At 45.0% G+C, this 67,655-nt stretch overlaps 1 protein-coding gene across 1 annotated transcript; it reads left to right on the top strand.

Moving 5' to 3' along the window:
• The first annotated feature begins 10,871 nt into the window (after nt 1–10,871).
• On the top strand, nt 10,872–66,905 carry LMNB2 (lamin B2). The gene is made up of 12 exons (XM_014599786.3): nt 10,872–11,129; nt 26,723–26,859; nt 32,433–32,589; nt 35,520–35,645; nt 35,999–36,169; nt 43,472–43,597; nt 44,219–44,439; nt 45,161–45,452; nt 46,834–46,941; nt 51,462–51,581; nt 57,005–57,106; nt 59,827–66,905. Exons 1-12 carry the CDS (start codon nt 10,956–10,958, stop codon nt 59,866–59,868), a joined length of 1,776 nt encoding a protein of 591 aa, XP_014455272.2. The 5' UTR covers nt 10,872–10,955; the 3' UTR covers nt 59,869–66,905.
• The last annotated feature ends 750 nt before the right edge of the window (nt 66,906–67,655 follow it).

Genomic DNA, 67,655 nt, shown 5'->3' with positions numbered 1-67,655 from the left:
ACATTATGCCAGGGGCATAATAAATTCCACGCGGATGCTTTTACTCCCTCTCGGAACTGGAGCTTGAGGCTTTAAAAGAACGCATCTCAGAGAATTTGCCAAAAGGGTTTACTTGGCCCCCCATGTCACTAGCCAGGGCTGCAATTTTCTTTGTGACCTAGAAGGAGGCTTACTTTGCCCTTGCATGGACTACAGAACACTAAATAAAATTTCTGTCTGGAACCACTACCTGCTCCCGTTAATTCAGAAGTTACTGGACCAGCTCCACTTCTCCAAAATATTTACTAATTAGTAGGGCTGTGTGAAGCTTTGGGTGGTGATTCAATTCAGAGAAGATTCGGCCCAGTTCGGTGGCCAAATCTTTAAATCCAAATTGAATCAGGGGACCAATTTAAAGGTCCAAATTGATTCAAAGCTCTCTGAAGCTTTGGAAAAGATTCGGAGAGCTTTGATAATTCAGGCAGTCCCTGGTGACTACAGCAGGGAGCTGCAGTCACTCTGAGCTGGTAAGTACTAGGGGTGGGGAAGAGGGGGCTGGGGAAGGGGTCCATGGGGGGACCCCTGGCAGCCCCCCCCAACCCCTGCCCGCTGCCCCTTCCCCGCCCCAGCTCAGTACTTTAAAGAAAAGCCTCCGTGCTCACCAGGTGCTGCCGGGCGGAGGGCAATCCCTGCTGCCCCCCACTGCCCTACACTGCATGTGGGCAGCTCTATGTGCCAGGCCAGCACAGAGGGATCCACCCACCCCTGCCTGGCAAGGTCAGGTGGTCCCAAATTACAGGTGATTTTGGCTAGGACCATCCTCCAGTGCACCCAGGCTACCTTCATCCCTGGCACTAACAAATGTGAATTTTTCAGCAGGCGCTCATCTAAGAAGGCTGTGCCCTAGGTGACTATATCTGAGGACCTGGAGGCAGTGCCCAACCTCCAGGCCCCGAGGAAATTTTGGTAGAACTCTGGTAGCCCCCTGAGGCTTGTATGGGAAGACCTCTTGGGTAGAGGAGCTGCCCATCATATTGGAACCCTTGGAGTCAGTATGACGACTCTATTGAGAGGGCCTTAGCTCCTGATCAGCCCTGTATGATGCGATACAGGACTGTGGCCTTTATCTAGGGGGAAGGTGGGGACACATGCATGCCTCTCCCCACTGCCTCCCAGCCATTCCCATGGCTGGACCAGAGCTGAGTGGAGTGGGGGCAGATGTGGGCTGCCTGCTGCAGACTCAGGGCTCCCTGCCCTGCTGCTTTTCCCTCAGGATCCCTGTGCCGGCCACACGCCCCCTGCCTGCCCAGCAGCAGCAAGGGGCACAACTCCATGCTGCTGCCCCCCGCTGCTGCTGGCTGGGCAGAGGGCACCTCACCATGGCAGCATGGCCAGCCCGGGGCCCCTGGGGGCAGGATGGGGAGCCCCAACCCCTCAGAAGGCAGCCTGCATCTGCCCCCACCCCCACCCCACAAATCCTGGGGTCACACTGGTCCAAGATATCACCCTAAAAAATCTTTGCCTCTTGCATCATAATTCCTGGAACATCACAGCTATAACATAACTCTAACATTAGCATAATTTGCTTAATTACCTCCATGCCTTCTTTTTCAGTTTCAAGTGGAAATCCTCTTCCTTGGTTTCCTGCCCGAAGTAATTGTGCGGTATTGCTGTGTTTTACAGGCAAATACAGCTGAACTTCAGTGTAGAATTCTGTATTAGGAATTCTGTAGTCCTAGTCCAGAATCTTGTGGATTCTTGTGGACTAAGGAAAGCTCATTTTTACTCAGTAGGGTCATTTTGAGGCTTAATTCTCTCTGTAAAATGCTTTCAGATCCCTTGTATTTTGCACTTCTGGACTGTATGTCACTGCTTTCCTTTATTTATTGAATCATACTAATAAACAATAGAGATGAATATACAGTCAATCATACGTCTGTAGACTTAACTGTTTTCCTTTCAAAATATTATTTTCTCACACTATCCACTGTACATGAGACAGGCATTAAGACAAAATTCCTTCATTAGGAGGGCTAATACTCGCAGCTACCTACAGCGTTTACCCCCAAAACACAAAACAAAGGAAAACAGTCTTTTGTTACAACATAAAGGGGGCTTCACATCATACTTGTTTCTTTAGATACAGCCAAAAGCTTTTGCTTTTTTTCTTACATTAATACTTCCTTCACTGCACCTAACATGGAGTCTGATTTTTTTATTGGCAGAATAAATGGAAGTTTTGCCCCTCCCATTGCTGAGACTATGACGGTCTTGAATTCAGCCTGGCCAGGCACAAGGTACTTAACACCATATAGAGCTGTTTCCCTGTTTCTTCCAGCAGCTGCAATAACCATTGCAGCTGTTGGAGGAGAAATGTAAACAACTCCATGGTGATAGGCACGGTTCCAGCAGCAGTTGGTCTATAGATTTGAAAATAAGGCGCTTTTTTCCCCCTCTAAGGATACAGAGTTCATTTTCTTTGCTTTGTGGGATCAGTGCCAGACTGTTATGTAATATTACTATGGGACTGTCTGTAACACATACTGCCAGGCTTGTACAGCAGTGAGCTCTGTGATTATTACAGTAGGAATTAAGGCTGGAGCTGCAGAGAGCTAATAAAGTGTGTTATAGGGCATTGTTATAGGGCACCTTCTGATGATCCTTTAACCAGCACGCTGGTAGCCATCTCCCCTGTTGGACTCACTGCCACGCCTTGATGGGAGAAAACAATGAATGTACTGAAAAAAGGAAACTGCTGACTCGTATGCAATAATAGGTGTCCAGTATATTGGCCTCTGTTGCAGGGCTCCACCACCCATCATACTCACAATGCCTCACCATCAGTCACCTGGCTGTCTTGTGGTCATAGGACTCACTCCACATAGTCTTGAATTGTTCCAGTCTGTAAGGTTCTGTGCCCCCGTGTAGACTGTTAGAGTTGCCCAGCTGTCTCCTCTCCAGGGCACTAACCTTCACTGTTGTTGCTTCCTTTGTAGGTTTTTCCAGGCAGGCCAGCCACTTAGGAATGTTCCTGGCTGTGCCGGTTCCAGACAGTCTTCAAGCAGCCCACACCATGCAATGACGGCATTTGGCTGTGCCATGTGCTATGTGTCCATCTCAGGTAAGTACCTTGCCACATTCTTCTCCTAAACATGGGCCAGTGATGGTCTCCCTGTTACAAAGTGAACTTTATGAACTGAAAGAGAGTTGAATTTAATCAGCTCCCATCCTCTACTAATACTGTGTGTATTGCTGTTAGGGAGTCCAACATATGTTTTCAGGCAAACCAATTGCAGTATAACGAAGCCTTGAAGAAATAGCAAACTGGTAAGACTGAAAACTCAGTATTCTAAGAGCTTATCATTGAGGCTTTTGTTTGACCCAGAACCCTGTGTCTGAATCCGTGCCCCAAGTATGCAGATAAATCTAGTTTTTTTAATGAGCCAAACTGGAACAACCAGTCCAAAAACCCAGAATTCTGCATCCCCAAATTCTCAAGCGACCATCTCTGGTGCCTGTTTTTGCTCACTTTAGGGATAAGTAGTTCAAAATCCTGATTTGCATTCATATACTTAAACTCTTTAAGCAGAATCTTTAGATATCTTAAAAACTTGATCTTAAAGTATTTATAAACCTCTGTGGATTAAAACATATGGTTAGATTTTGCAGTCTGCTAAAGACTTTTTCTACCAATCAGGCAACATAAAATAGCTGGATTTTGGCTATAAATGTTGCCAATGGAAAAAATAACCTATGCATACAGGAGCTCCAAAAATAGCAGTGACCTTTACTTTCCTGCAGTTCCTCCTCTCCATTTACTTAAGTTGATCTAGCTGGTCTACCACCATGGCAAGGACAATGGGGGGCAGAAATCTGTGCTTCCAGGAGGCAGTGGTCCCAGCATGACAGATTTCTTGATGACATCCCTGATAATTGAAACACCCATATCAACAGGTGCAAAACAGTGTGTGCCCAGTGTGTGCCCTGCTTCATGGATTGCCACAGTTACTATCTGGGATAGCAAGATGACTGATGTAGAGGCCATGGAGTCCTGCTCCAGTCCTGTTGGATAAAAAAAGCTATTGTTTTATCTGAATTTGACTCAGGCTGTACCTGCTTATTTCTAAGACCTGAGGAAGGGCACTTTGGGCCCAAGAGCTTGTCTAATGTTCCTTCCAACTATACCATCTAGTAAAAGATAACACTAAAAACACCCCTGATTTCTCGCATATTTTCTAGACCACCACAGGTACAATAACACCCCAACCCTATATTAGGTTGCAGATTCCATCAAAACTTGGAGTGAGTTGTAAATCTGAGAATTCATCACAGAGAAAGTGCCTCACACCTTCCCTGAGGAAGCTCTAGTGTGAACACCTTTGCTGATCTCAGCTAAGCAGGCTCATAGGTGGAGGGAAAGAAGATAGACAGGAGTTATTTATATAGTACTGTGCATGTAATTTTGGGCTTGATAAATCAAAAGTAACACATTTATTTTTTCTTGGAACCAAATGCAAATCCCAGACAGCTGGTTTTGTACTCTCTGGGCAGGATAGTCCACTTTTCAATCAGACTAAACCTTCTGTGCTAGCTTCCAACTTTGAATGAATTTACTATGTAGCCCTATGTAGAGCACATTATATCAGCTCTGTGCTGGAGATGAGAGGTGTGCAGACCTGATTTGTATGGTGCTGGTGAACTTCAAGAATGACTCAACTGAAGTTAATCTAAGTCTGGTTTGGGCTCTTCGTCTTTACAAAAAATTTGCTTGGTGTGCCACATCTTCCAAGTTTTTCTTAGTTTGGGGACTTTCTAAAATTTAGGGTTATGTCTACACTAAGATGCTTCTACAGCCAGATGGCAGCTGCCAGAGCACGTTCATTATGGGCTTTTGGAAGCTCAACACATCTCTGGTCCAACAGTTGTACCACTGGAGCACAAAATCTATTTTGAGAAGGCACCAGCTGCTGAATGGACCATGGCAGCTGGGTGAAGATACAAGAGTTTTTAGATTCTCTTGCTTGCTGCTGGGAATCAGCGGAAGTCTTGCTCCACTCCGCAGAGGTGAAGTAATTCTTATGATGGAATGGAGGGTTCTGCTGCCACAGAGGGGCTTTGAATGTGCATGTACTTTGCTGGCAGAACGTTTGTAGTGTGGAGTGGACATAGAATGAAATTCAGGTCTGGATCTGAAAGTAAAATCCCACAAAGTTTAGGATTGAAAGTCCTAGTCCAATGTTAATTAAAACTTGCATCAAGAATTACCCCAGTTAATCCAATTTAGATGGGTTGTTAATCTGTATATGCAACAATCACGTATATACAGAAATTTCTGTCTCCCGTTCCACAAGCTATGCAAGTGCTTGCAGTCAGAGTCCCAAGAAATACCTGTATTGTTTTTACTGCATTGCTCATCTTTGTAACAGGGGGATATTAACACTTCTGTTTCAGAGCACCTACCAACCACTAGCTCGTTAGGGTTAGAAAGAATTGCCCCTATGGGCAGATCGTTCTGCAAATATCTATCATTGGGAGGTTTTGCACTTTCCTTTGAATTGCCTGATACATATGGGCCACCGTCTGAGACAGGAAGGTAGACTGGATAGACTCCAGTCCAAGCTGGAGTGACAATTCTGGGTTCTTAGATCTATCCTACGTGTAGAAGGGTGCCCTGCCAGGAAGATTCTGCCATGAATTACAAGAAGCATTCAGCTTGAACAATCTGTTTATAGCAATGAAAGGAAGCAACTTTGCAAAGAGTTTCAAGTTCAGCATGTTTCACCTATCTAAAAGAGCCCTTGTTTTACAGATAGTATGGGATCTGTTTGGCTTTAATCCCCCAAATGTGCATGGTGTTCTGTTCTGTTCCCTTAACTATGAGCGTTCGCATAGCAGATGCAGAACTAGTCTTTGGGACATAGTATCTAATTTGTTTTTTGCTCCTCATATTCACATTGTTATGATGATATTCTTGCCCCCCTTGTGACTATTTCTAAAGAACTTTTTTTCTATTGTCCTTTGTGGGGAGTTGCAGGGGCACGTCCTTCTCCAGTCCTCTTATCCAATCAGTGCACAAGATCCCAAATATTTAGGAATTTATGAGGAGTCCATTCAGGGAGTCTGCATCTCCACACAGCATGGTGTGGTCCTGTTCATCCTGAAAGGTGATTTGTCCACTCGAGAAACACATTTTTTAAAATAAAAGATTTGGTGAAGGCTCTATGCTGCAATTAAATCAATGGCTGCTGAATACATGAGACCCTTCTTGCAAACTGACGAGCTGTCATCAGATGGTTTAAATGAATGACTTGGTAACTGCTGACTGAGCTGGGTTGAATTTGAAACAAAATGTTCAGATATATCTTCACTTCCCAGAACCGTATAGTCCTTTGCTGAGAAGGGATTGGAGAAACTGAGAGAATCATTGAAGCACCTGGGCTGCCCCCAGCAGCCTTACCTTTGGTCCTGGGGACCTGTCAGGCCTGCAGCAGTGGCAATCTAGACATGAGGAGCCTGGTCAGTCAGGCTCTGGTTTCAGTCAGTACATGCTTGCCACTATGCATGTACGCTACTCTGCTTTTTTTCTTGTGAATCTTTTTTTGACACCAGGAGATCCCTGTGACAAAAAAAATCATCATGCTGCTAATTAGCAGCACAGCAAACACATGCATGTGCAGCGTGTACAGTTTGCAGTGCCACAAACCACATGTGCATGCTTGTCTGGACGCACCCTTACTGTCAATATTCCTTGTTATTCCAAGAGTTGCCTGCCTGTACTTCTCAGAGATACATAAAGTCCCTGGGCCAAGCCTTTATTATCAGTGAATGGATATTAAAGTCTGAGGTTGGAGGATCAATTTTGCTCACTGAATGAAAGAAGTAAGCTCTAATCAACTCTACATTTTATTGGTGTGGGTAGTGCTAGTGTGTGGATCTTGTGCATGTGTTTTGATGATTCAGGAAACAAAGGCTAGGAGATGAGGAATGAATGACAGAACCACTAATGATTTAGTACTGCTCAAGGAGATAATTCGTTTGACATGGCAGTCAGTCTCACTAAGGTACTTGTTACAGCCCATATAGAATATTGTGTATTACCAGGGAGTAGCGTGGACAGTTTTGCTCATGTATGGTACCCTAACCATGCATGCCATAGCTAGATTTTTCCTATGGAGAGTGGACCATCTAAGAAACTATAAAAGATATCATAGCTCAAGCATCCAAGTAGTAATTCATGTTTAAGGGACATTGTTTGGGAAAAGAAATTTTGCTGTGACAAAATATGAAATTCCATATTATGAAAGGAATTGTTAAAATTATTAGGGAACAAATTTTCCATGTTTTTCAAGGATTCAAAACCTAGAAGATACTTCCTAAAAACGAATAGGTAAGCCTGGGCTGAACTGTATCAAGTAAATAAGTAGGAACATCTGGATTAAATTACCTAGAAAAATTGAGAAGGGTTTGAATTTGAAACGTTACAAATGACAAAGCAGGAAGGAGGTATTGAGATAAGCACAACCCCCCCCCCCAAACAAACAAACAAACAAAAAAACAAAAACCAAAACGGTTAGAATGGAATTTTCAACATTCCTAAAATATATAATCTTGGCATGAATCCTCCAAATATTTGCTGGTACTGAGAAAGAAACAAGATGCTCATCATAAGTGCATTGCTTGGTACTGACAAGCATTTAATTGCTTTAACTGGTAAAAGGTAGATATATTTGAAACAGAACATGAATACAGATAAGGAGCAACTCCACTGAGGGACATGCAGTTAAGTTCTGGAGCTGGGCCAGCAGCAGTTGGTTTACAGTTTTCAGGCAGGCGCCAAAATTAAAAAACAGAACTGCATTTCAAATCCAAAGGAAGTGAAAGGGGAGGTTCCCACAGGCATATGGGCTGTTCCTGCTGTGGCTTTCAGCCCTGGGTTAACAGATGGTGCATGACCAAGTCTCTTGTTTAAAATGCCAAAGTACTCTGGGATTTGTAGTCCGTCTTTTCCTCCTCCCCTTTTGAAAAAAAAAATCCAAGTTCAAGCTAGCTGTTTATGGCTAGGAGTCAGACTGTATATTTAGAGCGGATTGGTTAGATTATTAAAAGTCAGCACTGAACTGGGAACAGTGTCTGTGGTCATGTTGCAACTATTATATATTAAGAAAGAATGTCACCATTCCAAAATGGTACTAAGTTCAAAATGATAGCACAAAGAAAAGAAAAAAAATGATGTGAGTAAAAAGTCAACTTTATTTAGAAGACTACATTATCTTATCATATCATGTATAATGCAAGCATAGAACTTGGGTTCAATTTCCCACTCTTTCAGACCTTGGGCAAGTCACTTAAAGCTAGATTTGCAAGACTTAAGACTTGCCAAACTAACAGTCTTCGTGCCTAATGTGTCAGTGTTCTACTACTTATTGTAATCCACAGATGTATTAGGCACTCAGGCTCTGTATATAATGCATGAAAGGGATTACATGCCTTTCTATGGGACTCACAAAAAGCTAGCAATGCTAAGAGGGCAAGGGCCACCTCAAATAGTCATTACAAATGCCAGACAGAGGGTTATCTTTTTTATAGCCATGTTGGTGTGAAAAGAAGGAATACAGATACACCTCTTGGTTCAGAGATAATACCTTTTATTAGACCAACCAGAAAATAGTAAAAAAAAATATTTTTTCCCAAGGTTTTGGACACACACACCCTTCTTCAGGCTGAGGGGAAATTAAAGATGGTAAAAGTCACCTTAGGTAGAAAATAAGCTTCGTTTTGCACAGAGAAGGCTGAAGGTGGATCTATGTTCCTCTGGGTCCATGAGAGTCCCTTAGTGTGAGTTTCTCTTGCATGTTCAGATAAGGCAGTTTCTCTTCCCTGGTGGTGTCAGATGGCAGAAATGTTGCTTTCTTGTTTAGCAATGAAGTTTGTAATTCCAAGAAATTACTAAAATTTGGTATCTTCCATGTTTCAGGGATCTGTGTTATAGCTGTGTTGGTCTGAGACAAGAAGGAATACAAAACTCTTGGTTCAGAGGTGTTATACCTTTTATTTTTTCAAAATAACAAAATAGCAAAAAAACAAAGGGCTGTGCATGAGAAATTGCTGCCTTTCAGTTTCTTAGGCATTTAACTTCAGACTGTGGGGAGGTAGGTGCTTATATCTGTTCAGGATTCACTTCATGGAATTGAGCACCAAACCCAGTCCTCTTGAAAATCATGGCTAGAGGGTTTGTACCTCCCTTTAAACAATAGCCAGTAGGCAGCACTCAGTCAATGTGGGGGATCCAGATGCACTTCTCTCCTCAGTATCCTAAAGTTTGTGTTCTTAGTTAGGTGTGGGGAAATCTGGATTCTGCTCCCTGAACCGGTTATGTATTTTCAATTAGACAGTTATCACATTTAGCACCTCCCCCAAAAAATCCTTAATGCCTGGGATCAGAAACCAAGTTTTCCTACCCCATTAAGTGCCTCAGTAACTGGATTACAGAATCATGGGGCACTTATACACATAGGTTGAGGCTGTTCTGGTGTGTTGCCATTACAGCGTGTCAGAGCAGGCTTACTTGAGTCTGCTGGAGCATGGTAATTACCATGCTCCAGCAGACTCCAGTGTCACGTGTATCAGCATCCCTGTGCTGAAAAATGGCAGCAGGCGTGCTTTAACTAAAGCTTGTTCGACAGTTTAATTACAGTGGCACTAAACTGTAACTTCTATCACTACACCCACCACCAGAGGTGGGTCCAGATCTGGCCTACAAGGAGCTACGTAGTCCAGATTCAGCCCAAGGAAGGTAGGTGAGTTTGATACCCATGCTATAATCTAGTGACCATATTTGCAGTGTCTAAATGGGACACACTCCTCCCCTGCTCTGTTTTCTAGCTCTGGTTTCAGCTGTGCATATTGAAGGAGGAAGAGTGGCGGTGGAGCATCAGAGTGTAGAGGGTTCACAGTGCTGGAGAACTGGGGAGAGGAGCTGAGGAAAGCAGTCCTATTTTAAATGAGCCCCTTGGGTGACCTGCTGAAAACAGCTGAAAAGATGAACTGTAGGCAGTGAGGAGGCTTCGTAATCTAATGAGTTTTGTGGCTGCTGGAGCAGCGTATTATGGACTACTTTCTGAGATTCAGGCAGAATTCTGGTACATCTCATTTAAGTGCACAGTTTACCAATCTGCATTTAAGGCTCAGGCATTTTTGGCTTGCCCAAAATCATACTGGGTACACGTGGCATGTAGCACCTCCAGGTTAGGCTAGCAACTCAGTGGGAGTTATGAAAATCCACGTTTTGGACTGAGCTCTTCTCTAAGAACCTCCCTTCTGCCAGCAGTTACGCTGCTGCCTCCTCTCCCGGGGATAGGGCTTGGGCTGCCGCTCGGACGGAGGTGCGCTTCGGGCTCTCCGCTGGCTGCTGCAGGTGCTTTTGTGCTCTGGCGCACAGCGCTAGAAGGATGTGGATATACATATGGTGGCTGCTGGCTGCCAGCAGAGCTTCTTGGTACGCATGGGGCCATGTAGACCCTCAAGATGTTGCGGCCTGGGCAACTGACCTGCTTGCTTGCCCGCCCCTAAAACCAGGCCTTTTCTGTTTAAATTACACAACAAAACACTCCTGCTGCTGCCCGCCCGAGGCCGTGGGGCTCTTTGGCTACAAGGCCTTTCAGGTGTGTCCCAACCCGCGAGGCCCTTCGCGCACTACGATGAACATCCCCCAGCCAAGGCCGGGGAGGTCCTGCACGTGCAGAGCTCAGTCCTCGTCCCCAGCGGGTGCCTGCAGCGACTACAGCCCCCAGCAGCCCCCGCGCTCCCGGCCGCGGGCCCGAGACTCCATTTCCCAGGGGGCGCCGGGCCGCGCTGCGCGGGACTGGGGGAGGCGGCCGCCATCTTACCGCTCCTCCCGCCCACTGTGCGGCTGGATTGAATGAACCCGCTGCTCGCTCGTCCCGTCCCGTCTCGTCTCGTCCGGCGGAGCGAGCGCCATGTCGGGCACCCCGCTGTCCCCGACCCGCATCTCCCGGCTGCAGGAGAAGGAGGACCTGCGGCAGCTCAATGACCGCCTGGCCGTCTACATTGACCGCGTGCGCTCGCTGGAGCTGGAGAACGACCGGCTGCTGCTGAAGATCTCGGAGAAGGAGGAGGTCACCACCCGCGAGGTGCGGCCGGGGGAGCGGGCCGGGCCGGGCCGTCGCAGCCGCACGTGTGTGGCCGGTGGGAAGGGCCGGGGCCGGGGCCGGGGCCCTCCGCGGGTCCTGAGGCGGCGGGGCCAAGCGAGAGCCTCCTCCGGGCCACGAGCTGGCGGGTCCCCGGGCGCCGGGGCCGAGGCGGCGGGCGGGCCGGGCCCGCCTCTGTCTTCTCAGACTTTGATGTGTCTCACGGCCGCGGCGAGTTGTCTTTGCTTTCTGTGTTGACGGCGCGGTAGAGTAGCTCCTGCAGGCTGTGTATTCGCGTAGTTTTCATCTGCTTTAGTCACGCTGCGGGCACATGGTGTGCAGAAGGAGAGGAAGCATGGTTTTAATACAGAAGGACTAACAGGGAGCGAGTGTCCTTTTGTTAAGCGAGAGCAAGTATTGCTCGAGTTGAATCTGATGCTTCTGCGTACGTAAATCTTCCCTGTAAGAAGCTGAGCATCTGCGGTAGTGTACGAATCGAGGTTAATTTGGATAAATGAGACTCCTGGACAAGGATTGTTTCACTGGCTGTTGCGGGTGTTTGGGACCCAAGCAGTTGTTTAAGCTGTGCTTGTGTTAGACTTGAAAAGCTACGGCCATTTGTATCTGAGGGTTTGTCCACCTAGGATAGGTCCTGTAAAAAAAAAAAAAAAAAAAAAAAAGAAACAACTCCTGCCCCCTGTCTGAATTTCTGAGCACTTGTGCAGTAGAAGTAGCTTCCTTTACGTTCAAAGTGAAGTGGAACTTTTGTAGCCAAAACGACCCAATTTGCCCGATTCTGAGATGGCTTCAAATTTAAAATGACCCACAATCATTAGATTGTGTACATGGAAAATTCTCTGCTGTGGCAGGGAAAGCAGCAGTGGGAGGAAAGAGGCTAGACTTGCACCTTGTTTCCCTAGTCCTTGTCCCCACTGGCCTGTGCCTGGCCCCAGCCTCTTGCTCCCTCTGTGCCTGTGCTGGCTCCCACCCTGCAGCCTACCCCCCACCCCTTGCCCCCTGTGCTTGCTCCCACCCCTCTTTACCTTCTGTGCTCAGCTCCTCCGGGGCAGTGAGCAGTAGTAGATGGCCTGGCCCAGTCTGGCCAGGGAGACGTGGCAGCAGTTCCTACCTGGGGTGGGTTGGGGCTAGAGGGATCAGGGTTGGAACAGAAGGCAAGAGGTATAGAAGGGGTAGCTGGGGTAGGGGGGCAGGCACAGGCATAGGGGGCAAAGGGTGGGTAAGTTGCAGATAGTTCCCCCTCCCTCTCTCCCAGTCTCTTCCCTACTTGCCACCGAACAAGTCATTTCAACCCTGGCACAGCTCTGAGCCCAGGGCCAAAGCCAGAGCTGAGCTGCTGTCTGCCCTGGGCTGGTCCTTGAATCCAAGATGAGATTTTTCCCATTCTGATTGGGGGCAAAAGACCTTACCTTGCTTTTGAGTAAATAATGGCATTTGCAGCTGATGCCAAGAGCAATTGCATAGCTGTATAGTCTGATAGATTTTTTTTTTCCTTTACGTTAAAGTTTAGTCAATAAGTTAAAGTTTAGTCATTAATGGAGTGAATTTTTGTAGATTAGGTATGCCCAGTGTTTTTTGCTTTACAACCTAAAGTATTTCTGTTTTACCTTTTTTCTGCTTAAATTCATGAATTTTAATGGTGTTCATCATCAATATGGAAATTTCTTAATGCCGTTCCATACGGTTGGGCATGTTTTAAGGGTCTTCTCCTCCTGAAGAACAGCAAATAATTATTTTGGGAATAATTTTAGATATTTCAAATTTAGCTGGTATCCTAGTGCAGTGCTATCCTGTAGTGGTCAAATTGTGGCTCATTGGGCTTCTTGGCATAGCTGGTAGAGCCACTGCATTGGTGTGGTTCCAGCACCCAGGGGGTGAGCATTGTTGCTTTTGCCCCTCTTCCTCCTTTTTCTTGTCTGCTACTGCATTTGGGGTCTTAGGTTGCTGTTGGGTGCCTGAAATCAGTGGCAGAGGAAAAGTGGGGTAAGTGTCTATGCTGGGTTTGTCTGGCCTGCAAGAAGTCCTGCTTCCAAATCAGTTGGGTTTTGGGGGCCAGTACCGATAGTCGATGTTTCAGGAGGCATATCGACTGATACTGATCTGATTTCTGATACAGCTGCCTCCGGCTGGTAAGTCTAGTGTGGTGGAAGGGGAGGGAAGGGGTGTGGGGGAGGCAGATCCAGATCGATGCCCTCCATGGTGAGGGAGGGGGCAGGGTCAGGCACTGCCCGGGGGGAGGGGGGAGCCATGCTGCCTGGGGATCTTTTCAGGAGGGCCTGGACTTGGAGCAAGTGCTGGGTGAATGCTGCATCGACCCCACTGCTTGGAGCAGAGCAGCGGCGAAATTCGGGGTGAATGCAGCATCCTCCCAGCACCACCAGCGTCCACTCTAAGCATAGCCCCTGTGGAGAAGAGCCCCACGCAGCCCTGGCTGCAGCCTACCCCAATACATGGACATGGACTTTGTGGTGGGTGGTATATAGACATGATAGGGAGAAAATGTTCTTTCTTAAAGAATGTATTGTCCAAGTTAAGTAGGTTTTGATTTAGAGGTGCACCGACATCGATCTATGTTGTACCGGCACTGATAAAAGGAAAATTGACATTTCATAGATTGCATAGACATTGGGGCTGGAAGGGACCTTGTAAGATCATCGGATCCAGCCCCCTGCCAAGGGGCAGGAAGTCAGCTAGGGTCAAAGGATCGCAGCAAGAGAAACATCCAAATGTTTCCTGGAAGTGTCTAGAGTAGGTGCTTGCACCACCTCTGGGGGGAGTTTGTTCCAGTCCTTGCAGGCTTGGACAATAAGGAAGTTTTTCTTATGTCCAGCCTAAAACAGTCTTGCAGGAGTTTGTGACCATTGGACCTTGTCATCCCCTGGGATGCTCAGGTGTTCCCCCAGATCCTGATGCACACCCCTTATGTACTTATAGGCTGCCACCAAGTCACCCCTGAGCCTGTTTCTCCAAGCTGAAGAGTCCCATAGCTGGCAGCCTCTCTTTGTAAGGCCTGTTGTCTTGCCCTCTGATCGTGCACATGGCTCTCCTCTGGTCTCTTTCAAGCTTCTCCACCTCCTTCCTAAATTTTGGAGCCCAGAATTGGATGCAGGACTCCAGCTGTGGCCTCACCAAGGCCAAGTACAGTAGGAGGATGACATCCTGGGTCTTGCTTGAGATGCATCGGTAGATGCAAGCCAGAGTTTTGTTCTCTTTGCCAGCTGCAGTATCACATTGGTAGCTCATGTTCATCTTGTGGTCAGTCATGACCCCCAAGTCTCTTTGGTCCTGGTGCTAGCAGGTGTAACACTGCCGAGCCTATAAGTGTGATGCAGGGTTTTTTTTTCCTGAGGTGGAGCACCTTGCATTTCTCTGTATTGAATGCCATCAGGTTTTCATCCACCCACCTTGCAAGCCTATCGAGGTTGGCTTGGTTCACCAGCCTATCCTCAAGTGTGGAAACTCTTCCCCAAATATGGTGTCATCAGTGAACTTTGCCAGTCCGCTTTTGACACCAGTATCGATTATCAGCCATTGGCTTTTTTTGGCTGATAATTTCATCAATAAATGCCATGTGCATGTGTGCAGCTGCAGCATGCACGCGGCCAGGAATGTACCTCAGCAGCTTGGAGAGCAGCGTCCAGCTCGTAAGTCTGGGGGGGGGGGGGGAAGGGAGGAGGAAAGGGATGTGGGGGGGCCAATTGAGGCCCTCACAGTGAGGGAGGGAGTGGAACAGGGTGGGCAGGCATGCAGGACAGAGTTGTAGGCGGCTTGTCTGGGGAGGGAGGACAGCTCCTGCTGCTGTGCACACCCCATGGGAGGCATAGGAGGCATGTGCCCCCTGGATTTGTGTGTGGGGTGAGCACTGCAGGCTCAGGGATGTAGGCTGTGCTGTCCTCTTCTTAGGCTGGGGCTGTGCTCAGGGTGTGCGGCAGCGGCCCTGGGAGAGGAGCTACAGGGGGGCTATGATGAATTTTGGCATGGCTGTAGCCCCTCCTCCAAGCACTGCCACTGCTCCCCCTCCCCCCCACTGGGAAGAGGCCGGCACAGCCCTGAGCCTGCAGCTGGCAGCCCACCCTTGCCCCACGCACAAATCTGGGGGGCACATGTGCCCCATGCCTTCCCCAGGATCTATGGAGCAGCAGGAGCCTCCTTGTTCCCCCTGGACGAGCTCCCCATGGCTCTGTCCCACGCTCTGCCTGGCTGGGCAGCGCCTGCCCCAGCCCCACTCCCTCCCTCCCAGTGGAGGCCTCAGTCTGTAGCCCCCTCCCCTCCCTCATGTCCCTTTCTCCCCTACAGAATTCCTGGCCCGATGCTGTTGTCCAAGCTGCCAGGCTGCATATCAGCAGTCGGATCAGTATTGGATAGTTAATAATTTGCCATTGGTAAAAATCTTTATTGGTGCACTGCTAATTTGACTTGGAAAAATACTTCCCTGATGGCTAGTTGTTGGTCCTGGAGGTGTTGACAGGAAAGCAGAGTATGCTATTTGGCTACTCTTTTTTTTTTTTTTTTTTTTTCCTGTTTTGATCCCTTAATAAGGAAATATCTGAGAGAGAGCAAGGGTTAATACAGCTCTCACTTAGTGTTGTGACAAATGTCACACTTGTCTGTATCCAGCTAAAAAACTTCTTGCTGCTCATTTTGGTGTGCATTAATTGTATTATTTGTCATTTTTATTTCTGATACTTTAAGTTCCGTCTGATTGCTTTCACTTGGCATGTATTTGTTTGATATCTTTTTGCTTCTCATCTGTTGCCTACATTCTCTAACTTATGGTGTGCATCCACTGCCATCTGTGTCCCTTTTCCATTGGTGATTCTTTAAAACTCTTTAAATGTCTCCTCTTGCCTATGATGGCCTCTTCTGCAGCTGAGGAATATTGCAGCTGTTATCATCAGTAAAAATGTTGGAAGGTTTTCTATTTACAGCCTGCAATGAATTAGAAGTTAATCTTCAGCCAAAGAAAAGTTATCACCAAACCATCCCATGTAATAAAAGTCATTTGCAATTTGTAGAAACTCAAGAATGTTTTATTACTTTTGAGGCCGCCAATAGTAAGTTCCTGCCTCCCGAGCTCTGAAGCACCCCATGATGTAGTTTTCTTTGTATATTTTAGTGAGATGCTTTAGGACCGTCTGGTCTTCAATAATCAGATGAGATCAATGTTAGAAGATTCTTATCCTCTGCTTTATCAATTATAACAAGGCTTCAAGGCCACATGTGGCCATGAAGGGTTAACTAGCTGTCTGCTCCTGCTGGGATTGCCCTCTTCCTTCAACCTCTGCCTTCAGCCCCTGCTGCTGTGGGTGGACCAGTGTGAGGAGCCAGTAGTGTGCCATGGCAGAGCAATGCAACCTACACAACGTAGGTTCGACCACTCAGAAATTGGACAGCCCTGAATTAGAACATTGATCCATGCACCTTTCAGATGCTGTTTTAAACTTATTAGTTCAGAAATGGATTAGCAGTTTTTAGTATCTTCTTGTAACCAAATTTCATTTCAGTATTTCAGAAGAACTTTTTCTTGCCTGGTTTGTCTCTAGATAAAAATTACATTAAAAGTATATTCTCTAGAATTATTGATCACTTTTCTAGATTGCGGCCCCTTTCTTGTGGATGTTTTGGGATGCTCCTTGCAGGTCAGATCTGGACTCAGTGACAGTGGGGTTAATTGCACTGTAGTTTCCCCCTGTTCCCCTTGCTGCTGATACCTATGCCTAATGAAGTTCTGTAGCTGGGAATTCAGTGATAGGCCTTGTCCCTGAATTCTCACTGCCTCTGGGAGCCCCGTGGTCTAGATCTGGCCCACAGTCCATATATTTGGCACCCCTGTACTAGGTCATCTTTATGTTGTTGAGTGGTGGAGGGGTCTAGGTAGAAGATCAAAGAAAGAAGGATTCGTCTATACAGTAGTTTGGGAAAAACTGAAATTCAGATTTCCTCGTTTGAAGTAAATTAGACTTTAAAAGAATGCATGGGAGATTCTCCTTGTAAAAGGGACTTAAAGCTTTGAGGGACTTGAATCAAGTGGTGGGTGAGTCCAGTTTATATTTGTAGCACTCATGGGTCACCCATAATGAAGGGCAATCTAGACACAAACACTGCTACTCTGCTGATGTTGCTTGTGGGGTTTTTTTGTGTGCAAGATCCACGATGATGTGACCAATGAGGTTAAGTGGGCTGAGTGCACCTGCAAACACTTTGGGGGTTTAGTGTGAGCATGTGTTCATGCAAATAGTTCTAAATAGTTTCAATAGGACAACCATGTGCCCTTTGCACTGCAGGAGCAGATGGTAGTCTAGGTCTGACATCAGGCCACAGAAACTCTGAATGGTTTCCTGTGACTTACTACTTGCCCAATAAAATGAAACGTGCTCAGGTTAATTCTATAGTTTTGGAATAGATTTAATAGATTTTCAAGGTTGGAAGGGACCTCAGCAGATCTTGAAGTCCGACCCCCTGCCCTGGGGGTCAGATGACCCCAGCCAGGTGTTTGTCCAGTCTCCTCTTAAAGACCCTCAAGGTAGGAGAGAGTACCACCTCACTTGGAAGCCCTTTCCAGATTTTGGTAACCCTTACTGTAAAGTAGTTCTTCCTCGTGTCTAGTCTAAATCTGCTGTCTGTCAGTTTGTGGCCAATGTTTCTAGTTAGTCCAAGAGATGCCTTGGTATACAGAATATCTAGTATTCCTTGCTCCCCCCCCCCCCCCCCCCCCCCCCCCCCCCCCAAATTTGTAGACGGCCACCAAATCCCCTCTCGGTCTTCTCTTACGGAGAATCCCACAACCTTTCCTCATAGGACCTATCCTGCAGGCCCCTAATCATACGCGTGGTCCTCCTCTGGACGCTCCCGAGGTTATCCACATCCCTCTTGAAGTACAGCACCCAAAACTGAATGCAGTACTCCAGCTGCAGCCTTACCAGTGTCGTATAGAGGGGAAGCATCACCTCCCTAGACCTCTTCACGATACATCTATTAATGGGGCTGCGTGAAGCTTTGGTCGCCGATTCAATTCAGAGGAGATTCAGCTCTATTTGGCGGCCAAATCTGAATCGAATGGGGAGACCCGTTAAAAGGTCTAAATTGAATCTGAAGCCTCCAAATTGATTCGGAAAAGATTCAGAGATTTGGATCAACCAGGGAGAGATGGGCACAGCCGGGCAGCTGCAGGTTCTCCTGCAGCTCCTCTGGCTGTGCCTGCCTCTCTCTGGATGGGTGAACTGTGGGAGAACTCCCCATGGCGGCCCTGCCCTGTCAGCCAGAGTCCGGCACTGCTCGGCCCCAGTTCCCAGACAGTGTGCAGCACCCTGCTGAGCTGTGCTGTGCCTGCACCGTGGGGCAGTTGCCATGCAGGTGCTAGGTGGGGGACGCAATCTCCGCTGCCCCACGCTGCATTGGGGGGGGGGGGGGGGGGGGCTCTGCCATGAGTCCTCAGGCCCTGATCTCTGCTGCTGCAGCTGCTGAGTGCAGGGCTTTTTTTAAAGTGCTGGGGGATGGGGCCAGGCAGGGCTGCCATGGGGGCTTCTCCAGCAGCTCCCGCTGCCCGGGGAGAGGCGGACACAACTGGAGGAGCTGTGGGAGAACCTGCAGTTGCTCGGCTTTGCCTGCCTCTCCCTGGCCGATCCGGTGTTTGAATTGGCACCGAATCTTCGATTCTGATTTGTCCGTATCAAATGGGGAGAGTGATTTGAATCACTGAATCGAATCGCTGTCCTCAGAATTGGCTGAATCCAAATCTAATGCTTCCCCATTCGCATAGGCCTACCTATTAATGCATGATACAGTGTGGTTAGCTCTGTTGATTATTTCATCCCATTGTCGATTTGTGTTCATCTTTTAGTCAGCTATGACTCTGAGATCCCTTTCTGGTACTGCTGCTTAGAAAGTCATCCCTCAATCTCTAAGTGTGTTGGTGATTCCTTCTCTTTAGGTGCTGTGCTCTGCACTTATCCTTGTTAAAGTGCATCCTGTTTTGTTCTGCCCACTTTTCCAGCTTGTCCAAATCTGCTCCGTAACCTCCAGTGTGTTGTCTTTGCCCCATAATTTGGTGTCATATGCAAATTTGGACAGCGTGCTTACTACGCCCTTGTCCAAATCACTGATGAAGATGTTGAACAGTACTGGCCCGAGGACCGAGCCCTGGGGGACACTGCCCACATCCTTCCAGGTTGATATCGACCCGTCCACCACCACTGTCTGGGTGCATCTCATTAGCCAATTTGCTACCCACCTGACTATGTAATCATCCAAGTCACAGCCGCTCAGTTTTTTTTATGAGAATAGGATGTGACACCATATCAAAGGCTTTTTTAAAATCCAAGTATATGACATCCACTTCAACTCCTGCATCTGAGCATTTTGTGACCTGGTCGTAAAAGGAAACAAGGTTTGCCAGGCAGGATCTACCTGCTAATAATCCATGCTGATTGCCCTTCAGCATCACTTTTCCTACTGGACTCACACAAATGTATTCTTTAATCATTTTTTCAAAGGTTTTTCCAAGGATAGAGATGAGACTAAGTGGTCTGTAATTACCTGGATCCTTGTTGTTCCCCTTTTGAAAATAGGGAACACGTTGGCCCTTTTCCAGTCCCCTAGATCTTGCCCCAAGTGCCATGAGTGCTCAAACCATTTTGTCAGTGGTTCTGCTATGACACCGGCCAATTCCTTCAGCACCCTTGGATGAAGATCATCTGGGCCTGCTGACTTGCACTTGGGAAGGCTTGATGTGTTCTACTGCACTAGGTTGACACTAACCGTTGAATAGTTTTGTTGCAAGTAGAGGTGTGGGGTGGGCTGGGGCCCTCCCAGACAAGTGGCGGGAGCCACCAGATGAGCACCGGACAAGCTGTGCCTGCAGCTTCAGCCCACCCCACACCACGCAGATCCAGGGGGCACATGCCTCTCCATCCCCTGGATGAGCCTTTTGTGGCTCTGTCCTGTGGCCCTCCCTGTTCTGGCTGGTCAGCCTCAGCCCTGCTGCCTCCCTCACCGAAGGGGCCTTGATCTGCACCCCCATACTCCTTCCACCACACCAGACTTGCCAGTTGGATGCAGCTCTTCAAGCTGAAGAGCTGCATATTGGAAATTCAGCCCCCAAAATCTCTCTTGTACAACACCCCTAGTTGTGAGGCTGACTGATTTGTGTCAGAGGAGAAAGAGGGAGGCTCTGCTCTGAGAGGGCAGTAGAAGAAAAGGATAGTTCTTGGGGGGGGGTGTGTGTGTGCAGAGAGTAGTCTTATGGAGGACAGAGTAGAGAGCAAGAGAAGTGCCACTTTGAGGAAGAACAGGGAACTGGAGTGGCACAGTAAAGACTTTGCAGCTGTGCAGTCTGCTTTCCTGTTTGGGATGTAGGCCCTCTGACACCTCTTCCCTGGAACTGACCAAAAAGGAGGGTAGGGTTTTGAGGTAGGGTTGTTATTAGACCTGGGTGAAGCAGTGAGCATTTGCTTCAGATTTAGCCAATTTGGAGGGACAGTGATTCGATTCAGTGATTCAAATCACTGTCCTGATTCGATTTGGCCGATTTGGATTAGGAGATTCGGCCATAGACTATACAGTCAGTGTTCAATGGCGCTGGACATAGCTGCCTCCTGCTGGTAAGTCTGTTGTGGTGGGTGGAGGACAGAAGGAAAGGGAGGGGGGCAGATCAGTGCACCCACAGGAAGGGAGGGGTTGGGACTGGGGCTGGGACAAGCTGCCCAGCCAGGGCGGAGAAGCGCGGGACTTGGAGAGGGGGGATCCTGCCACTGCACCATTGGTCTGGGAGCTGCTCTTCTGGTGGCTTCTCTGGTGGCTCTTGCATGGGAGTGGGCGTGCACCCCTGGATCTGCGTGAGGCAGGCTGGGCCAGGCTGCTGTCTGGGAGCGTAGCCCCAGCTGCCCGCTGCTGGGCTGCACTCTGTGGGGCGGGTGAAGCCAGGGCTGTGCTCCAGGCTGTTGCTGGGGCTAGCCTCCTGGAGCACAGCCCTGTCTATGCCACTAGTCTCCTGGAGCACAGCTTGGACCAGCCTGCCCCGCGCAGATCTGGGAGTGCCTGCACGCTCCAATGCCCTCCTGGACCGGGAGCAAGAGCTGCTAAAGGAGCTACCAGAAGAGCAGCTCTCGGACCAGTGGTGTGCAGTGGCGGGAGCCCCCCTCCCTGAGTCCTGTGCCCTCTGTCCCGGCTGGGCAGCTTGTCTCAACCCCAGCCCCAATTCATCTCCTGCTGTGGGGGCATTAATCTGCCCACCCCTTCCCTCTTCCTCCACTCACCACTACAGATTTACCAGCTGAAGACAGCTGTGTCCAGCGTCGTTTGTCGTAACTCGAACTGTCATAAGTCGAGGACTGCCTGTATGGAAGATCACCCCATCCCCCTCCCTAGTCTCAGTTTCTGTTTGTTGCAAGCCTTCTGAATTGATTCGGAGGCTTCTAATTCAATTTGGATCTTTTAATGGGTCTCCCGATTTGATTCACATTTGGAGATTTGGCCACCAAATCTCATCCGAATCGAATTGGTTACTGAAGCTTTGCACAACCCTAGTTGTTATGTATCCTTGGGAAAGTCGGGGACAGAGAAGAGCCAGGGTCTTGAACTTGCCCCTCAAGAAGCTACTCCAGAGCTGTCTTCAAGAGGTCCTGAAGGAGGGGGACTGGATAAGCCTTCTTTTTGGGAAGTCTAAAGGTAGAGCTTCCCCTCAAAAGCAGCATGATCTGTGACAGTAGCACAACACGTTTTTGCAGAAAATGTGCTAAATTTTGTTGTTTCCATACTAATTTAAGGTTCTTTGTGCCAGCAGCCAGGCAGTGTCCCATAGCCTGGCCCATAGGGTTTGTTGCAGGCTGGTTGACCCACCTCCAGATCTGGATTGTGGGTAGGTGCTGTGTTGACACAGGCTAGCACCCAGGCAGTTAACATCCCTGCTGCTTGCCATCCTGCTTTTCCTGGTTGCCAATTGCTGTGGATTTTAGTCACCAACAGTGACCAAAAACATGGACTTCAGCTGATAAAGGGGGAGGATTGGGGTATGGGCAGCATCGATTCCCTGGGTATTGGTCTGTGCTGACACAAACTGTGGCAGCTTGGGAACAAACACTGCAGGATAGAGCTGGAGATTGGTCAGAAGTTCTGTGGGCTGGATCCAGCCTCTGAGCAGTATGGTTGACACCCCTGTTGTAAAGGAAACTTGTGCCTGGGGCCTGAAATGTTGGGCATTCATTAAAGAAAAAAGGCAGAATGATTATGCAGTAAGAAGATGTAAGGTTATGCCACTATACATTACATCTATAAGATAAGGGGAGAAAAAGTTCTTTGGGTAAATCTGCTATCTTTTATTAGACCAACTCAGATAATTGGAAAAATTCTTCTTTGCAAGCTTTCCAGTATAAATACCCTTCATCAGGCTGAGGAAGCATCTGCAGTTGGTGTCTGCTCTTCCTGGATGGAATGAATGGTAAAGAAGCCAGAGGCTGGGCTGCATGCAAGAAAGGCAGTCAGTGAAAATGTAAATTGAAGGGCCAGTGGGTGAGAGACAGGCTGGGGGGGCGGTAATTAATGTAGCTGGTAAATAATGGAGGTACCTGGGGAGTCAGATGTTGGGCAGGTTATAATGTATCATAAATCCAATGTCTATATTTAGTCCATGATTGATTTTTGTATTCAGGATGTTGATGAAGTGAAGTTCATAGGCTCATCTGTGAAAGGTGTTTTGTAAATTCCCTTTGAAGATTAGAACTGAGAGATTGGAGAGACTGGTTTTCTTGTGAAAAACGTGCCCCCACAGGGAGTTGGGTATTCTTGTCTTTGATAGATTTCCAGTGTGTTTTCATTCTGGTGCGCAGTTGTTTGGTCTCTCCTACATATTTTCCTTCAGGCCATTTGTGGAGTTGCAGCTGTAAGATCCAGGATTGCTGATGGTTCTGTTGTGGGGTGTAGTAATAGTGGGGGTGGTGGAGATGTGTTGGCAGGTTTTACATTTCTTGTCATGGTATGGTCTGGATCCATTCAGTGTGTTTTGGGCCATAGGAAGCTTGCTTCTGGTGATGAGGTTAGCGAGGTTTGGTGCTTGTTTGAAGGCTAGGATGGGAGGTTCTGGGAAAATCGCTTTAAGAATTTGGTTGTCTTTAGTATGGGTTGCATAGTTTCTCAAATTCTGGTTGTCAGAAACCTTGGTTTTATTTCAGAAGTTATAACAGTGATTGATACCTTTTCTCCAGCACTGCAGTTGTGCTTGGTGTCAAACGTACATCCCACAGGAAAATCTGGCCTGCAGAGAAATGTTGTCTGACCTGTGGGGCTCCCAAAAGGGCTGGGGATTCAGGGGTGGGGTGATCTGTGACTGAAATCCTGGATACAGAGCTCTGTTGGAGGCTTATTGGGCAGGGCCGAGTGAGCAGTGGCCTGTGTTACCCCCTCCTGCTGCTGTTGTTGCTCACCTTGCTCTGCCCCATGTCTGCATCCAGCTTACCAGGAGTCCCGTGTCCTGGATCTGGCCTGCAAGGAAGGGTGAGTTTGACACCCCTGCTGTAGACCTATGCAGTTGATCCTGTCCTTGCTCCCAGTTTCTGATATCTGAATTGGTTTTCTGGAGGCACTGCAGCCCACTTATTTTGAGATCCTGTTTTTGTCATCAAGCATTTTTAGTTGCATTCCAGTTTGTTAGTTTTTCCTCTTGAATATCCATACTCTCCACCTCAGTTGCTTTGTTTCTCTAAAGTTATGATAGTAGTTCTGGCAGTCTGTTAGGAGCAACAGCAGTGATCCTAGTTCTCAACATTTTGGATACTTAACAGCTCTTTAATGCAGTGGTTCTCCTTTGGGATGCTGCAGGGACCCCTCAGGGGTGTTGTGGTTGCAGCATCCAGGTAAAACTGTTCCACATGCTCCCCCTGCATTAGTGCTCTAGTTGGACTAAGGCAGCAAGCTGCCTCATGCCACACTGCTGTTTTTGGTCCTCTCCCCCTGTGTTCCTCCTGGAAACAGGTATGGGTGGAACTGTCTTTTTTACTTCTGTTTCTGGGGAGAATGTTGGGAGTGCCAGATCAGAAGGAACTGCACTGCACAAGGCAGCTCCTGCCTGCTTTAGGCTGATCGTAGCCCTAATGTAGGAGGAGTGCGCAGAGGCACAGCCCTTTCCAGGTTGGCTATGCAGCAGAGGCAGGGTTATGAAGTTTCACAGCTCTTCCTGGCAGCAGAATCTGGCTGAGGCACTCAGGTAAGCCAAGGCAGTATCAGCAGTGGTTCTCAGCCAGCCGTGCCACTACATTCCAAAAACTGGTGGTGGTGTGCCTCGACGCTGAAGAGGTTGAGAGCCACTGCTTTAATGGTTTTATAATATATATCATAACAACCAGTGTCAGGATGGAAGGTTTTCTGGGGTGGGAGGCTCTAAGCAGGGGTTGTCAACGGGGGGTAAGTGTACCTCTGGGGGTACTTGGACTGGTCCTAGGGGGTATGCACGGGTGGGCGGGGACAGAGTGCTGCTGTCTCCCAGGAGCAGGGCCAGGCAGAGCGAGGCAAGGACAACGATGCCCCTCTGCAGGGCGGGGAAGCTTGCACATGTCGGCAGCCACTGCCACTCAGCAGCTCGGTGAGCTTCACAACCCTGCAGAGGGGTGCTGCTGCCCTGGCCCTGCTCCTGGGAGGCGGCAGTGCTCCGTCCCTGCCTCCTGCTCAGCTATTCCTCCTCCCCTCTCCTTGCTTGGTGTCCGGCCACTGGGGATGCTTAGACTAAAAAAGGTTGAAAGCCCCTGCTCTAAGGGCATTTATACACATATTTCTCTGTCCTACAGCGCACTGGAGATCTGCCACTTCGGAGCAGATAATAGAGTCTGCTCCACATGCAAGTTCAGACAAACTGCACTGCGTTGCGTGCAGTTGTATAAGTGACAAAATGCATGTCAGAGTGCAGAAAATGGCAGCGGTGCACTTTTGAACTAAATCGCCTCTGGTGTGTTCTAGTTCAAAAGCACACTGCTGCTGTTTTCTCAGTGCTGATGTGCATTTCACTGCTTATACAACTGCAAGTGTCAGCACTGTGGCACTTGCATGTCTAAAAATCCCCTAAGAGGGTGGAGGCCACATGAGGATGGTTGACAACTTTCTGAACTTGGTTGCAGTGAGGAATGCGTTGTTCCCGTAGGAATAGCAGAAGTACAGACATGTTGCATCTTACGCAGGGGTTAGGTTCCGAGGTCAGTGCGTAAAGGCGAAAATTGCGCATAGTCAAATCACCAGCGATTTGACTAATGGAGACTGCCTCTGCCTCCAAAACCTCCCGCTGCCAGGGCAGAGCCGTGCTTGGAGCTGTGTGGCAGGCGGCATCGGCGCAGCGCGGGGTGGTGGGTGGATGGCTATGTGCTGCCTGGCCGCCACCACCACGCTGCCAAAACCTCCTGCCGCCGCTGCAAACTGAAGCCCCGCCCCCCCTCCCACCCCGTGTAAAATTGAATTCACGCAAGTCAAATGCGCGTATGACACGACTGTACTGTGTTATGTTGGAAATTCTGAAAAGCATGTTAGAAATAATTAACAATTTTTGATGAACTACAAACTGAGTTCTAAGTTTTAAAGATGTGGAACTGATTTTCAGTACTTAAATCTTAATTCCCAAGCCAGAATCCTTGTTGCTTATATCTAGGTGATGTTACTTATCATAGAAGCAACTTTAAAGCATAGATTCATAGATTGTAGAGTCAGAAGGGACCACAGTGGATCATTGTGTCCGACCCCTGCCCCTGGCAGGAAAGAGGACCGAGGTCAGATGACCCCAGGCAGGTGACTATCCAGCCTCATCTTGAAGACTTCCAAGCTAGGTGATAGCACCACCTCTCTTAGAAGCCCTTTCCAGATCCTGGCCACCCTTACTATGAAAAGTTTCTTCCTAATATCTAACCTAAATCCACTTCCAACTAGTTTACAAGCAGTAACTGTTTAAGTAAGTGGGACTAGTTAAAGTGTGATTCTAGGAATTAATCATCTGCTACAGGGATTTTTCAACCTTTTTAAATAAGTGTACCCCTGGTGGCAGGACGCGGTGGGGTTGGGGGTTGGCAGTGCATGGCTGGGCACTGAACGGCGGCAGTATGGGGTGGTGAATGGCGGCTGCTGCCACCTGCAAACTCCTCCCCTTCCTCCCCACCCACGTCCAACTGGCCGGGTGGTGCCTGTGTTGCCTGCAGAGGGGCACTGCTGCCCTCGCCCCACCCTGGCCCTGCTTCTGGGAGGTGGCGGCGCTCTGTCCCCTCCACCCATGCATACCCCCTAGGGCCTTTTCAAGTACCCCTGGGGGTATGCATACCCCCAGTTGACAACCACTGATCTCCTACAGTTAGATTCTATACAAGACTTGGCTGCTGCAAGTTTGTGTTTTTAAAATTTTGATTTTATTTTTAGTATAAATTGGGTATGATGTTTACGTGTTGCTTTGAAAGGATCCATTTCATTCAGACAAGCACTGTGCAATTTTCTTCAAATACATATTGAGCAAATCATGAATTGAAATTGAACTTATTTAAGAATACAGACTTAATGATTTTTATATTCCTTTTGAAATTTTAACTGCCATAACCATCTAAACTATTTCTTTTTAATCTTAGGTGAGTGGAATCAAAACCCTCTATGAGTCTGAGCTGGCTGATGCCCGAAGAGTTCTGGATGAGACAGCCAGAGAAAGGGCTAAACTACAGATTGAAATAGGAAAGCTAAGAGCGGAACTTGATGAGGTCAACAAGAAGTAAGGAAACTTGACTTCAGTATCACTTTCTTATTTTGAGAATGCTAATGTGTAATGACCAAAAATGACATAAGGAAGAATTTCTTTACTGTCCGAGCCCCCAAGGTCTGCAACAGCCTGCCACCGGAGGTTGTTCAAGCGCCTTCATTGAACACCTTCAAGATGAAACTGGATGCTTATCTTGCTGGGATCCTATGACCCCAGCTGACTTCCTGCCCTTTGGGCAGGGGGCTGGACTCGATGATCTTCCGAGGTCCCTTCCAGCCCTAATGTCTATGAAATCTATGAAATCAAAGGAACAATCATACTGACAAATAAAATAAGGATTGGTAGATGTCTTTTAAGGGTGGCCAAATTCAACCACAAATGACTGGTTTAATTTGGAGGGGGTGTAGGTTGTAGCCGTGTTGGTCTAAGGACATAGGCAGACAAGGTGCTTTGGGTGAATCTGATATCTTTTATTACACCAACTTAAATAGCTGGAAAAATGTTTCTTAGCAAGCAGTCTGACGAAAGATTTTTAAACCCAAAAGCTTGCTAAGAAACATTTTTCCAACTATTTAAGTTGGTGTAATAAAAGATATCAGATTCACCCAAAGCACCTTGTCTAGTTTAATTTGGAAGCGCTTGGTGAAACTCACTGCTTTTTGCAGGAAGCCAGACCAGATAAACATAATGGTCTGGCTTCCTGCATAATTCTCTGGGCATTAAAATCCATGACTCTGTCAGTGTCTAGATTAAAAACAAATACACACCTTTGAATTGAAATAGAACAATGTATACATGGTCTAGAACCCATTTAGCATATCCAGGGTTTGGGGGGCATCCAATTCTGTTTTGCTGCATTTTGAGACCTTTGCTTTCTGTCCTTCCTCTTCTACACCCCCTCTCCCCCCTCCCCTCCCCACACACTTTCTTTATGGCTGTCTTTCAGGTACTTGAAAATTACTGTCATATCCCTTCGCACACAACTACCCCTCCCTTTATTTCATGCCAGACCGAACATACCTAGGTTTTCCTCACAGATTTCTTTCTAACCTCTCATCAGTTTTGTTTTTCCACATTTGGATCGTCCCCAGTTTCTCCATGTCCTCGTTAAATTGCAGAGTCCAGAAGTGCGTGTAGTACTCCAACTGAGGCCTAACTAGCATAGAGTAGAATGGTAATATTACATCCCTTGTCTTGTATCTAGGATTTCTGTTTAATGCAGTACAAAATTGCATTGGCATTTTTTGGTGACTGCATCACATTGCTGGTTCACTTTGAGTCTATGAGCCGCCACAAACCCCTGTATCATTCTTGCTATTTTCTAGTACAGGGAGTTGCAAAATATGTACCTGTGGAATGGATCTGGCCTGTGAAGCTACTTGATTTGCCCATGGAGCTTCTGACTTGCTGCTGCTGCTTCTCCCAACTGCATAGCACAAGTGAAGCCGCCTCCTTCCCTGCCACCCCCCTCTGTTCCAGCCATCTGCACAGACAGGTGACAGGGAGAAGCAGCTGCAGTTGTCAGAAACACTGGCCCACCTTGGACCTGAGCCAGGTTGATCTAGTACTCCACTGCAAAACCTTGCTGCCTGCCAGTCATTTTCCTTTCTGTATTTGTGCATTTGGGTTTTTTTCTAGGTGTAGCATCTTGTTAGTCTGTGTTGAATTTCACTCTATTGTTTAATGCACATTTTCCCAATCCATTAAGATCCTTTTGAGTTCTACATCTAATCTCCTGAGTGTTTGTAAATTCTCTGTTTTGTTTAATATGTAAATCTGGTCCACATGCTTTCTCTTCTGGCATCTAGTTCATTACTAAAAATATGAAGCAGCACCAGAACTGAAATAGACTGTGGTAGAATGGCAGTTCAGCAATTTGAAACTTCTTGGGATTTGTATACCAATGGGGACACTTCGAGTAACTGCGTAACTACATAAGAGATCAGTCTAAGTCATTGAGAGATGCTTTTGAAAACTTTTCTTACGTAATTTAATTTCCAATTAAAATTAAATTCTAATTACACTAAATTAAATTACAGTTAACTTCTTAGCTTTTAGCCTGTTATGTCTGGTTTATATGTGGCCGTCAGTGATTTAATCCATGTATATTTTTTGGGTCTGTTTGGAAAACGTGTGTGTCTGGGCCACCTGATACTAATAGTGTTAAAATGGCCTCAGAAATAATGTGCTCACTCTGATGGAACTATAGCACTTGTTCCTGTTTCTAGCCACTGTTCTTTACTCTTGCAAAGTTCATTGTACTGGTCACTGTAGTAAATAAGAAACATGAGTGTGCAAAATTTTTGGAATGACTAAATGTGATGCCATGCACAGTATAGGTCTTCACAATACAGCAGTCTGTCTTGTGTTTTTTTTCAGCAGTGTGACTTGATATTTACAATTGTTGGGCTTTAGGGTTTAAAATCCATTAAGATAGGTAAGAGAATTTAACTTAGAACTGTTATTTTAGTTAGTTTTCCATCTGGTTCATACTTGGAATCATGGGAAAATAGGGCTGGATGAAACCTTTTGAGGTCATCTAGAGACCAGTGGTTCTCAAACTTTTTTGTACAGGGACACATCTGTAAACATTAACTCGTATCAACCTAGTTCTTTTCACTCCTGACCTGCTGCCCCCAGGCCCCAGCCTTTCAGTGTGTGGGGATGGGGCGGGTCTCAAGCAGTCTCTTGCAAGCTGGAACTCTGACATCTTGCAAGAGAGAAGCCAGTTTCCCATCATTTTTCTCCTTTAAAGGAAAAAAACATTTAAAAAGTTTTTGATCCATTTTTAAAGCTTGTTTGTGACCCTTTCATATATTCTTGCGACCCACTTTTGGGTCATGACCCACAGGTTGAGAAATGCTGATCTAGTCTAATCCCCAAATCAAGGCATCTGATTTGTGCTTCAGTGTCTGCCTAGTGCCTGGTGGTAGTCATGTGATGTGTTGTTTTTCTTCCTTCCATTCTCAGAGCAGCCATACCCTGCCCTGCCCTGGGTTATATCCCCCAGATAGCAAGCTTTCAGTGCCCTACTTGTATCCTTAGGGCAGTGTTCCCAAACTCTGACAGATTTGCACACCACTAATTTAAAGCGATACAACCTTAAGTACCACCAACAAAGTTTTGTCATATAAAGTAATTATAATACGTCTGTGAACCCGTGCCACTGACAGGTTGTCTGCATAGCAGTGGTGGTTTGTGTACCACAGATTGAGAACTGCTGCCTTGGGGGATTCTAGGAGTCAGCAGAGCCCTTGTCTTCCATCTATGTCCAGGAGTTTCTCACTCTGCAGCTTGCTGGGCCAGCCTGCCTGACTTGGCTCAGACTTGAGGCTTACATGCAGCCTAAGCCCTGCCCCTTCCTGTAAGATGGTGCTCCAGCTGAGCAGGGGTTTCTGGTTAGTGCCTGAAGGCTGGTTGCCAAGACAGCTTGTAACTGCTGCTCTCGCGACCTCCCTGCTGTTGGAGCTAGGCTCTGGCCCTACTGGCCTATTTCCTTAATTGCTTATTCCCTTGCAGTCAACTCCCCAGAAGGCAGAGTTCTCCCAACTTGCTGCAGGTGTGCCCCTTCCATCGAATGGGCAGTTCCCTGCCTAGGCAGCACTGTTTCTTTGCTGCTTTCCTTCTTCTAGGGCGGCTAGCCCCCCTATTCGTCTTTCTGGGCTCTGCCTGCTGCTGCCTTTTCTCTGTTTAAAGCAATGGGACCCCAAGACTCCCTCTTACAGTACTATGTGCAAGCTTTGGTAAATACAAGTAGTAGTTAATGTTCAAAATCAGACACTTGTTTGAAAAAAATTGTTGCACCACATAGTTCTTTGTAAATCATGCTTCTTAAGGCAATTCAACAATGAAAAATCAAATATGAAGGAAACTGCAGCTAGTACCCTACCAGAGACTGTCTGCTTTCTATTCATACACCTTTTAATAGGCAAGCCACCCAGAAAACCAATGTAGTCTGAAAATTTATAGTGAACACTCTTAAAAGCAAAGCAGGACTGTATAGCTTATTTAAAGCACCTTTATGCAATGTGTTTTTAAAACAAGAATGTGGCATTGCCCTGGCTGTGTGTGTTAACAAATTTGCTATAGAAGCAATCTTGAAGTCAAATGGAAAGAACTCATTGCATCAGGGCAGAAGGCAATCTGTTGCTTATAAAGTGAAGGTTATGTTGCCACTCCAGGAAATTGTAGAAAACATACCATGTGTTACTTTTCCTACACAATATTTGCCTGTTCAATTTGGGAAATTTTCATGTTGACTTCAATGTTCTGCTCTTGTATTTGAACATGGGATAAGTCCCTGTCTTCTGTAGGCTGCATGACCCAGCCAGACCTACTGTGCTCTTTCTACTCAGGAGGGAGAGTTTTAGCTTTGGTGGACAAGTGTTTAAGGGTCCCTTGTTTTAAATGGATATGGTATTCCAACATTTAGGCTGTTTGGGAAAAGAGGAACAAATAGTGGTTGACTCACAACTTAGGGTGATATGCTTTAGTATTGTGCTCCAGAAAATAAAAAAAAGCAGGTTTTTTGGATGAGTTCCAAGGTTAGTCATCTGCTTCTGTATAAGGACTGTTACTTTCCTTCTCTTTTTTTTTCTCATCCTTGAGTTCAAGGTTTAGGATATCTCCTTTTTCCATTGTGCACAGAAGCCTTGTCATGAAGAAGTTGTACCTACAGTCTCGTTCAGCTATTTTCAACTTTTCAGATTTAAGGCATCCCTCAGAAAATGTCTGGTGTTAGTTTTTACTTCATTTTTAACTACAGAAAACTAGAGCAGTTCTTCTATTGCAATAACTCAGAAACACCACAACAGGTCAGAATGTTTTTAAAACTATTAATTGCTATTTGAAATCTCTGGGTTTGTCTTGTGAATCATGTTTGCACACCAAATAGTGCTAATATTGTGTGGCACCTCATGGCACCCTTGAAAACATATCATGGCACCCTAAAGAATTGCTGGTTTAGTTTATGCCATGTTCCCAGCCTCTGCTTTCATTCATGGCTCGCTTCCCACTTAAACTGGCATACTGGTGCCTGCATAGCATACAGATGGAAATGTCTGCATCTCTTGGTCAGCTTGATCAATACTTGTGGTGTTTCATGTTACAGGTCTGCTGAATCCCCCCAAACACCTGCCTACTTTCCCTAAATATAGAGGCACCCCCGGGAATCTCAGGGTACCTTCCCATAAGTGGGGAAGTGGGGTACCCCATTCCTCCAAAACTGCCTCCCTGAACATAGGAGAGCAGGCATGCCTGACTGGGAAAAGCAGGGAGATCATGTTACCACTTTTTGCAGTCTGTCAGGGGTGGAACCAAGTGGGAACATGCGTTTTGCCCAGTGAAGTAGATCAGTTGTGCTGCAGTGCATCATGGCACAGCTAATTCATTTCATTTCACAATACCTTTCTACCCTCTTGCTGTGCTGGCCTCTATACGGATTACAATCAGAAGGTTTTTTGAGTATACTATATTTACTTCAAAAGGTCTTGTTATCTGTATCTCAAATGGTCTCCGGTGATGATTATCTGTTACATACCACTCAGTACTGCATATGTGTATAAAGCTTTTTTTTTCTTTTTTAGCCACAAAAAGAAAGAAGCAGAATTGTCCGTTGCCCAAGGTCGTGTTAAGGATCTTGAAGCTCTGTTTCACAGGACTGAAGCAGAACTCAGTACTGCTCTAAATGAGAAGCGTAATCTAGAAGCAGAAATTGCTGACTTGCGGGCCCAGCTTTCTAAGGTAATTAAATGAATGTCTTACAAGCTACATTTTTTTTCACAAGCTAATCCTTATCAAGTATGATGCTTTATTTTACTGTGAGTTTGAGTTGTGTATTCATGTTAGTGAGATGATATAAAGAATAAGAAGCCATCTTGAATCGGAGCTCAGTATACTCTTAATCCTAATCTGTTTTTGTCTAAAAGCCATTAAGAGAAATCAGATCACTTTAAGGCAGTGATTCTCAAATCAAGCACCCAGCTTCAAAAATTGCTCTTCAGCTATCACCTGAGGTACTTTACATCTTAAAAAAGGATTTCTTTAATTTTTTGCAGCATGTCTTTCCCGTGAATCATGGATCCCTTCAAATACGTGTGTAACCACATGTTGTAATGTGTTCCTTCAGAGTAGAGTATTTTACCTAGAGCAGCAGTGTTTTAACCTTTTCAGGTTGCAGACTAATGGCCTGGTTCATGACAGAGGCAGGTAGGTGGCAGGATCCACCTGCTGCTGCTTCTCGTAGTGTCATGAGGAGAGGTCCTGCAGCTGTTGCTAGTTGTTGTGGGGTGCCAAAGGCCCCAGGTCTGCAGATCAGATCCAGCTCATGGGCTCTAAGTGTGTGTTTTTTTTGTTTTGTTGTTTTTAAATTTTTTTCCCCTTACGTTGGGAGTAAAAGTTGTAGCTTTTTTTTTTTTTTATTACTAACAGTGACTGTTTTTATATGACTCCTGCAACAGTTGAGTCTCAGCCATTGCTTTAAGACAGTCAAATTAATTTCTGTTACACTACAAGTTTTTCTTTGGATCAAAGTTTTTATTTAAATAACTTCAGAAAAATTTTCTGATATCTTTCAGGTAATAGTTCACTAATGGTTAAGTGTCAGTTAAAATGATGTGTGGTATTCTTGTATATACACTACTTATTTTTCTTAACAGGTTTATGATACCCACAAACATTTGTTTGTAAGTCAGGTCATCCTAACATTTTCCTGAGTATATCTGCATGTTTTAGCACTGGTTCATGACATTCCTTCTACATATGTACCAGTGTATATGCAACAACATATATACCCAGATTCTAATAGTGGAAAATATTTTTAAAGAAATGTTCATTCAACTAATGCATTCTGGAGGAAGATAAGACTTTATCATATTCAGATTGTTGTGAGAGATTTGTGGACTGTAGAAATTGGTACATGCCTTTTGTTTAGAGGTAACCACTTGATAAAAAAAACAGTGGCTGCTATGCCAGATTTACTTTTTATCAAGAAATGGACTTTGAGAAGGCTGGATTATCATGGCAGTGCTAACAAAGAAAGCAAACAATATAAAGCAAGACAAAACAGCTTACTAAGCTGTTTCTTTCCCTTTTCTCTTGGGGTAAGTGAGCACAGTAGTAGCAGATCAAAAGTCAGTTTTCTAAAGTCCCCATGCTGCTCCTAGAAACAGAGGCACATGTGGCACTGTCCCTTGTGCTTCACTTCTGTTTCCAGGAGGGTTGGGGGTGGGAAAGAGGGGAAGGGACGGGAGCAGACTGGGAAGGGCTCCAGCGAAGCCAGTTCTGTCTGCTTTAGTTTATCAGAGAGCCCTGATACAGCAGGAATGTGCATGGGGGCATTGTAGCACTCCAGTTGAGAACCACTGATATAAACAGGTAAAATGGTTGTACCGATTTAAAATAGGTGGGTGTAGGGGAATGACGTCTTTCAGGCTGTTCCACTTTAACTGTTTTTATTTACTGCAGGATAGAAGAACAAACAAAAGCTAAAATGAAGCAGCTTACATTGGAATGAAACGGCTCCTAAATTATTATTGTTTAGTTTCCACTTACTGGAATATAAAGTGGTTGCACAAAACAGGTTGCAATATAATAAGTGGAGTAGACTGCTTAGGGAAGTTGTTGAATCTCTATCGTTGGAGGTGTTCAAGAGGAGACTGGACAGACATTGGTCAGGGATGATCTAGATGTAGTCATACCTGTGTTCTAATGTAGGTATTTCCTATGCTTCTGGGCTTTGGTGGTTGCTGCATAAGGCTGGGGGGGCAGGGGGGAAAGTGGAGGAATTTTTTTCCCCCCCCCCTGCTGCTAGGTGTTAGATTTTGTTTTTGCTTGTTTGTTTTTTTTTTTTTTTTGTTATTTTTCAAAGCCTTCCCCAGAAACGTTGGGTGTTGGCTGCATTGGAGATGTTGACCGAGGTGTTCCTGCTGGGACTGAAATCTAGAGTTTCATGGCTAGAGGATCTTGTCCTTCCACTCGGGGTCAGACTAATCGCCATACTGGAGGTCAGGAAGGAATTTTATACTGTGGTCAGACTGGCATTGATTGTAGGGGTTTTTGCCCTCTTCCTGGGATCTTCTTGGGCATATATTAACAACCTTTGCAGCAGCAAGACATTGGCTGCCATGGTCTCTCTGCTTTACCTGGGGCAGGTTAGGCTGTTACGTCTTGTGTTTTAACTGTGTAGTTTTGCTAAGAGGTTAGACTGTGGATTTGTATAGGATGGTTTGGATATGGATGATCCTGCCTTAGGCAGAGGTTGGACTGGATGACCTATGGAGGTCCCTTCCAGCCCTACTTCTCTATGATTTTATGATACTCCCCCTGCTCTTCTTTCAGTTACTATTCTTGTTTTTCCTGCCCATATCCTAAAAGTTAAGTAGCACTCGTGTTCTCTGGTCCTTCTTTATAAATAGCAACAGAGTTGTCTGAGAGTGTTTTTGTCGAGGCCTTAGCATACGTGTGTGGCTACATTATAGGAAGGCATAATGTATATAAGGTTAAATTCATTAAAGGTTGCTTACTGTTTTGATTGACACAGAACTGGTTATGGAAGACACTTGAAAAGTGTGTAAAATGTTATGCCTGTTCTTTCAGGGAAGAGGGAATTGTGAAATATTTTGTAAGTAGAAAGTAAAGATGACTTATCTTTTGGATTCTGAACTCTCTACTAGGCGGAAGATGGCCATGCTGTGGCTAAGAAGCAATTGGAGAAGGAAACACTGATGCGGGTAGACTTGGAGAACCGTTGCCAGAGTCTACAAGAGGACCTAGATTTCAGGAAGAATGTATTTGAGGAGGTATTATCAACCTGTAATTATTAATAATATTAATATGGCGCTTATATAGCCTTTGTTCATAGTAGTTTTTGTAGTGGGTTTCTCATTTGTTAATGAAAAACACATCAGCCCTTTATTCCCCTTATTTTTAACTTCTCTTTGTATTTTTAATGAAGTTAGTTCATATTTAAACACATTTAGAATTAGCTTGTAGCGTACGTTACTAGTTTTGGAGTCTTTATAGCATTGGACTTCATTAAATGACTTCAGTGCTTGGGAACCAAAGTATCGTGGAAACAATTCTCTCCAGCATAAACGAAACTCATTGTGCTTACTCTAATTTGATCTTGTATCTTCATTTTTTCTTTATGTAGGAAGTGAGAGAGACAAGAAAACGGCATGAACACCGTTTGGTTGAGGTAGACACTAGTCGTCAACGAGAGTATGAATCCAAAATGGCTCAAGCCCTGGAGGATTTGCGCAATCAACATGATGAACAGGTCAAATTGTACAAAATGGAGCTGGAGCAAACCTATCAGGCTAAGGTAACTAATGTTATCTTGGAGCATCCTACAGTGTATTGGATGCATCACGGTATAGAAAAAGCATATTTGTGCCCTACTGAGATATCACTAAAACAGAAGCATTGAGAGTGACTCTAAAGTTACGGTCTCACTAGGATTTTTCTTTTTAATGTACACATAACACTTTCCTAATTTATTTAATGTTTTATAAAGAATCTAAGCATATTTGACTTCTATAAGTTACTCAGGGTTGAAAGTTTACTTAATTCCAGTAGGGTCTTATAAGCAGGGATCCTGGTTTTCCCTGATTTAAAAAAAATCACATGTTCTCTGATTTAAAAAATCCAAAATCCGTGATAAAAATTACAAGCCCCCCGCGGCCCTGCTAGTGCCCCTTACTCCCCCCCCCGCCCCTCCCACAGCCTCGCCAGTCCTGCTCGTGTCCCCCAGCCACTTCCCCCAGCAGGTAGGTGTGTGTGGGAAGGAAGGGGCTGGGGAGTGCATCTCTGTGCCTGCTCCCAGGAGTGGGGGGAGGGCAAGGGCAGTAGTGCCCCTCTCTGGGCCACACACATGCCATCTGGCTGGGGAGGGGAGAAGCTCACACGCAGCAGCCACCACCACACTACTGCTGCTTGGGGGGGAAGCTGGTTGGGGGCTGAGGGAGCAAGGATGTGTTGGGGAAAGACATGGAGTGCCTGCCTGCTGGCAGGCAGTCCTGGTGGGGTTTTCCCCAACACTTTCCCCTCCCTCAGCCCAGACAGGCAGGTGGGCAGGTGGGGAGAGAGCGCCCCGGGGCGCAGTGACGAGGGGCACTGCCAGCCTCCCACCTCAGCTCACTCTGTGCCCGCTCTCAGGAGCAGGGCCAGGGAGGGCGAGGGCAGCAGTGCCCCTCTGCAGGCCACACATGTGTTGCCTGGCTTGTGAGGAGGGGGAGCTCACACATGGCAGCTTTCCCGCCCCTTTTGCAAACAGCACTTGCAGGCTGGAACTCAGCCAGTCTGCAGAGCTCTTTGCAAAAGGGGGAAATCCGTGTTTTCTCCAATTAAAATAGGAAATCTGTGGTTTTCTCTGTTTTTCCATGGGAAACGGAAAACCTGGCTCCCTGCTTGTAAGAAGTGGTTGCCTTCATGCAAGAGCCAAGTGCCTTTTTTTGGAGCAGTTTTCAATTAAAAACATGGCATTGTAGACTTTTGAAAATTTAAACACAGCAACAATTAACAGTATCTAGAAAATTAGGCTATTTCCATAGACAGCAATTATGTAGACATGTTCAAGTTTTTAAGAGTTAACATTCTTGAATGATGTCAAATCTGATGGGAATAGCAAAGCATGTTTCTGCTACATGATTTCTGTCAGAGGATTTGATACAACAGGAGTTTTTCAGACTCCTCGGAGTCCAAGTCCAACATTATACTGTATTCTGGCCAAACCAGTACCCAAAGAAAATGAGCATATTAAACTTCATAAAATGGTCTTTCTACAAGATAGGGCTTAGTGGAATGGAAAAATGAAGATCTGGACAGATGGTGGAACAAGCTGTGCTTGAAAGTCCGTTCCAGATTCTGTAGGTACAGTTCTGTCTTGTCGGAGAACAGTCTACCTTTCTATTGAGGTGAAGCTGTTAGTGTAGATGACATTGGAGCTGGGCTGAGTGATAATAGGATCTTCAGTAGTAAGAACAGTTTCAGCTTCTAGCTTAATTCTGGAACTACCCCCAAGGACAGACATAGAACATAATTGATTTTTTTTTTTTTAAAGCAATCACGTATGTTTGGTTTGGAAGATTAGGTCAGTCGTTAATTTTCATAGATGTCAGCCTTTCCTCATAAATCAGGACTTGTCATTCTTGTTGCTCTTCTTTTAGATTCTTCAGATTCTTCTAGTTTATATACATCACTTTTTTTACAGAAAAAAATGGTGCCTAAAACTGGATAGGTTGGGGCTAAAAAATGATGAGTAGAGTGGAATAATTAATTTTCATTAATTACATACAGCCCTCCTGTTAATAGATCTCAGAATGCCACTTGCTGTTGGAAAACAAACATTACACAGTGGATACATATTTAGCTTGTGTGATATATACTATAGCTCTTACATCTTTCTTGTACTCATGCTGCCTAGCAGATAGACTTCCATTTTGTATTTGTACATGTAACTTTTTTCTTTCCTGACTGGTAGTACTTTGCACTTATTGAATATCATTTTACTGGTTTTAGGCATTCTACAGTTGATCATTTTTTTTAATTCTAGTTCTTTCCTCTAGAGGGTTTGCAATCCTTGTGTTATCCACATGTTTTATAAGTGTAGACTCTTATTTCATCATCTAGTTCATTAACAAAAACAGTGAATGGAACTGTCCTGGGACAGACTCCGAGAGCTTCATTTGAAATACCTTGCTAATTTGACAAAATACATCATAACTGCTTTCTGAGTGCAGTTTTTCAACAGTTTATACACTACCCTTTTTGCAGCCTTTTATCCAAAAGTGTAAACACAAAGCACAGATTGTGAACTGATTATCAGAACAGCCTTTAATTATTGTCAGGTAGCTTATCACACTGCTGGCAGTGGGAAATAATGCAGTGACATGTATTAATGCCAAAATCCGCTTACACAAATAGGGTATTATTACATACTATCTTTTTATCATTCACATCATTAGTCAATCAAAGTAATTCATGCATAATTGAATATTCCAATATCAAATCATCTTGTTTTGTACCAAGGCTCGTGTGAGTTCCTTTACTTCAAAATAAGCACGTTCTGATTATATATTGTTCTGCACCAAACGTATAAGGCCTTTGGTTTTACTTAGTTTCATTAGCCAATTCCTGATTTCCACCCCCCCCGTCTTCTAAATTTGGGGGGCGTTTTAGTAGCTAACACTCTGCAGTCATTTTAACAAGGCCATAGGCTCTTGCTCAGGCAGCACCAACTTATGATGGTTTCATCTAGCCCAGTGATGGGCAACCTGTTTAGCAAGTATGCCACAAATTACTGCATTTACCATATTTGCTCGAATAAAAGAAAACGCTGATTTATAAGATGACCTCCCCCCCCAATAATATGATTCTATACCTGGAAAATTATATCAAGTTTATACATTTTCTATGAGGGCCGACAAGTGATTAAAAAAATCGCAGTTTATTGCAAGATTTAAAAAAAAAAAAAAAAAATGAGTGGGGGCCTTTTTTTATTTCAAAGAGCTGGGAGCTGGGGCCAGGCGGGGCTGGGAGAGCGGGGATGGGGCCTACGTGATTTGGAGGTTTGGCCGAATTGGCAGCAACTCAGTCTCCGAATCAGATTCTGCCAAATCAATTTGGAGTAGGCCAGAGATGGGGCCTGGCAGGGATCCCCACCATGGTCATGTGTCCCGTCTCTTCCCCCCCCCCCCCCCAGTCCTTCCTTACCACCATGGAGTCCGGATCCAGCTCCCTGCTCCAGCCAGCAAATCACTGAAGCTTCCAGACTGCCGGAATCACCAAAGCTCTCCAAATCTTTTCTGAATCGATTTGGAGAGCTTCATATCAATTCGGACCTTTTAATTGGTCCCCTGATTTGATTTGGATTCAGAGATTCGGCCACCGAATTGAGCTCCAAATTGAATCGGCACCTGAAACTTCCCACAGCCCTAATGAACAGCGCACGCAGCCCTAGCCCTGACCCTGGCCTGCCCTGCGCCTGCTCCAAACTCACCTACACATACTGAGCAGCAGTAGCATCTGGGCTGCTTAGCATGGAGGAAAAGCAGCCCTTTCCCCTCTGCTGCTGCACCCTTCTTGCTGCAGGCTCCTGGAGCCCACACCTGGGCTGCCTTGCTGTTCCTCTGCACTGCCACTGCTGCCCTGCTGGCTGACCCAGAGGCAACACTGATGACAGCAGAGAGGAGCTGCAGGGCAGCCTGGGCTCTGGGGGGCTGCAGCAAGAAGGGCCTAGCTGCAGTGTGGGAGAGGGGCCGCTTTTTCCCGCCCCGTGCCAAGTAGCAGCTTTTGCCCGGCTGTTGCTGCTGCTCAGCGTGGGAGGGTGAGTCTGGGGCTGGTCAAAGCAACACGTATTATTAATGCAATTAAAAAATTAATGTGTTAATTTGTTTTTGTCTTAATCGTGTAAGTTAACCACAATTAACTGACAGCCCTATTTTCTGTGTATAGAATCTAAATATGGGGGGGTTGTCTTAAGATGAACCCCTGAACGAGACCCCCCCATAATTGGATTCTGTATATGGAAAATTTATGAAATTGTTATAATTTTCCAGACAGAAACGAATTATTGGAAGTTTGCCTTGAATTTGTCCCCCTTCCACTGCTACCGCAGGGAAAAAAATGTGGGGGGACAGGAAGCCCCTTTGTCTCTGCTTCCCTCTAACTTTTCCCATGGCAGCCCCTTCCCCCTCTCCCCTTAGTGTCAGACCCTGCTCTTCTTTGTCACGTCCTGTGGTTAATGAGCGAGAGAGATTGTATATTTGATGTATAGAGTTGTTATACTAAAGTATAATATATAGATATTATATATTTGATGTACAGAATTTGATATACAGAATTATATTTAATATGTAGAATTTGTATAAAATATATACATATATAGATATAGAAAGAGAAAGGGAGAGAGAAAATATTTGGTGTATAGAATTATTATACTAAATTATTATACGATGTATTGGGGGGTTGTCTTATATTCAGGGGGTAAATTTGAGTAAATGTGCTAAGTCCGAAGCATGAGATGGTGCCAGTCTAATAATCAGCCATTGCCTAATACTGCGAAATCCCACTGCCACTGGGGTGTGGCAATACAGGCAGTCCTCGATTTACGTTTCGCACTTACAACATTTCTAAATTGACACCCTGTTTCAATTTCCTGACATCAGTTTCAACTTCACAATGCTTGATCTGATGTGACGCCATGCCAGCAAACAAGTGTCTGTCACCCATCTCCCTGGAGAACATTTGTCCAAACGTCCTTGGATACTTTCCTTAAGAAAGCAGACAAGACTCCAGAAAAACCTTCAGCCAAGACTCCTTGGAAGAATCCAGCCAAGAAGCCTTCAAAAAGTCCAGCAATGTCACCTCAAAGAAGTCCTTCCAAATCAATATGATTGCTATTTACAATATAAATATGTTAATGTAGCTATATTACTCATCTATAATTGATTGAGTACAAAATTCTGGGTTATTTTTGGTGAAAACAGGGTATCAGGCCTTGGTTCAGGAACCAATCCCCCATTTATAACACTGGTTCCTGTGGGGAAAATTGGTTCCAAGTTACAACATTTCAACTTAATTGGTTCCCGAAAACGGCGTCATGTCATAAGTCCAAGGGCTGCCTGTACTTAATTTTGCAGCATCTACACTTGCAGCTTCAGCTCCCATGGGGCCAAACCGTCAAGAAAGCCAGCCCCTGATCTACCCCTTCCCTGAGTACTGCCCCAGTTCCTTTCCTTAGTGCATCCTCTTTAACTCAGCATTTGAGGCTCAAGTGCCTCGTGAAGCTGTAAAAAGGATTACCAGTGGACTCTGCCCCTCTTGCTTGCTTGCTGAGGGCAGCTGGCAGCCATTTTGCAACACAGCATTTTCATGCTTCTATTTCAACAAAGAAAACTAGTTGCCCTACTTCAGGTGCATCCCAGTTTTGGAGGGCTGATTTTTGTGGGGAAAGGTGTGCATGGTAGATGAGTAACTCCTGTTAATAAAGATTGGAATTTTTTTTTATGCCAGAAAGTGTCAAGTAAAAGGGTAGATGATAAAAGCATATAAAATAACTAGTGGTCATGAGGTGGTGGATATGAAGCTTCTGTCCTTCCTGTTAATCAACAGCAAGACCAGAAGGCAGGGTAGAGAGGCACTTTATAGATTAACTGAATCAGAGATGTATAAGCTCTTGTGATCAAGGGCTCTCTTGATCAGATGCTATGAAAGGACATGCACAGAACAGGCTCTCAAATATCTGTATTTGATAGCCTGATCTGTGCATGTCCTTTCATAGCATCTGATGAAGTGAGCTCTTGCTCATGAAAGCTTATGCACCTCTGCCTGACTTCAGGCTAATGTGGCCAACTACCACTCTCTGCTCATAAGAGCAAAAGGAATTAATCATATTTGAACTCCTTAAAAAACAAACGTTCTCATGTAATGTACAATGGTTTCTAATACAATTATACAAAAAGAAATTAAGGTCAGGAATTTGCTAAGATTTCAGAAAATTATTGGAAATGTATATTACTAACAAACTCCTGAACAATTTTAGAAGGTAGTTGAAAATTTGCGCTTCAGAGGTTATGCTACTTTTGAACCATTAACAGTCAGAATCAGACGTAATGTGCAGGTTGGATCATTTGCCTGTTTATAGATTTCTTAAATCTTTCTTTGAAACCTCTTGTATTGGTTAGCATTGAAGACAGGATGATGACTTAGATGAACCTGGAGTCAGTTTGCTTTTTCCCTAAGGTGGTTGCCTAGGTTTGTTGCTTGTGCTGATGGGTTTGCTAGAAGAATGTTTTTTGTGTGTTTAGGAACCTAAAGTAAGCATGCATCTTTTACACTCTGTTTCCTGTTTGTTGCTTAAAAGATTTAATTCTTTCATGACGTGGGTTTTTTTTTTCACAGTATCGTACCTGATTGTAGATGGTACCACAGTATAGTTAGTGATGTAACAAGAGAGTAACTTTGCAATAGGCAAATAATTGAGGGAGGAGATGGGAAAATCCCTCAGCTATGGTTAATGTCATGCATGGTTATGGTGGGGTAAGAGAATGGGCAATATATATGGCATTTAACCACATGGTTCTTGCCCCCCCACCTGTCCCTCCAGATTCTGTTCCTGTTAAGAATAATGGTGGGAATGAAGCCTTTTTTTTTTTTTTTTTTCTCTTTAAGTCCTACCTACCATTAAACTAACTTCCTTATAAATGGAATAGTTTGACAGTCAAGCTTTGCAGGAAGTTTACTGAAAGCATTTAATTTCCAATCTAACTTATTTAAAATTCCTTTTTAAATTGTTTGTTTAGATGGAGGGAGGCTCATTAATTTCTAATGATGTTAGAAATCAGATTGCATAATAGAAAAGCTTAAGGACATCTGCTCTAATAGCACAATCAGGTTTTGAAAATGAAACTATAAATGTAGGAACATAGTGTGTAAACTGAAAGGGACCTCCTGGGTTGAGTCCAGTCCCTTGATACCAAAGACAGCCACATCATATAATTTGGTTCATAAATGTAGGACAGTCCTCCTTTAAATTAGTTGTTTTAAGCCCTGAGTACTCTTGTTTGGAGAGTATTTTCCTGTGGTGGCTAGTCTTATGACTAATCTGTGTAAAACTCTCTTCCAGCTGGAAAATGCCAAACTCTCCTCTGATCAAAATGACAAAGCTGCCGGTGCTGCCCGAGAGGAGCTTAAGGAAGCTCGCATGAGGATAGAGTCTCTCAGCTACCAGCTTTCTGGCCTACAAAAACAGGTGAGGGGCTACATTTCTCTGTGTTGAGTCCTGAAGATGTGGTTAAGTAAAACATGAATTTCCATTTCTTTTTTTCCTTCCTTTGCACTTCCTGAAGAATGCATTTATGAGCAGGAATGTTTTGTACAAAGCAGTGCTTTTCATACACATTTTGGTGGAGAGTGAATATTGAAACTGTATTTATGAGAATTTCCTCCAAAAAAATTATTCTAAAGGTTATGCTTTTTTAGTTGCAAACCAGAAACAGTTATATTTGACCTCTCTTCCCTAGTAAAAGTTAACCCAAGCTAGGTGTCAGATTTTAAATCTTTCAGTCTAACTACTTATTAAAAATCTACAATTAATTCTGAATTTCTTACATAAAATCACTTCAAATACTGTCATGTGCTTCAGTCACTCTAAGGCTAGTGATTGGACTGGTTGGGTCCCTACTTCCTGCTTCTTGTTGCAATGGTTTTTACATAAGAAAGTACCATTGCTGATAAGTAATTCCTGAGTGTAGCTTCCTGATTTATTTCAGTTTTTGTAGCATCAGTCAGAGGGGACCATGTGTACATAAAGAGAGTGATTATGTATATGCACTCTGGATTGACTGACTTTTTTATTTCAATGTGACAATAGGCTAGTGCTGCAGAGGATCGTATTCGGGAATTGGAGGAAATGATGGCTGGTGAGCGGGACAAATTCAGGAAGATGCTAGATGCCAGGGAGAGGGAGATGACAGAAATGAGGGACCAGATGCAGCAACAGCTTGCAGAATATCAGGAGCTACTTGATGTCAAACTAGCACTGGACATGGAAATCAGTGCTTACCGAAAACTTCTGGAAGGAGAGGAGAAAAGGTAGGCATTGACAAATACATTTTGTTTATTTGGTCAAGAATATCCAAACTTTGACTAATTGAGTCGCATTGGCCCCCTAAGCTCTAGCGTGTCTAGCTCTAGCAACAGTGCAGTTGCTTTCATCATGCATGTATTCGTGTATGTTTATATAATCCCTAAAATACTATGGATAAATATCATTCTTTGCTTGCTATTCTACTCCTTTTTTCTTTAGAGTTTAGAGTTCCATGTTTTCCCCTGCTTCTGTCTCCAGACGCTTCATTAATACACATACAATGGTGCCTAGAGTCAAAGTTGAGAACCATTGGCCTAGGTTAATAGTATTCATAGATTCATAGATTGTAGAGTTGGAAGGGACCACAATGGATCATTGTGTCCGGCCCCCTGCCCCTGGCAGGAAAGAGGACCGAGGTCAGATGACCCCAGCCAGGTGACTATCTAGCCTCCTCTTGAAGACCTCCAAGCTAGGTGATAGCACCACCTCTCTTGGAAGTCTATTCCAGATCCTGGCCACCCTTACTGTGAAAAATGTCTTCCTAATACCTAACCTAAATCCACTCTCAACTATTTTACACCTGTTATTCCTAGTTAGTCCTAGTATGCTGCAGTATGTTACTATGCATGGGTATTCTCAAAACATTTCGTGAAACAGCAGAGAAAATCCAGTTGTGTTCTTCTCCATCTGAATAAAATGTCTGTCCTACTGTCTTACTGTGTTAAGGTTGAAGCTGTCTCCAAGCCCATCCTCCCGTATTACAGTTTCTCGGGCTACTTCCAGCAGCAGCAGTGCTTCAGTTGTTCGGTCTTCTAGAGGCAAGAGAAAACGGATTGAAGCAGAGGAGCTTTCAGGCAGCGGTACAAGTGGAATTGGAACTGGGAGTAGTGCTGGTAGCAGCAGCAGTAGCAGCAGTAGTTTCCAAACATCCCAGCAGGCCTCATCCACAGGAAGCATCAGCATAGAAGAGATAGACCTGGAGGGGAAATATGTTCAACTTAAAAATAATTCTGAGAAGGTCAGTGTCAATAACATTCTTAGAAAATGCAGAATAAAGTAGCATCTGAATATGACACAGGCTTTCCTAACCTTAACTCAGCCCCTTGAAGGAGGAAAGAAGACTAATCTTTGGGCATTTCTCCTTCAGGAAGCATCAAATTATCAGTAGTAGCAAAGTGGCAATTGTAGTCTTGTAATACTAGTAGAACAATTAGGGGTGGGTGACTGGGACACCAACACCAGTCGCTAATTTCAAAGATGCAAGAATGGGGTCTTCCAGCTCAGCCACTGCTGCTGCTGTCTAGGGTGTGGAAACTGATCATTATATTTGTGTTCTAGCGTTTTGGCAGTTGTACAAAACTTAGAAGAGATCTTAGTTTGTGCCCCAAAAGTTTAAATGTTCAGCAGCCTGGTACTGACAATACACAGGAAGGTCAGTTTGCTCACATATATTGTCTCATTTATTCTTAGGGCGCTTATTAAGTGCACTTACATGGGTTTGTAAATGTTTGCAGGATTGGTCTTAAAATAAGCAATTTGCAAGCTGAACCAGGGGCAGTAACCTATAGCTCATGGGTCAGACACAGCACCCCACAAAGAGTTCTGATCTGGTACAGATGCTGTGTTATGCTGTGCCATCCATCCCCTCTATAGTGTTCCCCTTTACTCTGTGCCTGTGCATGGTCCCCACTGGGCAGAAGAGAATAGAGCCCAGCCCTGGAGAAATCGGTGCTACCCTTTGGATATCACTCCCTCTGGGCCCCAAGGCCTCTTCTTCCACCACCTGTCCCTGCAGAGAAGGCTCCCCCTTTCCCCCCCAAGCCCAGTGCCTGGGTCACCGCTGGCACACAAGTGGCACTGCTCCTTGGCCCAGTGACACCCTGGAGAGGTGTCCCATACAGACCATGGCAGGCTCCCTTCATCCCCTGCACCTGGGGGCTGTTTCCTTCCAGCATCCACACCTGGGTGGTTCAGCTGGGTCATCAGCACAGATCCAGGGGCGCATGCCTCCAATGCCTTCCGGGGTGCCTTCCAGTGCCTTCCAGACACCACCCCCACGCTAACGGATGAGCCGCTCACAGCTCTGTCCTGTGCCCTGCCCCAGCGGAGCAGTGCCTGCCCAAGCCCCACTCCCTCGTTCACCACAGGAGCCTCAGTCTGCCCCTCTCTTGCCTGCCCTCACCCCTTCCCCCACACCAGACTTACCAGTCCGATGCTGGTCTCCAAACTGTCCAGCTGCATGTTGGAATTGGATTTGTATCAGCCAATATGGTATGAGCAAAGCAGGTAACTACACATACTATTTTAAGGAAAAAGAAAAAGGTAAAACACAAGAGAACTGCGCTGCTGGCTGGCTATAATTAGTTTTTCCTAAACAAAATTTTGTGTTTCTCTCTCAGGATCAGTCTCTGGGTAACTGGAGACTGAAAAGGCAAATAGGAGAAGGAGAAGAAATTGCCTACAAATTTACTCCAAAGTATATCCTCCGGGCTGGGCAGACAGTTACAGTAAGTCACTGTGGAAACTTCTTTTGAGTTGTATTTACACAAACTGCCAGGGTGCTTAAGAAGGCTTGATGAACAGCTTCTGTTTCTATTTGAGCTTCCTGGTGAGAGTAGGCTTGGCTTCTTCTGTTAGACGCATCATGCACAGAAGTTGAATTTCTATAGCACCAAGTCAAGCATGTGTTTCAGATAGCTGAGGTGGGCCTACTTATCTTGGATTTCATACATACTTTTGTGCATTCACCAAATGCAGTGACTCTGCTGTCTGTTACTAAATTCAGTGACAAATTTATTAATTAATGCAGAATTAAGTTTGCCCTGTGGTATTTTATTCCCTCCTGGGAAATTTAGTTCATCAAAACTGAAACTTCTGAAAGAAAAAGTTATGAAGAACTAGAGTATTTCAGAGTCAAACTTCTGAAAACCAAGCTTATACTGCCTCAGATCTGGCTACCTCTGAGTATTGTATTGCTGATTTAAACATTTACTCTTCCTTGAGTAGTTGTCCACAAACTTTTTCACTTGTGTATGTTCAATCCTCGAGCCTTTGACTGGAGACTTCAGGGTTAGTAGTACCTGAAGTGTACTTCACATTGGTCCCACCATCACATGCCCAGAGGAAAAAGGACTGTGCACACTTTCTGCTCCACAGTACCTCTCAATCACCTGTTCATCAGTCTTGAGCACAAAATGTTCTTGACTGGTTTGGTGCTATCGCATACTACTTAGCCTTGGCCTGTTTTTTTTTTTCCCTACATTCCTCATAATTCAAATGTGGGAGCAATCTACCTTTGCCAGCTGTCTGGGGACTTGGCACCCTTCACACATTCTCTCCCTGCTTTTTTTCAATTGCGCAATGAAATACTTATGTCTTGAGCCCTAGATGCTTTGCTTATCTCAGGATTTTTTTTTGGCAGGGAAAGAGGGAGGGTCTTTTTGTTTCTTTTTCACCAGCTTAGGAATCTTTTACTAAAGAGAATTATCTTTTTGATTTCTTTGCTCTCTCCTTGCGGAAATCTCTGGGTTTCATAGCAGTCTGTAGCATGAAGGCCTTTTGCCAGCATTGGATGCCTACACTGGACACTTTCATTCCTGATAAGTGCAACATGTGTCAGTCCTGCAGCCACAAAAGAAAGAAAAATTAACTTAAATGATCCTCATGTTTAAGACCTTAGGCTGCTTTTCTGATTTTTATCACTAATAACTCAGACCATCACTGACATTTCCTGGTATTGCCTCTGCTCAAAAGCTATTTTCTTTTCCCGGGTTTAGATGCATAGGATATGCCCTATCAGGTCTTAAAACAAAGCTTCCCCTTATTCTGCTGTCTGCTACTAATATGGGGGTTCTGTTTCTTGTATTTCTGAAACCTTTTGATCTGCCCAAAAGCTGGTTGGGGTACATAAGGGTTCAGAAACGGTATATATGGTACCATTCAATCAACCTCTAAGACCTCCCAGCCTCAAAGAGATTCTGTAGAAGCTTGTAGAGTATCAGATGTGGCAGAATGCCACCTCTGTCTCTCCCAAAAAACTCTGCTATGTGACAATTTGGTTAACATGGTCCCTGCAAAGGGCAGACATCCCATCTCTTTAGGTAACCCTGAGTTGGATACATTTCTGAGGGAGGAAACCTGTTCCTTCTGCCTATGTGACTGGCATTATAACCAGTGATGCATGTCAAATTGGACTACCCAGGAGGAGGGGCAGTGGCCATGATGAAAACTGAAAGAGAGAGAGAGAAAAGCTGGACCATCTGAAACTTGCTCTCTGTCTTGAAAATTATGATCAATGAACTGCCTATCTCCAGAGGGAATCTCTACCTGCCTCTGGATGATACTCATGAGTAAGCTACCAGAGATCTAACTAGATATATAGCTTTCAGTAACTCAGATGCATGCTCAAAGGCTACTGAGCCACCGTTTGATCTATGGCAGAGGTGGGCAAAATTCAACCCACCATGCCATTCTATCTGGCCCGTGGGGCCCCTCAAAAATTTAGAAAATTAATATTTATCTGCCCCTGGCTGCCTGTTGTGCGGCCTTCAATGGCTTGCCAAAACTCAGTAAGCAGCCCTCCACCCGAAATAATTGCCTGCCCCTGCTCACTGGGATTTCTCTGATATTGCTCTACCCTGTACCCTATTCCAAACCTATTCCTTGTAGCCAATAAAATTCTCCTTTGTACATAGCATGGGAGACTTACTGGGAGAGGGGCTAGATTATGCCTTGGGGTCCCCTTGGTTTGGCTAACTAGGGGAGACCACTATTTGTGCTTCAGACTGAGGGAAGCACCCCAAGTTCTTGAAGTGGGTCGAGTACCCTCAAAGGTTACTAGGCCTATGTTTCCCAGGGGGCACAGAACCAGGATCAGTCCAGACCCTGGGTGGTGGCAGTGTTACCCCCGGGCTAGCAAGTTTGCTCCAGGAAGGGGGTCGGCCGGACGTGAGATGCCCCCAGGGGGGCACTCAGAGCCCAGAAGGTGGTTGGGTACAGTGAGGTGGGTGGCTCAGTGCAGGAGCACCCCCTACTGGCCTGCCACATCAGATGCTTCTGCATTGGTCTGTTTGAATTGGAGTGCTTGCTGTAGAGTGTGGATTTCATTGAGATTTGCACCATTCTGTTTGCTAGATGATCTGTTTGCATTGTTGAGCCCTGGGATACTAGGCCCTTGTCAATTGTTACTGAGGGCAAGAGGTGCAGATCTTTGAAGTAAGTATCATCTTGTACCTGGGTTAATTTTGCTAACCTGGTGCCAGTTTGGCTGTAACTGCAAACTTAGATTGAGCTACATAAGGACACACGTCCGTACACCTTCTGGCATCACCCAGGCAGAAGTGTAGGATATAGAGTTTGTAGTTCCTACTGCACTGGATCTGATGGTTCTGCTCCATTACTTTCTGAGTTCAAGGACCAATGGCACCACCACTAGACATGTCATCATTGAATTGTCAGTCTGGCACCAAATATCTTAACATTCCCTCAGCTCCTTATGACGGCCTCATCCTCCTCTCTGAGGAAGTGCTTGTGCTCTGCTATGGCTCCATTTATTCCTTAAGTGTTTTGGCCTGTTGGCCTCTGCAGTCTTTTTCTTTCTATCCTGCATGGCTGTTTTGGAATATAGTGACCCCCTATCCCCCAGTTAAGCAGATGGGTGGGACATATAAAATATCTTCTCCCCTCCCCACCCCAAGATGCTGTCCTTTTGTATTCCTGTCCCTCCCAGCCTTGTTTATAGAGGCAGCAAATGAAAAAGCCCAGCTATGCTAGATTGGTCCCAAAGGATCGAGAACCCAGTTACCTTGATCTTTGGAAATAAAATTGTCCAGCCTGCAATTTAGAATTTCAGATTGCCAAGCGTTGCTGACAAGGGATGACTTTACGGTCCTTGAATATCTGACTTTGCCACCACTCATTCTATTTCATAGCTTAAGGGAAAGCACTTGAGGAAAAATGGCCCTTTTAAACTGGCTAGGATTCAATATGCACAGCCTTCTGATTTGTAGCAATTACTGTTGTCAGTTTTGGCTACAAAGGGCCAACTCGCAGGATTATCATAAGTTCTAGTTTATTATATAGGATGTGAAGTTTTAATAAAATTATGAATGCAAATTCTGGGGGGTTATGTTGGGTACTGGTCACCTTAGCACACACGCAGTTGCTGTGCAATAGTAGTGTAGCACTGATGTTGTTTTATACCTATCTGGAGTCTGGGTGTCAATGGTCGGCTTCCTCCTAGGCGATGTCTTCTCCAGACAGGGTTCACCTTGTTGTCCTTCTGTCTCGGTAGGTCAGGTGCTGGATGAAGGCACCACTGAGGGTCACACTTCACTGCCTTTTATCCCTTTCTGGCAGATTTGTGTGATCTTCCAGCATCATCTTGGCTGCTCAATCACTGTGCCATGCGGGTCTTGAGTGCATGACAGCTGTTAGTCAGTCAGTGGGGCTTCTGCCTGATCATGCAGTTTTGGGAGTTCAGTGCTTGTTGAATGACTTAAAAGCAACCTTTACATTCTCTTGGCAATTCTCTTGATGATTACTCCTGTCTCTAAAATGAATCCAGTCAATACCAGTATATGCCTTGCTGGAGGGCCCTGTTTTTTCTTCCAGTCTTAACTGCTGCACTGGCATGTTTTCATGGGTTTGAAGCTAGTGGTCACAATGTGCTTGGAGATGTCCTTGCCATGATGTGTTGCTACCATGCTTTAGAAACGTTCTTAATCTTGGTACATTTACTGCCATAGTAGAACCCAGACAAAAGAAAAAAAATGCTGCATGCAGAAATGAAGTGGTGCTTGATATGTTAGTCTTTCTTCTTCCCTTTAACCATGGTTGCTCTTAATTTTCAGTTGCTAACTTGTAAGTGGCAAAGAATGTTCTTCTTTGGGTAGTTTTACCTACTTCACTATCCTTGAGAAATGGAAAGGGTCAAGTGGAAAAAAAAGTACAGAATTAGGCATCCCTTCTTACATACAAAAAGAAAAGAAGTACAGGCATTGATTACAAAATTTTTGTGTCTTTTTAGATCTGGGCTGCAGATGCAGGTGTGGCTCATAGCCCTCCTTCTGTCCTTGTGTGGAAAAATCAGAGCAGCTGGGGCACTGGAGGAAACATCCGTACATACCTAGTAAACTCTGATGGAGAGGTAGGTTTTGTCTCTTGGACAAATATGTTGTTACCCATCCAAATCCTTTTTGTATTTTGACAAAATGGTTTTGTTCTTTCCATAGCTATCGTCTGTAACAAAGCAGTATCTAGTTTTGAATATTTAATGGATTAAGTATTATATATAATGATACAGTGTTTAAGGAAATGTGTTCAAAGGACTGATCATCTGTGTAGACCTTTTAGAAAACATTCATGAGAGGAGAGAATGTGCTTCAATTTGAGTGTACGTTTCCAGCTGAGATGGGAATGAAAACAGTGTGGGTTTTCCAAGAAAGGTTAAAAAATACCATATTTTCTTGGAAAGCATATGCCCCTAAATAACACACCTCTTTTTTTGGAAGGCAAAATGTTTAAAAAAAAAAAAAATCTGTGTAGAGCCATGGCTGACTAGCATGTCCGGAAAGCATGGCTTCCTAAGAAACTGTTTGAGTGAGGCAGTAGGAGCTTCTTGATATGGCAGGATAGCATTGAGCCTAGGCCCCAGCTCCTTGTAATGGCAATAGCAAGACTGGTATTTTTTCACTGTAACTCAAGTGTTGTTTCCACACCACAAGCCTCATCAAGTTATCGTAGTCTGTATGCAGCAGCTCGCTTCCCTTGAGCCAGCTTGATTGCTCCTTCAGGCACAAACTAGCATGCTCAGCCCTTTCTGCTTGCTGGTCCAGAAACAAGTGGTAGCAGACATCTGAGCAACCATTAAAGCACAGTATGTGCATGCTTCTATTTCAGTGAAGTGGGGAGATTGAGTCTTATGACTGAGACCCCAATTTTGGAATGCTGATTGGGAGGGGAGATAGTACACGAGTAAATATGGTACCTGGCATATTTTGGGATGCTAGATAAAAGATGGTGCAAGAAGGTAGTGATATCCTCTTAAATATTGAAACTGTATTGGGAGTTTACATTTGGTGCGTATTAGTAGTTTTTTCATTTGTCCTAAATCATCCCCAAGACAAAACGTAAGGTGTTTGTTGTGGGAGACTCCCTCCTGAGGGGGACGGAGGGGCCAATCTGCCACCCTGACCCCTTAGCCCGGCAAGTCTGCTGCTTCCCAGGGGCCCGCATCCGGGACATTGCGGAGAGGATCCCCAAGCTCCTCAAACCCACAGACCGCTATCCCATGCTCCTTATTCATGTGGGCACCAATGACACTGCTCGGAGCACTCCCAGCCAGGTCATGAGGCGCTACAGGGATTTGGGAGCGGGGCTAAAGGGTCTGGGGGCACAGGTGGTGTTCTCGTCGATCCTCCCAGTCTCAGGCTATGGGCTGAGAAGGGACAGGAGGATCTATGTGGTCAACCAAAGACTGTGGCGCTGGTGTTGTCAGGAAGGCTTTGGCTTTCATGACCACAGCCCGCTCTTTGGCGAGAGAGGCAGCGAGCTGCTGGGAAGAGATGGTCTCCACCTCTCTCCCCTAGGGAGGAGGCTCTTCTCAGCCGGACTGGCTGACCTGCTCCACCGGGCTTTAAACTAAGCCCGCTGGGGGACGGGGGGACTACCGCCACTGCTGGCCCGCTGAGCAATCCTTGCAAAGCCAGCGGATCATGGTACTCAAGGGAGCCCGCCCCAGCCCTGGTAAAATCTGTGGGCAAGGAAGGAGCCCCCCAGGGGGCGCTTGCCTGCCTGTACACAAATGCCAGGAGCTTGGGGAATAAGCAGGAGGAGCTCATCCTCCTGCTCAGTGCAAGCAATTACCATGTCATAGGGATCACGGAGACCTGGTGGGACTCCACCCATGACTGGACCACGGGGATAGATGGCTATACCCTGTACAGGAGGGATCGTGTAGAGAAAAGGGGCGGGGGTGTAGCTCTCTATGTTAAGGAAAGCTACGCGTCCCTGCAAGCCGATATTGGCGACCAGGGTGGACGGCTGGAGACCCTCTGGGTTAAAATCCGTGGGGAACACGGCAAAGGGGACACAATGGTGGGAGTCTATTACAGACCTCCCACCCAAAGTCCTGAGCTAGACCAGGAGTTTGCCCAGGAACTGGCTGAGGCAGCTTGCTCCAGGACCATGGTTGTCATGGGTGACTTCAATTACCCAGACATCTCGTGGGAGGATCGCTCAGCAAAATCTGAGCGGTCGCAGAGCTTCCTCTTGTGCGTGGATAACCTCTACCTCGCTCAAGAAGTCTATGGGCCAACGAGAGGAAAAGCGCTGCTCGACCTGGTGCTGGCTACTGGGGAGGACCTAGTCGGCGACCTAGTGATCGATGGGAAGCTGGGTGACAGCAACCACGAGCTGATCACCTTCACCATCCGCCGAAAAGCTGGCAAGTCGGTCAGCAACACGCAAGTCCTTGACTTCAGGAAAGCCGACTTTAACAAGCTCAGGAGGCTTGTCAGTGAGGCCCTAAGGGACTGTGACCACAGGGAGAGGGGAGTTCAAGAAGAGTGGTTGCTCCTCAAGGGAGCGATCCTCAATGCACAAACTAAGTCTATTCCATCTCGGAGGAAAGGCAGCAAGAGGGCACAGCAGCCCCCCTGGCTCTCCAGGGACCTAGCAGACCTCCTGAGGCTAAAAAGAAAGGGCTACAAAGGATGGAGGATGGGAGTCACCTCTAAGGAGGATTATTTTGCACTGGTCCGGTCCTGTAGGGAGCAGACCAGGAAAGCCAAGGCTGCAACTGAACTCCAGCTAGCTTTGAGCATCAAGGACAATAAAAAGTCCTTTTTCAGATATGTGGGGAGCCGGAGGAAAAGCAGGGGCAACGTTGGACCCCTGCTGAACCAGATGGGGCAACTGACAACTGACGCCCAGGAAAAAGCCAACCTATTAAATAGTTACTTTGCGTCGATCTTTCATCAGCCCCATGGGACGCCTGTGCCTGCTACAGGGCCGGGAAGTCCAGGTGAGGGTGATCCCCTGCCCTCCATTAATGCTGACTTTGTGAAGGAACATCTTGAGAAGCTGGATACCTTCAAGTCAGCCGGCCCTGACAATCTTCACCCCAGGGTACTCAAGGAGCTGGCGAGCATCATAGCCCAGCCTCTAGCGCGGATCTTTGAAAACTCTTGGCGCTCTGGTGTAGTACCCGAAGACTGGAAGAAGGCCAATGTCGTGCCTATCTTCAAGAAAGGGAGGAAAGTGGATCCGGCTAACTATAGGCCCATCAGCCTGACTTCTATCCCGGGGAAGATCTTAGAAAAGTTTATTAAGGAGGCCATCCTTAATGGACTGGCCGACGCCAACATCTTAAGGGATAGCCAGCACGGGTTTGTTGCGGGTAGGTCTTGCTTGACCAATCTCATTTCCTTCTACGACCAGGTGACCTATCACCTGGACAAGGGAGATGAGATTGATGTCATATATCTTGACTTCAAAAAAGCCTTCGATCTGGTGTCCCATGATCGTCTCTTGGAGAAACTGGCCAATTGTCGCCTTGGGTCCCCCACGATCCACTGGCTGGAAAATTGGCTCCGGGGTCGGACCCAGAGGGTAGTAATTGATGGAAGTCACTCATCGTGGTGTCCTGTGACCAGTGGGGTCCCCCAGGGCTCTGTCCTTAGACCCATACTGTTCAACATCTTCATTAATGATGTGGACACTGGAGTCAGAAGCGGACTGGCCAAGTTCGCCGATGACACCAAACTTTGGGGCAAAGCATCCACGCCAGAAGACAGGCGGGTGATCCAGGCTGACCTGGACAGGCTCAGCAAGTGGGCGGATGAGAATCTGATGGTGTTCAACGCCGATAAATGCAAGGTTCTCCACCTTGGGGAAAAAAAACCCGCAGCATCCTTATAGGCTTGGCAGTGCTATGTTGGTTAGCACTATGGAAGAAAGAGACTTGGGGGTCATCATTGACCACAAGATGAACATGAGCCTGCAATGCGATGCTGCGGCTAGTAAAGCGACCAAAACGCTGGCTTGCATCCATAGATGCTTCTCAAGCAAATCCCGGGACGTCATTCTCCCCCTGTACTCGACCTTAGTGAGGCCGCAGCTGGAGTACTGCGTCCAGTTTTGGGCTCCACAATTCAAAAAGGATGTGGAGAAGCTTGAGAGAGTCCAAAGAGCCACGCGCATGATCAGGGGTCAGGGAAGCAGACCCTACGATGACAGGCTGAGAGCCCTGGGGCTCTTTAGCCTGGAAAAGCGCAGGCTCAGGGGTGATCTGATGGCCACCTACAAGTTTATCAGGGGTGACCACCAGTATCTGGGGGAACGTTTGTTCACCAGAGCTCCCCAAGGGATGACGAGGTAGAATGGTCACAAACTACTACAAGATCGTTTCAGGCTGGACATAAGGAAGAATTTCTTTACTGTCCGAGCCCCCAAGGTCTGGAACAGCCTGCCGCCGGAGGTTGTTCAAGCGCCTTCATTGAACACCTTCAAGATGAAACTGGATGCTTATCTTGCTGGGATCCTATGACCCCAGCTGACTTCCTGCCCTTTGGGCGGGGGGCTGGACTCGATGATCTTCTGAGGTCCCTTCCAGCCCTAATGTCTATGAAATCTATGAAATCCCATAACAACTTAAAAAAACAAAACAAAAAAGTCCGTATAGAAAAAATTGCAAGGGAGGATTTTGCTTTGGCTATTCGTAATATGCATTGCTGCAATAGTTGTTTAAGAAAATGAAACCTATCAGCTTTTCATCAATGTTCATGCTACCTTTTTTTCTTGGTAACTATGAAATCACTGTGCAGGAACAGCAGCACAGGACACACACAAACAGAAAGTGAACTAGCTCAATATTGAAGCGGAGCAAATTTATTAGATTATTAGTTTAGGAAAAAAAAAGTCTCCTCACACCCTAAAATTTGACAGTCTCTCTACTTATAAATTTGTGCCAGGGGAGATTTGCCACAGATATGCTAATTAATTTCTTACCCGCTATTCTAGAAATGTTCTTGTACAGAACACTACTGTTTTTAATACCTAACTCTGCTACAAAGAAATTTAAAAATTAAGAAAATATCCTGACTCTTGAAGCTTTCAGTATCTAACTGAAAATTGTTCCAAATAGTTGATACAGACTATGAGTGGAAATCTGGTTTCTTAATGATGCATAATTGTTCACTAACATAAATTGTTTCTTAGTGCATTCTACAGTCTTTCATTAGACAGCTGTAAGTTGGGCCTGTCTCTTTGTTGATTTTTTTAATAAAAATGTACAAAAACTCTGTGACGATGAGACTTGTCAAAGACTAGTCCCCTGCGGGGCTGGAGAGTATGGCTAAAATCAAGTAGAATTGAAAACAAAGAAAAGTCTTATTGTATTTTGCAAAACTTTGTCCAGGCTCTGGTTTCACAAAACCAGGGTCAGTGGGTCAAATATATGGTCAATTGCTTTGATACTCCAGGGTTTTGTGGTGCATTTTGATGGCACAGTGAACCCGCAGAGATAAGGAACAGAATACTAAATATATCTTTATCTCCCCCCATGTCTAGGAGGTTGCGGTAAGAAGCGTCGTAAAATCAGTAGTGACACGTGTGAATGAGGAGGAGGAGGATGAAGCAGAGTTTGGAGAGGAAGATCTTTTTCACCAACAGGTAATAAGCTGCGAACCAGATACTTTTTAACTTATACTTCCCTCCCAGTTCTCAGCTTGTGACAGTGGATTGGAAATATCAGTCTTTGCACACTGTAAACCTGCTACTCCCTGTTTTCCAATGGGAAGCTGTAAAGGACTTGGCAAAGAGTGAATTCTGTAACCCCCCTAAGAAAATCCCTACAATGAGTACAGCACATACTCTTGGGCTCCTCACTTCAGGGATGAACAGATCCTGTTGGGCTCCACAAGAGCTGAGGTGACTGTCAAGTCAGGATGTGAGGGACTGTGTGACATCTTCCCACAGAAAATGAATTTGCACCAAAGGGATATTTTAGGGAAGATATCCTGTTGAGTATAGATAAGTTTCAGCTCCATATTACATCCCTCCCTTTCCCTTCCCATATACCTATCCTTCTATTTAGCAACTATACAGTTTCATAGTAGCTAGGGTCAGGAGGGACCTGAACAGATCCTCTAGCCTGACTCCCTGCCACAGGCAAGAATGAATGTTGGGTTCACAAGGCCCCAGACAGGTGATCGTCCAACCTCCTCTTGAATTTGCCCAAGGCAGGGGTGAGGACCACTTCCCTGGGACGTTGGTTCCAGATTTTGGCCACCCTAAGTGTAAATGTAAAATATTGCCTTCTGATTTCTAACCTAAACCTATTCTCCATCAGCTTATTACTATTGTTCCTTGTCACCCCAGGTATTGCTGGGGAGAAAAGGGCTCTACCTGTTTGCTGTTGATCCCTGATGAGTTTGTAGACAGCCACAAAGTCCCCCCTCGGCCTCCTCTTGCTGAGGCTGAACAGGTTCAGGTCCCTCAGTCTCTCCTCTTAGGGCCTGTCCTGCTGCCCTCTCAGCAAGCGGGTGGCCCTCCTCTGAACCCTCTCAAGGCAGGCCACATCCCTTTTGAAGTGCGGTGCCCAGTACTGGATGCAGTACTCCAACTGCGGTCTGACCAAAGTCGCATAGAGGGGGACTTTCACCTCTCTGGACCGGCTTGAGATGCACTTTTGGATGCATGACAAGGTATGGCTGGCCTTGTTGGCTGCAGTCCGGCATTGACGGCTCATGTTCATCTTGGAGTCAATAGTGACTCCAAGATCCCGTTCCACCTGTGTGCTTTCAAGAAGGGAACTCCCCAGCCTGTATGTATGCTGTGGATTCCTTCTCCCCAGGTGCAGCACCCTGCATTTGTCTACAGTGAACCCCATCCTATTCTCGTCTGCCCACTTTTGTAGTCTGTCTAAATCTATTTGCAGCCTCTCTCTCCCTTCAAGTGTGTCCACCTCGCCCCACATCTTAGTGTCATCAGCAAACTTGGACAGTGTGCTTTCCACCCCCTTGTCCAAGTAGCTGATGAAGATGTTAAACGGTGCGGGCCCGAGGACCAAGCCCTGGGGTACCCCACTGCTCATATCTCGCCAGGTTGAGGACAACCCATCCACCACTACTCTCTGGGTGCGCCCCATCAGCCAGTTTTTTACCCATCCGGCTGTGTAGGCATCAATGTCACATCCGCTTAATTTATTGATGAGGATGGGGTGAGAGACAGTGTCAAAGGCCTTAAAGCCTAGAAAGACTACGTCCACAGCGACACCATCATCCAAGGATTTAGTTACTTGATCATAAAAGGCAATCCGGTAGGTCAGGCAGGACCTGCCTTTGATGAACCCATGCTGATTGCCCCCGAGCATGATCTCCCCTGCAGGCCCCCCACAGATGTGCTCCTTGATGATTCTGTCCAAGATCTTCCTGAGCACTGAGGTGAGGCTTACAGGACTATAGTTACTTGGGTCCTCCTTCCTCCTTTTCTTAAAAATGGGGACCACATTAGCTAGTTTCCAATCCCCTGGCACCTGGCCAGATGACCATGAATGCTCACACAGCTGGGCCAAGGGCTCCGTGATGACCCCTGCCAGCTCCCTCAACACCCTTGGGTGGAGGGCATCTGGACCTGCAGATTTAAAAATGTCTAGCCCTTCCAGAAGATCCCTAACTACATCTGCACTGACCAAAGGCCTGACAGAGCTATCCGCAAGATTGTCCCTACCGCTGGTAGGTGGGATATCCCGGTCCCTGTTCAAGAAAACAGAGGCAAAGAAACTGTTAAAAATATCAGCTTTCTTGTCTGGCATGGCCACAAGATTACCGTTTGCATCTTTCAGGGGCCCTACATTGCCAGGTGCCCTCTTCTTGCTCCCACTGTACTTGAAAAAGGACTTTTTGTTGTCCTTAATCCTGGACGCTAGCCTGAGTTCCATCTCAATCTGAATTGAGAGCTAAGGAATGATCCCCACTTTCTGGCCTCTCTGCTGCAGAACTAATTCTGGTGTTGGTCAGCATCCTTCTCCAATACACAAAGAGGGTATTCTGAGAAATAAGGGAAAGGTAGTATTATTCCCGTTATTGTAGCTACAGTTTGGTAGTGATTACTTACAGCAGTGGTTTGCAACCTTTTTTTGTACCAGGACCCATTTGTAAATGTCAGTGGCCAGTCTCAACCCAGTGCCCCTCGCTCCTGACCTGCTGCCCCAGGCCCCCCCCCCATCAACTAACAATATTGTAAAGGACGTAGATTAAGTCCCTCATGGGCGTTAAATGTTATTTCAGGTCATGTGAATCATATATCTTTTTAACTATTCAAGAGAGCACCTGTGAAGCTTTGGGCCTGGTTTCATTTTAGTATTTTAACTAATATCTGTCTTCTTCCAGGGAGATCCCAGGACCACGTCAAGAGGATGTTCAATGATGTGAAAAACCATTATTATTTTCTATTATTCTTCTTTCTTTCCTTGGTGTTTTTGCTATTTTCTTTTCCTCCAGAGCCACTGAAAACTATTTTTATATGCATCATCTGATTTATTTAAAATTCTACTCCTTGGTACATTTTATAGAAAAATTTTAATGAAAAACTGCCAGAATTTTTAATCAATTTCTTTTTCCCTCTTTGAAACTGCTATTGGAATATAGTTCTTCCCCTCCCCATACTACGTCTTTTAAGTCTTATGTACAGATCTGCAGCAGAAAGAATTTTAAATTAAAATGGGACAGAATTCATTGAGTGCACGGTAAATATATCATTATTTAACAGATGCTTTTTTTGTTTTCCAGTGAAGTTTAGGGAAATGTGAACATATGTCCCAAAGAATACCCAAAGTGGGTACTTCCTTCAGCACTGTAGTTATTTAAGAAATCATAAGGCCCTTTTAGTAACTAGAATTTTATGTATGTGAGGAAAATAACACAAAATGTATCACAGATATTACTTCAGCTGTAGAAGCGACACCAGAGACTGGATTTGTAGATGGGGCTTAACTCGGGACCATGGCATCTAGCCCCACTGCAAAGAGAACTAGACCATGTGCTGGTAAAAAACAATGGAACCATGTCAACACTGTAGTGGTGGAGACTAATGAATTCCAATTATTCTAGGGCAGGTACAGTCTTAATGTAATGAAGAAGTTAAAGCAAAGAGTTCTAACTTTTTTAAAGGGGATTTGGACTTTCAGTCACAGTGAGACCCTGATAAATAGTGAATGCAGGTCTGAGCCTGATGCACAGTAGCTGTGATGCACATCATGATTTGGATGTTTCACATTAAACAGAATTATTTTTAGTTGTTTTTGGATAATGATATTTTTGGCTATGATAAATATTTGGATATTTTTAAGCTATCATGTATAAATAGTAACCTTTGAAATAACTGCTACATGAAGCTTATTCATACTTCTGTCGTAGATAAAGGGACATTGTCATATTTGCTGGGCATAGTATTTCGAAAATGGCAAATGTTCTATGATTTTTTAAAATTCATTAAACAATTTTTGGGTTGCATATCAACATTATTTTGCAGTATTTCCAACAGAAATGTATCTAGCCTGAGGAATGTCCTAAAAACCCCCCAACTGGTTGATGATATAATAATTGTTTAAAAGAACAATATTACTTGTATTTTAACTTTTTTTTGTATTTAGCCACATTCCTCGAATTTTAGGTTTCTCTCCTGTGTTTTCACCAGAGGTAACTCTTGACCAGCAGAAGCACTGGGTAGTGTACCCTCTACACTAAGAAATATACGTGACTTGCTTTAAAGAATGTACTGACTACATTATAAATGGACATTTTTTCAAGTTGGTCATTTGGGTACCATTTGCTAGAATAAAACTCTTGTATTGCCTGCACTCTTGAACTCTGATCTTGCCATTCAACTGGTTTACATTCAAAATGCAAGTTAGAATATTTAGGTTTTTTGGTGGCTTTTGGACATTATGTTCTCTGCACAGTACTTAGACTGACAGACATAACCTAGGAAGTCAGTGTAGAGGTTTTAAATGATGACTTTGCTGCAGTGCAAGCAGAGTGGGAGAGATGGATTTTTAAATTTATAAATTTCACATTGTGATTTTAAAAACAAAGGTGCTGACTTTCTGCTATTCTCAAAATGGTCACCTTGATAAAGTGATTTAATTATCATGGTTTGAATACTAATAAAAGTATTTGGATTGCTGTCTTAAAACAGGATTACTAATAATGAATTTTCATAATGTAAGAAAAAAATTAATGTTTAGGGTAATAATGCCTTTGTCCATGAATTTGGTTATTTTTCTTAAATATTCCCACTCTGCTTGAGTAGATGACTGAATTCATAGTAATCATGCCTATCTGTAAAATTATATATAGTTGTTGAAACTTTCTCAGTTGGTTCTATACCATTATCAATAAATTTTTTAATGTGTTTGTATACAAATGAATGCAATCAAAATGAAAGTGTTTTGACAATGCACCTTCCAGTCACTGGATTCTCATTTCCCTTTCTAGCTTACAGTTTCTGTGACTTTTATGTAAATGTTACATTTTTTTGATTTGTTTATATTGGTCAGTTATCAAGTTGCTTGTTCTGTTTTGTCAGACTATTCTAAACTCCATGTAGCTTGGAATACTAAAAGTATATATGCCGAGTTCGCTGAAAAAAATGTACTCGCCTCTATTCCTTGTAAAGGAATGTAGCTAGAAAAAAGCTTAAATTGGAAAAGGTCTTGCACAATCTGGGCCATGGTTTTCCCAGTAGCTACACTGTATAGTAATTGTGTCTTGTTTCTTGTGGTTTGCTTTTGGGCCAAATGCTTGTAAACCTGGAATGGTGAGCACTACCCTGTAGTAGGTGTATGCAGAATAAGCATGTCCCATATGTTGTACCATATGTATGTTATCTGGATACATGGATACACGGGTACTACAGTGATGAGCATAGTGGAAGAAGCTGAATCGAATCAGCTAACCTAAAAAAGTATCAGCTCAGGTGACCTAATCACTACAATGTTTTTGGAAGGCTACTTAAAATGTAAGTAGTAGTTCTTGATAGTACCCTGCAAGACACAGTAAAACGACTATATTCTAATTCTTGTTTGCCGTAATGTAGGTATCTCTTCAGTACATACCACCTTTCCCATTTGTAGAGAAGAGGAAGCCATGTTAATCTTGAATTCAGGCAGAAGGCAGGGCAGAGTTATAGACTAACTAGCTAGTTTGTAAGGTCACATCTCTGCCCTGCCTTCTGCCTTTCCCATTTGTTTGACTTGCTGAGCATTCAGTCTGATATGTTTATCAGCTTAAAATAGGCATTCCATACTGGGACCGTCTTCCATTATACTAAATCAAGAGCAGCACTGTTTGTGTTTCTTTTCATGGTTCCTTTTACCATTCCAAGATTAAAGTTATTTTTTTCTTTCTAAATTTAACAATCCTGGGGCTTTCTCTCCTGTTAGATCCTGCAGGTGAGCCATTCTTGGTAGGTGTGGCAGATCATCAGTATTTCTGCAGCAATAGCTGATGTCAAGCAGAAACTGAAGAAGTCAGAACTGGTTTGAGGAAGATTGATTTTAGGACTTATCTGTTCATTAAGTTTAATTGGGATAACTATAGCAGAATAAGTATTTTTAGTATAACTCCCTATGTAAACATTCTGTTTTAGATTAAAAGTAACTTTTTCCCCAGAATAATTACTATCAGTGACTTTTACTCCTGTGTTAACATGGAGTTATACCAACATAGCTGTAACAGAATAATTATGCCATTCAGTTTCCCAGAGCAGACTAGCTCTTATTCACTGATAGCAAAGGGAAGGGCAACAGAGGAGCATGAAAAGTCTAATCATGGAGTTCATGTATGGTGACATACAAGGATAAAATGCAACTATACAGCTTCTCTGTCCCTCTATACCTCTCCTTCCCCTGTCCTCTTGCTGTGTGCACTGCTTCGGTCATATCAGCTGCAGTAGCCTCTAAAAATGTCTGTAATTCCTTCTCATTCCTGCATATTTGTCCAGTTTGACTATTGGGTTGTCAGGGGACTCTGGATTTGCTTCTATAAGCATAAAAGAGTTTATAACAAATTATAGGTCACCTTGGGTTGCTTAGCCATCAAAATGTGCAGTCACTGTAGGAGCCAAAAAAAAAAAATCTCAGGAAAAAATGCCTTCTAAGAGCCAGTACTATAAATGCCAGGTTAGTTTGTTGTGTATAGTTAGCACTGAGATTACAATGTGAAGTGCACAGTACTGTGAAGGGGAAATTAATTCAGTGTATGATTCAGAATCGTAGAAAATTTAGGGTTGGAAGGGACCTCAGGAGGTCATCTAGTCCAGCCCCCTGCTCAAAGCAGGACCAGCCCCAACTAGATCATCCCAGCCAAAGCTTTGTCTAGGTGGGTCTTGAAAACCTCCATGGATGGAGATTCCACAACCTCTCTGGGTAACCTGTTCCAGTGTCTTACTACCCTCCTAGTGAGAAAATTATTCCTAATATTTAACCTAAGCTTCCCTTGCTGCAACTTCAGACTGTTGCTCCTTGTTCTGTCATCTGCCACCACTGAAAACAGTTTAGCTTCATCCTCTTGATGGAGTTATAACAGAATAATTATGCCATTCAATTTCCCAGTGCTGAATAGAGGGGAATTATCACTTCCCTTGACCTGCTGTCAATACTCCTGCTGATGCAGCCCAGGATGCCATTAGGCTTCTTTACAACAAGGGCACACTGTTGGCTCATATTCAGCTTATTGTCCACTGTAACCCTGAGGTCTTTTTCTGCAGAGCTGCTGCCCAGCCAGCCAGCCCCCAGCCTGTACCAGTACATGGGATTATTCTGTCCTAAATGCAGGACTTTGTACTTGTCCTTGTTGGACCGCATGAGATTTCTTTTGGCCCAATCCTCCAATTTGTCTAGGTCACTCTGAATCCTGGCCCTACACTCCAGTGTATCTGCCACTCCCCTCAGCCTTGTTGTCATCTACAGACTTGCTGTGGGTGCAGTCTATGCCATATTCCAGGTTGTTGATGAAGACATTGAACAAAACTGGCCCCAGGACCAACCCCTGGGGCACTCCACTTGATTCTGGCTACCAACTAGACATGGAGCCATTGATTACTAGTCTCTGAGCCTGATGCTCCAGTTTTTTTATCCACCTTACAGTCCATTCATCCAGCCCATACTTCCTTAGCTTGCCTGGAAGAATGCTGTGGGAGACCATATGAAAAGCCTTGCTAAAATCAAGGTATATCACATCTTCAGGTTTCCCCTGCATCCACAAAGCCAGTCACCGTGTCATAGAAGGCAATCAGATTGCCCTTGGTGAATCCATGCTGACTGGTCCTAATCACCTTCTCCTCCAAGTACTTTGAGATGGATTCCTTGAGGATCTGCTCCGGGGACTGAGGTGAGGCTGACTGGTCTATAGTTCCCTGGGTCCTCCTTTTTCCCTTTTTTTAAATATGGGCATTATATTTGCCCTTTTCCAGTTATCCAGGGCCTCTCCTAATCGCCATGAATTTTCAAAGTTGATGGCCAGTGGCTCTGCAATCACATCAGCCAACTCCCTCAGCATGCTTGGGTGCATCCCATCCGGCCCCATGGACCTGTATATGTGCAGCTTTTCTAAATAGTCCCTAATCTTATTTTGCCACTGTTGCCTGCTCACCTCCTCCCCAAATTGTGCTGCCTGGTGCAGTCATCTGGGAGCTGACCTTGCTTGAAGACTGAGGTGAAAAAGGCATTGAGCACTTCAGCCTTTTCTGCATCCTCTGTCACAAGGTTGCCTCCCGCATTCAGTAAGGGACCCACACTTTCCTTGATTCTCCTCTTGCTACTGACATACTTGTAGAAACCCTTCTTGTTACCCTTCAGGTCCCTTGTTAGCTGCAACTCCAGTTGCACTTTGGCCTTCCTGACTTCATCCCTGAAGTGATGAGCACCAGGACAAACCGTATCCAGTCCAGCTAAAAGAGAAAGTACAGGAACCCACAGAATGAGTTAAGATGGGGATTTGAATATTCTTTATACATGTAAAATAATATTTAAAACTTTGTATTGCTGTGTAAAGTCCCTTCCTGACACCTGATGGGGGGCCAGTAAGGGAGAGGCTTTTAGGCATCTTTTTCTCACAAGAGCTCAAAGTATCCTCTCTCATATTCTGCCTTCCTCTTTGCTAGTAGAAGTAGGGTTGGAGTGGTATTGTAGCCATGATGGTCCAGGAAATGTTAGAAGCAAGGGTTCTTTTTATGCTATTTTTATGGGGCAGCCATATAGTTGGGAGAGATGTGTGACAAGCTTTTGAGCAGAATATACCCTTCTTCAGGTCTGGCTTCTCTCACGGGAGGAGGATAGTGTTAGTTTGCTTGCCTTGTTGGCCACTTATTTCACTTAGTCTGTCTGAAGTCATTTTATTAGTCTGCCCATCTCATTTTGAAAGTAATCTTTAAATTAAAGGCATATCCATGCTGGATGCTGGCTTTCATTGCCACTGTTCCCAACCTCTGAGTGGAAGGGAAAAACGGTTGTATGGAATCCAGTGAGTGGAAGGTTACAGAGTAATTGCATTTCAAAGCATAGATTTCACTGAATGTGGAAATAAATTGTGCTGGAGATTTTTTTCTGTTGTCCAATTTCTAAAATGGCCTGGGAAACAGAATTTATTTGCCCTTCAGTATGTTTAGCTTTAAACCACTTGAAAATAATTTTACAGTGATTTTTTTTTTTTATATAAGACCATATTTACATGCAATTATTATTTGTAAACGTAATGCCTTTCCTGAAATGCTAAGGTCTAGAGAATAAAAAGATTTTTTAATTTTGAATCACTTAATTCAAAGAAGCACAATGCACTGTATGACTTTTTAGGGATTATTAAAAAAAAACACTTCAAAAGGTATAAAGAATCTTAATTCTTCCAAGGCTAAATCTGTTATCTGCTTCATTTAATTATTGCCCTGGATCTAGCCTGTGTAGGACTGACATTCAAATGGTTTAGGTAGCTGTGTAATTACACTAAAATTGCAAGCAATAAGCTATTTTGAACAAAGCTAAGAAGCTTTGCATTTGGACAGAATAACACTGTCATGTTTGAACCAGTGATGGGGTTTTTTGGGGCTCCTTTGACTTAATGCAACAGTTTCTTCTACTTCTTAACACAACATGTATTTAGCTTCAGTTCTAGGGTAATGGCCATCTTGACTATTACTTGTAAAATGGAGCTTTTCTTTTAAAGTGGATTACTGAGGTTCTTAATTATGAAAAAGTTCTGCAAATTGAAGTATATTAAAAACAATGGAAATTGATCTAAGCTTATAAAAACTATAAAATGATCTAGACTTTATCATTTCAAACACTTGTTTTGGTTCTGTTTTGTTTTAAGAATATGCATGCCAAATGTTTGTCTCTTTTGATGATTTGTAATATACATTTTTTTGACTGGAAACTTTTTTGTACAACACACTCCAATAAATGTTTTGCATTTTATTTGTCTCCTCCTTTTATTTAAAACAAACCAAATTCCAGTCAAAGGCTGAGAGAAATGTTGCATACCCAGGGATGTTGCATACCCATGTAGAGAGAGGATAAGGAGTGTCATCGTTGCTATTCTGTCTCCTAAGAAGATCTGGTGTGGTGCAGGGCAATAAATAAGCCCTTTTTATTTTGAAGCAAATATGCTGACCCTTACAGTCTTAATGGGTAAATGCTTAAGAAAAGCAAATATAGAGTTAGTGTGTCAGCCGCATTGCAGCTGAGGCTGGGATTTTAGTTGGTTTTTAGACCCTGCTTTAGAAACCAATTTTTGCTTTTCCGAGCCCCTTTTCCCAAAAAGACCAATAGTAGGATAATTGGGATTCTTAGCATTTATAGCTTCCCACCGACTAAGAATGGGGACTAAGCCACAAACTTTTTTCCTCATGCAGCCTTTGATGACTATCAGTCTAAGATGGGCTTAGATATCCAGCTGGTGATTTTTTTTTTTTTATCTCAACCAAATACTGTCCACTGGTTTATGGTTCTAGTTGCTGCATTTAAACTGAATAAAGTTGTTCCTGTTTACTTGGCAGTATTGGTTGGTTTAGAGGACACCACCTGCATTGAAGTCTCCTGAGTTATCACATTGGGTCTCTTAAGAAACATCTGTTCACAGTAAATGCTTAGCACCCGGTATCCCCAATGCATTTTCTGAACATAAGTGATCAATCCTCCCCTCTGGAGGTACGTGCACATCTTAAT

This window comes from Alligator mississippiensis, chromosome 16, assembly GCF_030867095.1.
Source record: "Alligator mississippiensis isolate rAllMis1 chromosome 16, rAllMis1, whole genome shotgun sequence".
Taxonomy (NCBI): Eukaryota; Metazoa; Chordata; order Crocodylia; family Alligatoridae; genus Alligator; species Alligator mississippiensis.
Note: the sequence above shows the minus strand (reverse complement) of the source record. Positions and strands in the feature narration are given on the sequence as shown.

Bases quoted from the DNA above. Each gene is read 5' to 3' on its own strand.
- LMNB2 (XM_014599786.3), top strand. From the start codon at position 10,956: ATGTCGGGCACCCCGCTGTCCCCGACCCGCATCTCCCGGCTGCAGGAG. The intron at 32,590-35,519 runs GTAATTAAATGA...ACTCTCTACTAG, and splicing joins TGCGGGCCCAGCTTTCTAAG to GCGGAAGATGGCCATGCTGT. The intron at 36,170-43,471 runs GTAACTAATGTT...ACTCTCTTCCAG, and splicing joins AGCAAACCTATCAGGCTAAG to CTGGAAAATGCCAAACTCTC.